Genomic DNA, 72,089 nt, shown 5'->3' with positions numbered 1-72,089 from the left:
GTTACCTCTTCAGCTACAGCAGTAGAAACTCTAGGCGTAGAAACCACAGGCCGACTCCAATGCCATGATTTCCTTTTAATCTGGTCCGCAAACACAAAGGAGATTGGTATTCTTACAAAAACACAACTAAATTTTACTATAAAAAATAAATTTGCCTTCATGCACATATGAATGCATATCTAAACACACATACCAAAGCAGAAGAAGCATCAGAAGAACAGGGGCTGTAGTGGGGCAGACTCTTCTAGTTGCCGCGAGACCTAATTTTTGAAGTCAATGACTCAAATGGTTGGGTCAATTTGTTCGAGCTTTCAGCTGTAGGAATTTCGACAACTGTGGTTGACAAAATTCAGAATCAACGGAGGACCAATTACTTTGCCCAATCAAATTAGGGTTTTGTGCCAAATCTTATTAACCGAAATTCAGAGAAGAGTGCAGGTCACAAAGACATACGAGGGAAAAAACATAGAAATCGAAAATCATATGGAAGAATTTTTACCTTTTTCTCTGTAATAGTGATGGCGTAAGAGCTTTTGATTTCTGCTATATTTGAAGCAGAGATGGTGAAAAAATTGACAAACTCTTATCCGAGCTGCGTACTGCAGTGGTTTTGGATGAGCGGAAGAATTCGGTCTATGTATCTGACCTATAATAGTTTGAAGAATTCGGTCTTTGGAGAGTTAAGATCTGAATATTGTGAGCTGGGTAATATACGACGTACGGAGTTAAGATCTGAATATTGGTTCAAAAAAGGATGTTTTCTGTCTTTAGCAAGTCAAGGCTATCTTAAGCCAATCACAGAAAGTGATTACTATGTCCTCCTCACGTGGATAAATATACGACGTACGGAGTTGGGATTACGACACCGTTGTTTGGTTCAAAATGTATTTCGATTGATCAGAATTTATTCTTCAGTCTTTAAGCATTACACGACCCGGAACAAAAGATCAAGAAAAAGACACTTAACCTTTCCAAGTGCCCTTTTATGGGTTTTATTAAAACTATGTCGTTTTTATGTAAAAATTAGAAACCGTTGTGAAATTTGTAGCACAAATTGAAATTTGCTGCTTATTTACCGCACTTTATCCTTGTGCCACAGCAAAAGCGTTGCAAAAAGCCCGTTTTCTTGTAGTGCACAGAAGTAAAAAGATCGACATCAATTTGTTAGAGTTTAAGAGAATTGATCCCGAAATAGAAAGTACACGACACTTTTGGAAGTATAATAAATGTCTTGTTGGGTTTATGAATTGATGGGCATTATATTTTCATTTGTTGACTATTTTTTTAAGTGTGAGTGGGAGGTTTCGAATCGAAAACCTCTCTATCAGGACTGCACACATACTCTTGATCATCCTCTTCTAATTGTTCCCCTCTGTCACCCACATCACCTTCATGCTCGACCAAGCTAACCCTCCCAGGATTTGGGCAATTTGTGGGTGTATGGCCTGGACTGTTGATTGTTGGTTGACATCAAAATTTTCAAAGCAAAGCATCTCACAAACAACCAAATCAGTTGGCCAGCAAAAAGTAGGGTTTTCCAGTTCTGCTGCAGTTTACAAATTGTACTATATCTCATTCCATACAAATTGGAATCGAGAATGGTTGGTGGCGTTGAAAACTAGATTCAAAAGGCTACATTTCATCAGAACAAATCATTTTCAAAATCAATTCACAAATGAGAGAGAATAGAGCCACAAAATGCAGCTTCTACCATTCTCTCGGATAGGCTATCAGAACAGGGCAGCAATTTTGCCAATTCACTACGGCTCACTCATTTTGAACCAGAAATTGCATTTTATACCGTTAGAAATCTACGGATGTCTAGTTTTGAATGCCACTTACGTCACTCAATTCCGACCTCCATACAGAGAGATATGTTCGTTCAAAGATGCTCTGTCCAGACCACCTGAACACGTTTTTCCAGATTGCCTTTTATTTCGAAAATCCAACTTTTACTCAACCAAATCAATTGAGTTTTGGTAAAAACTTTCTACACGCACTATATAACATAAATATATCAGTTTCACAATCATTTGAGCATCAAAAATTTGAACTAAATGCACGACAAAAACAAGACAGATTTCGGCCACTACTCTCACGCAACTTCCTTCAATCTTTCCTTCGGTTTTCTATCCATAATCATCTTAATTAACACTTAAACAACTCAAATCAACAATTATATCATCATATCAATCCATATATCCAAGGTGGGAATTCTTAGAGCCCACTCCAACCATTTAAATCCAAATAACAACAACTATAATGATGCTACAAGCTTCATAGCAACGATTAAACCCACTAAAGCTAGAATTAAGTGATTGGATGATTACCTCCCACTCCTTGAGATAAACCAGAAATTTTTACACCTCTAAAACCCAAGAAAAACCGTGAGATGATGCCTTTCCCTAAGCTCCAAGTAGTTTAGGTGTTGTGTGAAGGATTTGAGCAAGATCGAAGCAAGATTGGAGTGAAATGAGAAGAGCTTTCTTCTTCCTTCTTTTCTTTCTTGTTCAGCCAGCACTAAGGAGTGAAAAAGAAGGGTTTGGTGTGTCATGAAACTTCCTTGAGAAGCTTGAGGTTTTGTGGTTAAGATTCTTTCAAAAGTCAACTCTTAATAGTGTCGCGCGCACGTTTTGTATCCGATTTCTCTCGGATTTGTTTCACTTGTGCACTAAATCTCTAATGTACTTCCTTTAACATTATAATTATTCACTCTTAGTCTTCTAAAATAAGTTTCTTAAATCTCCATTTAACCGTTTCGGCTCGATATACGCGAACTTCCGATTTGTGCGCGATAAAGCTTAATTAGAATTTATTCACCTCTAATCTCTCAATTAACTTTTTTTAGTCTACTATTGATCATTCTTAATTCTCCAAAATTATTATTACACTCTCGATTCAATTATTGCCTCGAAAAACATGAACTCATTATTCCTTACTAAACGAGCCTCCGAAAAATAAATTTTTCTAACAAAACGTTTTAAAAACATAAAGGAGGCATTGTTCCATATAAATGAATTTAAAATGGTTGAAATAAATAATTCGGAGAAAATGAGTGAATAAATATTTAAATACGCTAGTAAATAAGATAAAAATAAGAAAATTTTTCGGGTCCTTACAACATTAACAAAGTAGCACCCAAAACTATGCAAATACAACCAAATTTTTATTTCTAATAAACTTTCTTAAGATGAACAGAAATCTCTTTCTTGTAACAACTTCGGTTCATTTTTTGTCAATGGAATCTACTTCTCTATTCTCTTACCATAACATTCAGTTTCATAAAGTTTGTGAACGATTTCATAAGTCAGAAAGGATGCAATAATTAGTAATTCACTATTGAAGTTCATGATCTCCCTATCTACTTGATATTTTAATGATGTGCATAACCGAGTTCATTACCAGTCAATAATTGGCTTTCTTCAATAATGGCTTTTGGACAAAGAATAAGCTATATGAACTCTGTTTCTGTCGTACATAGGCTTTCTTTGGAATATATTACCCCACCAATTGGGTTGGTGACCTCATGCAAGGTACGAGGCAGGTCGAGAGTTTGTTTTATTTTGTTTGCTAAATTATGAATATAAGATTTTTCTAACAATTTACTATTTATCATTTTTTAATTGAGAATTTGTGATTTCGTCTCGTTTTAGTGGTGTGTATTTGATATATCAGCTTAGGGTTAATTGCAAAATACCCCTTAAATTGTTATAGGGTTGCAGAGTGTCCCAAACTATCAATTTCAGCACTATTCATTCTTGCACTACCATTTTTTTTCCCTTTTTGGGTCAATTGGAGGCCTAAGCCAGGTTATTCAGCTAGATTTCTACTATGGTCCATAATACATAAGGATTATTAACCCAAATTCCCAAATAATCCATTAAATAGCTATATTGGTTTGATGCACTTGAATTCACTAAAATCCACTATATTTACATCCTTCAAGAAGAAAACAACAAAACTAGCAGAACTTCCGATATGGTATAGTTGTTAGTCACTTCCAACAACTCTTGCTTTTTCTTTTCTTTTTTTTTTTTATAGTGTAAGTGAGAGAGTTCAAATCCCAAACCCCTCATTCTAATAATTAATTATTGCACATGCTAATAAATAATATTGTGCATTTCCTTCAAAAAGAAAAAAGATTTTAGAACAGATAATTAGCAGAAATTACAGTTTATTGGTCCCTTCATATTAGTAATATGATTTAAGAGGAGATAGACCCTTGAAAAAAAAGACAGAAGCTGATGGCATTAGCTGACTTAATTTTGAATGATTGCAGAACATCAACAAAACAGAACCGAATAAATAAATCAAATTTTCTTCCAGGCCATTCCAATTTCACACAATTCGAAAAAATTTCCAGCTCAGCGGAAAGCAAAGCTCCTGTATAGCATAAGATACTTTAATGTTAATAAAGGAGTACAGTACAAAACAAAACAATGGTTGTTATGTCCTCACGGACCTCACCCAAACTGGCCCTATAACCTCAAAAATGTGCTCATACCTGCCACCTCAAGACTAGTTCTTGATGCAAAGAGCATCAGATCATCACAAATTGACAATGTCTCATGTTCTCTGGTTACCAGTAAATTGCCAATGGCGTTGGAAGAGTTCAAAAAAAATTTAAAAAAGGTAAGAATAAGTTTCAGGAAGGGAAAATTTATCCAAGAATTTAAAGTACCTTATGCCATCAAGGTTCCAAAGAGAAACATTCATCCGGGGAAGAAAGAGAAAACACATATATACTTTTGTATTATGGAAATTTCTGAAAGAAAATGAATGATTTTGGATAATGAACCTTCAAGTTGGTCTACCTTTTATTCAATGTATCCCCCAATGTCTTCCCAATTCTTTACTTCTCTTCTAGTTCACGAAAGTATTACCTGAACGCTTCCAAGTATTTTTATGTTAATCGAACAAAAAAGTTAACGTTGGCTATTGTTTCCCAAGTTCTGGCATGCTAATTTTCCGAGGGGCAAATTTATCTTATGCAATTATGTCACTTTTTTGACAAAAAAAAAAAAATTATGTCACTGATTAATTTTTCAATCAGAAAAAAATGGAATGTTGATTGACGACGATTTTATATTGCTCATGAGCAGATTCCTAATCATTGAAGTTAAGGAAAATACAACAAAAGAAAAGCAAAAGCATATTCCTAATAGTAGTTGGTAACCATTTTTTTTTCGGCGCAAGTTTGCATGGAAGTAGTTATCTTCTTTTTTTTTTAGTTATAATTCAACCATATTTATTTGGTATTTTGTCCTCATGAAGACATAGCATAATGTTTACAAATCCAAATAGCGATGAACCTGTACAGAACTTTGGCAGCGTGATGGAGTTGGTTATGGATAGCGAAATTTCAACAGTGCACAATAATTTGAAAATATAATGAATCAATTTCGGGTCATTCTCACCATTAAATCTCTAGACAGACAGAGGCCTTGTAGCTAAAGAAGAAGAGAGGAAAGAGAGAGATAAACATGGAGAAGCCATCCCTTTCCCTTTTGCTACAAGTAGTACTGCTACTTTTCATTTTGTATCGGATCTTCGGCCGCTATTGCGGCCACAAGTCCAGTAAACTTCCACCAGGGCCATACCAATATCCCATAGTTGGAAACATGTTCCAGCTCAGTGGAATCATGCATTCAACACTAGCAAAACTCTCCAAAACATACGGACCTTTGATGTCAATTAAGGTACTGAACAGAACAATGATTATTGTATCCTCCCCAAAAGTAGCCAAAGAATTACTTCAAAAATATGATCATCTCTACACCTCAAGACTAGTCCTTGATTCAGCCCGAGCATTCGATCATCACAAGTTCTCTGTTGTCTGGCTACCAATAAATAGCAAATGGCGCAATCATCGCAAACTGTGCAAAGAACAACTTTTCTCCTCAGAACGACTCAATGCTAGTCAAGGGCTCCGTCAAGAAAAGGTGCAACAACTTTGTAATTATGTCCATGGCTGTTGCATTAACGGGGAAGCTGTTGATATAGGTGAAGCTACCTTCACAACAATGGTTAATATTGTATCCAGCACTTTCTTCTCTGTTGATTTTGGTTGTTACGAGTCAAATTCGTCTCAAGAACTGAAAGAAAATATATTGGGTGTGTTGGACACCCTAGCCAAACTTAATCTCTCAGACTTCTTTCCCGTGCTCCGAGCGATTGATCCACAGGGTATTAGGCGCCAGACCAAGTTTTACTTTGGAAAATTGCTTCAAATGTTTGATGAAATTATTAGGCAACGGTTACAAGAAAGGGAGAAATCCCTTGCTTATTGTCGGAGGAACGACTTGTTAGAGGTCCTCCTTGACCTGATTCAGCAGCACAAAACTGAATGGAGCATTAAGGACGCAAAACATTTGTTTCTCGTGAGTATCTACTCCTCAGCTTTTCAGTGATACACTTGTTGAAAATGATAAAAAAATTAATCTTTTATGTAATAACAGTGTATACATTTTCATCATTGGATACATGACACATAATTATTACCAGATCTATTAGCCATAATTCCCTCAATAGTTATGGTTTTTTATCTTTTATTCGGATTTTATAAAGAATTGTAAACCTAAAGAAAAATTGGAAGCTAAAATCAGAAACTCTGGGAAGATATCTGACCATTTCCTGTTTCAGGATTTATTTCAAGCAGCATTTGATACAATATCTTCTACGATGGAATGGGCAATGGCTGAGTTATTGAGGAACCCAGACAAAATGGAAAAGGCTAAAACTGAGATAAGAGAAATCATTGGACATCGTAAACTGATTCAAGATTCAGACATTTCTGCACTCCCTTACTTGCGGGCAATTGTTAAAGAGGCCCTTCGCCTTTACCCTCCTGCCAGCACAATGAGTCGCTACTATGAAGCCGATATAGAAATTGACCAGTATATTGTACCCAAAAATACTCTAGTACTTGTTAATCTTTGGGCTATTGGTAGAGATTCGAGTGTGTGGTCGAATCCTGATTCATTTGTGCCTGAAAGATTCCTAGACAGTGAAATCGATGTCAAAGGCCATCATTTTGAGCTCCTTCCATTCAGTACAGGCAGGAGAATATGTGTTGGGATGCCACTGGCTGAACGCATGATTCATCTGATATTGGCTTCGCTCATTCATAACTTTGATTGGAAGCTTGAAGAAGGGATGAAACCAGAAGATATTGACATGCGTGAAAAGCTTGGAATCACAATGCAGAAGGCAGCACCCCTTAAAGCCATTCCAATTAGAGCCACAATGTGATGATTTGTTTTACTTATATGTCCTTTTCATGGTCAGACTGTCAAAATAATATTAGCAAAGAACCTGGAATAGAAATGGGATCCAGGGCGTTGAATTTTGTTTAGCTTTAATGTAATTCTTACAATATTTGGTGTTAACTCGTCCAACTTTTGTGTTATTGTGAAATTTGTTAGTTCATATAATTGAGTTGGAATAAAATTGAGAATTTACACCAAACTTGGATGGATTTACACCAAATATTATAGTAATTAATCAACTGAACTCAATCAGACAAAAGTCAACCGGAGAGACCCGTTTCCACTTTCCATTGAAATGTCCCTTAAAGAAACGACGGACTTGTATGACTTTCTCTACTGTTTTCTTGGATAGAGATGTTTCAAAAATCAACTACAAATTTTAATTAATTGAAATTGTTTGATACCATCATCTTAATTATTGATGTGCCAGTGTTTTTTAAAATTATACTTCAATCAACTTTGAAGTGCAACATGCCAAAAAGGTAAAAATATTTTCTTAGCACGATTTTAAAAAAATCTCTCATCTCCTCTTAAGTGATAAAAAGAGATAAAAACATTCTCTCCACCAAATAAGAGGAAAAAGTAAATGCCATCAAAGTGAATAAAAAAATGTCAAAAATTTTAAGACGAATCATAATGATGTACATTTTAAATCCAAATTAGCACCATCAATTTTCACCAAAAAAAGATTAAATTTTTATTGAAAAAGTTGCTACCAAGCCCCATAAATGCTATGGGCTCTTTGGTCAACTTGGTTATAAGAGTGTGGATTTAAATTGTGGAGATGTGGATTTATCCCCACCTCTTTCTAAATTTCGTTAGCTTTAATTCACTTTTATTCAATTCATTAACACAAAATTGAGAAATGAAAAGATCAAAATTACTAATTCAAAAGAGAGATAACGAAATCCAAGAAATAGTAGGAAAAGATTTGTATTTATAGTTATTTTGCTGTGCTCCAGATACTGTGGGACTCTTCCCTAATTATCAATTATCTTCTTTGCATCCTTCTAATATCAATTTGTGGTCATTATTTAAAAATTCAATCAGAAAACATTTAAATGGTGTTTTACCCTGGTCAAAGAAATCAAACTCTTCAGCATAGCGACTTTCCTCTTTAGCTTGCAGCATTTTTGCTTCTGTCTTTCCCTTTCCCCTCTCCAAACAAGTTCTCCACGGAAATGTCAACGTAGGTTTAATTTTGCTTTCTTCCCACCATTGTTGTTACACTTGATTAGCTTAAACATTCGCACCTTTATTTCTAAACTACAGATAGCACAATCAACAATAGATTTGATCGTCAAAATAAATATTACTGCCAAGATGCAGTATCATCTAAATTAATTTGTTTCGAAGCAAAATTAAAAAAGGTCAAGATCCACCTTCCAAAGAATTCAAAACTGAGAAATTACTTCTATAATAGATTTGGCAGTTCTAATAACTGATACCGTCGTACTTGTCAGCAATCTATTGGTTGTCTCTAATATACTAACACATTATCTGCAGGTGTCGTCTAAATAAATGTGCTTCAAACTGAATAATTGGCGAAGCTGCAGCTTTCTTCAACATGTACACGGCTGACTAGCAGGTTTTATGGATTGTAAAGAGATAGCACGTTAATGAAATACTTCCAAATTTCTCTTGCCAAAACAATCTTCAATAACTTGGGAAAATAATCAGTCAATTTTCAATTTCTTTAATCTGCCAATATCTAGTTTTAAGTTTCTGTAAACGTTAAACAAGCAGTATTTTTTAGTAAAAAGCTGGTTAATTTGCAGCTTTTTACATGCTGATTCTGGGAGCTAAAAGTCTCCCTTTTTATGTTACTGTTCTCGTACAAATTGGTCAGCGCTGATTTAGTTTGCCCTCTTGAGTTTTAAGCCTAGATGCGCTTTTTTTTTTTAAAAAAAATAATAAAACAGAAGTCAATATTATTAATAAATTAGTTGAAAATCAGCTGGTATGATTTGCTTGACAAAGCAATCTGTACTAATGGCAAAAAATTCATAAAACATGTCACACATATATTTGATCTTAAAAATTATAAGATTTAATGGAGTTATAGAATATAAAAGACTACACTGTAAATCACAAATAATCAAATCTGACCAATTGCACGGGCTGCTCCATAGATATTTGTATATGTCTATTTGCTTAGATTTGTTATTCAACTATTTCAAACTCAAAATTAATAATGAGATCCGATGAAAAGATATAAGAAATTTCAGATCCGACATATAGATTTGAAAAAAAACTCTTACATCTGGGAAAAAATAACAAAAATTAAACAAAATTTTCACTAGAAAAGCCTAGGAGAGAAGAAAATTCAAACTAATAAAACATTAGGAGAGACAAAATTCTCACTAGGATATCTTAGGAGAAAAAATTGAAAGTATAAAGAAGGCAAAGAGAACGAGAGAGACAACCATCACTCTCCTCTAATTATATATGATTTTCAGGAAAATTTAGCGCCCATGATAATTGTCAACTTTGGCGGTTGCATGGCGCCCCCCACATCAATTAAAGCCCCAAATTTGGCTCTTTAATCCACCACTCCGTAATATTTTATCTATTAAGAGCAAACAGCTATCTAGCTGTGAAAAGCCCAATTTTTTTATCCCCTACTTACCCATACTTCTTTAATTTTTTTTTATTCTGTCTAGCTGATGATAATCCCGATCACATTATTTAAGATGATAGAATTCAAGAAGACGGTGGCATTGGTTAAATTATTTACTATTGATTGCAGAATATCTGCAAAATAAATAAATCAAGTTGTCACAATTAGAGAATCAAGAACTAATCCAGTCGTTATCACTAAAAACTTAAAATAATTGCTTTTTCTTTTATTGCTTCTTCAATTATGCCACAACTCCATCCCACCTTATCTTACATTTTCCCCCCACCCTTATGTTATATTTGCAACGACTAAATATTATATTCCCAACTGTCTTTTAAATAATTTCTTTGACTCTTCCATTTCTGCCCTTTTTTTTTTTTTTTTTTTTTAGGTGTGTCCGGCAGGGAGTGGACCCCGCAGACTATTCACCACCCTCAGCAACTTGCTGGCAGCAAGGTTCGAACCAGGGACCTAAGGCTCCATCTTCAGCAATCTCAACCACCAGACCAAGCCACTGAGGGCCTCTTTATAGCATCTTGTACGACAGCAAATGCATGATTAAAATCAAACAAAAAATTGGACAGGAATCAGATTAACAAGCTCTAAAGGAATCTATACCTGCCAAACATCTTTGTCTTGACAGCAAAACCCGAATGCCATGTGCATATGGATTAAGCTTTTTTCCATGCCGAATCGAGTTGAGCTCTGACCTAATTGAGGTGAACCTTAATTCAATTTTATGAAATTTGAACTCGATTTCGTGCTCAATGAGCTTCCAATGCCAAATTCTAGTTCAAATTCGACCTCAAATTCAAGCCTAATCGAACTCAAACTCAAACCTTCTCGAGTTTAAAAATTAATAAAATGATTATTTTATTTTAAAAATGAATAAAATGTTCATTTTTCTTAATGAATAATAAAAATATTAGAAATATATATGTAATTTCACTATTAAAATAAAAAAAAATATATATATAATCAAGTTGACTTGCAAGTTAAAGAACTAAACTTCTCTATGCTTGGCTCGAATTCAATAACTTGATTTGGTCGAGTCGAAATCTAACCGACCCAACGCACGAGCAGTCATGAGCAGTTTGCATCCATACTCGTGACACAGCACATCCAAAAGTAAAAATATAAAATAAAAATAAACTGCTGAAAGCAAACAACATTTGGTAAATGGTAAGTTCTAATCATAATTCCTAACCTTTTGGGATGTTTAATGTTAAGTTATAGTTTGATGGAAGTTAATGCTTAAATCCATCAGTTAATAAGCAACTGTCTCTAATTTCCCCTTTTAAGCAATATTCCTTTCAATTTTCATTAGTTTAAACAATGCCAATGATCAGCTTGCCTACTTTTTCTGCAAACCATCCCTCTATGTCTTCCCCATTCTTTACTTCTATTCTTATAATTTCAAAACGAGCAAAACTTAACTTTCTCCAGTCTTCTCCTCTTTTCTCTCCAAATTACAACCCCCAAAACTAGTAATAAGACTTCTTTCTAGTTCACAAAAGTATTAATTACCTGAACGCTTGCAAGAACTTTTATATTAATCGAACAAATATGCTAATGTTCATTTTGGCTATTGTTTCTTCCAAGTCCTGTCAAGCTAATTTTCTGAGGGGCAAAATTATATTATGCAATTTATGTCACTGATTAATTCTTGAATCAGAAGAAAATATGCTTGAACGTTGATTGATGATGATTTTATATTGTTCATGAGTAGATTCCAAATCATTGAAATTAAGGAAAACACACCAAAAGAAAAGAAAAGAAAACGCATAGTACTTTGCTGGATCATGCATCCAGCTACCATTTACTTCACTAGCAATTTAAAAAGCTAATAGTAGTTGGTATCGATTTTTTTCCTCGGTATAAGTTTGCATCAATGTAGTTTTTTTTTCTCCGGTTATAGTTCAACCATATTTAATTGGTTTTTTATCCTCATGGAGACAGAGCATAATGTTTAAAAATCCAAATAGCAAAAAACCAGTACAGAACTTTGGCAAGGTGATGGAGTTGGTTATTGATAGCGAAATGTCAACAGTGCACAACAATTTGAAAATATAATGAATCAATTTCCAGCCATTCTCGCCATTAAATCTTTAGACAGACAGAGGACATGTAGCTAAAGCAGAAGAGAGGCAGCCCTTTCCCTTTTGCTACAAGTAGTACTGCTACTACTCATTTTGTATCGGTTCTTTGGCCGCTATCGCGGCCACAAGTCCAGTAAACTTCCTCCAGGGCCATACCAATATCCCATAGTTGGAAACACGTTCCAGCTCAGAGGAATTCTCCATTCAGCACTATCAAAACTCTCCAAAACATATGGACCTTTGATGTCAATTAAGGTACTGAACAGAACAATGGTTGTTGTATCCTCACCAAAAGTAGCCAAAGAATTATTTCAAAAATATGATCATGTCTACACCTCAAAACTAGTCCCTGATTCAGCCCGAGCATTCGATCATCACAAGTTCTCTGTTATCTGGTTACCAGCAAATAGCAAATGGCGCAATCTTCGCAAGCTGTGCAAAGAACAACTTTTCTCCTCGGAGCGACTCAATGCTAGTCAAGGGCTCCGTCAAGAAAAGGTGCAACAACTTTGTAATTATGTCCATGGCTTTTGCATTAACGGGGAAGCTGTTGATATACGTGAAGCTGCCTTCACAACAATCGTTAATGTTGTGTCCAACACTTTCTTCTCTGCTGATTTTGGTCATTACGAGTCAAATTCATCTCAAGAACTGAAAGAAATTATATCCGCTGTGTTGGGCATCATAGCCAAACCTAATCTCTCAGACTACTTTCTGGTGCTCCGAGCGATTGATCCACAGGGTATTAGGCGCCAGATCAAGTTTTACTTCAGAAAATTGCTTCAAATATTCGATGAAATTATTAGTCAACGGTTAAAAGAACGAGAAAAATCCCTTGCTTATTGTCGGAGAAATGACTTGTTGGAGGTCCTCCTTGACCTGACTCAGCTGCGCAAAACTGAATGGAGCATTGAGGACGCAAAACATTTGCTTCTCGTGAGTATCTACTCCTAAACTTTTCACTGATACACTTTGTTGAAAATTATAAAAGGGTGATAATTATTGCCAGATCTATTAGCCTTAACTCCCTCAATAGCTATGGTTTTCTATCTTATATTAGGATTTTGTAAAGAATTTAGACAGTTATTTACTGTAGCATCTATTTTTTCTCGGAATACAGGCAGTGGATATTATATCATCCATGGTATTTTATTAGTTCCTTTGAAGGTCAAAAGATTAAAAGACGTGAGATGAGGCTGTGCATTGTTGCATCAATTAACACCGTCACTCGAATGAAACAGGAAAATAGGCTCTCATGCCTATGTGAACTAGGGGCTCAATCTGTGTGTGTGTGTGTGGATATTGAGTTACCTATAATCCGGAATTGAACAGTGTTAATGTACTTTGAATTACGCAATACGCTATGAAAATTTTCAGAATTGTATGAGAGTGGACTGAGCTGCAAATCCAATTTACAAACCTTAAGATTGGAAGCTAAAATCAGGCAAGATATCTGACCATATTTTGTTTCAGGATTTATTTATTGCAGCATTTGATACAACAACTTCTACGGTGGAATGGGCAATGGCTGAGTTACTGAGGAACCCAGAAAAAATGGAAAAGGCTAAAACTGAGATAAGAGAAGTCATTGGACATCGTAAACTGATTCAAGAATCAGACATTTCTGCACTCCCATACTTGCTGGCAATTGTTAAAGAGACCTTTCGCCTTTACCCTCCTGTCAGCATAATGAGTCGCCACTACGAGGCCGACATAGAAATTGACCAGTATATTGTACCCAAAAATGCTGTAGTACTTGTTAACCTTTGGGCAATTGGTAGAGATTCGAGCGTGTGGTCGAACCCTGATTCATTTGTGCCTGAAAGATTCCTAGACAGTGAAATTGATGTCAAAGGCCATCATTTTGAGCTCCTTCCATTCAGTACAGGCAGGAGAATATGTGTTGGGATGCCGCTGGCCGAGCGGATGCTTCATCTGATATTGGCTTCACTCATTCATAACTTTGATTGGAAGCTTGAAGATGGGATGAAGCCAGAAGAAATGGACATGCGTGAAAAGCTTGGAATCACAATGCAGAAGGCAGTACACCTTAAAGCCATTCCAATTAAAGCCACAATGTGATGATTTGTTTTACTTATAGTTCTGGCATAAGTTGTCCTTATGATCAGACACTCAAAATAATATTAGCAAAGAACCAGGAATTGAAACGGGATCCAGCTTTAATGTAATTCTTACAATATTTCGTGTAAACTTATACAACTTTTGTGTAGTTGTGAAATTTGACCTCTCATATAACTAAGTAGGAAGAAAATTTTGGATTACACTAAAGTTGTATAAATTTACACAAAATATTGTAAAAATTAGGCAATTGGACTCAATCAGACGAAACTCAACTGAAGAGCCCCATTTCCATTGAAATGTTCCTTAATGAAATGATCGGACTAATATCGTTTTCTCTATCATTTTCTTACCTGCACATCAAATCAAGGTTACTTATGTGGACTTGGCCAGAGCTTGCAAGACAAACTGTTTTTTGATGCGATGACACACTTTTGGTATTACTCTGGCTCTTACTTTTGGTATTGTTACATAGGGTATGATTGGGATCATAAATTTGTTACACCCAGATATGACATATATTCAAGTCTAGCTTATTCCGATATATAATGATTCATATCCTTTTTTTTAAAAAAAAAATCCTCCCACCCCTCCCTATATCTTTCATTACCCCTAACTATTAGGCACAAATCTTAAACCTGACAGCGAGAAGGATTCTAAGTTTTAACTAGGCCTATTATTCTTGAACTCATGTCTAAAGTTGATATTAATTTTCTAAGTTTTCAACTAGGCCTATCCTTCTTGAACTCATCTCTAAGTATTAAGTTGATATTAATTTTCTAAGTTTCATTTGCTTTAACTCGCTTTTATTAAATTCATCAACACAAAATTGAGAAATGAAAATATCAAAATTACTAATTCAAAAGTGGGATGAGGAAATCCAAGAAATAGTAGGAAAATATTTGTGTTTATAGTTATTTCAGTATGGTCCAAATATTGTGGGTTTCTCCCCCCCCCCCCAAATTATCAATTGCCTTCTTTACATCCTTCTAATATCAAATTGTGGTAATTACTTAAAAAATTCAAATAGTAAACATTAAAAATGAAGCTTTACCCTGGTCAAAGAAATCAAACTCTTCAGCATAGTGATTTCCTATCCAAACATGTTCCCCATGGAAATGTCCATTAGCGCAGAGCAAAATATACCTATGTACGACTTAGGTTTTGCTTTCTTCCCGCCGTTGTTATTACACTTGATTAGCTTAAACATTCGCACCTTTAGTTCTAAACTACAGATTGCACATTCAACAATAGATTTGATTGTCAAAATAAATATTACTGCCAAGATGCATTATCATCTAAATTAATTTGTTCCACCTTCCAAAGAACTCAAAATTGAGAAATTACTTCAATAATAGATTTGACAGTTCTAATGATTGATGCAATCGTACTTGTAAGGATCAACCATTATCTATTGGTTATCTCTAATATACTAACATTATCTGCTTGTGTCGTCTAAATAAATGTGCTTCAAACTGAATAATTGGCGAAGCTGCAGCTTTCTTCAACATGTACACGGCTGACTAGCAGGTTTTATGGATTGTAAAGAGATAATACGTTAATGAAATACTTCCAAATTTCTCTTGCCAAAACAATCTTCAATGACTTGGGAAAATAATCAGTCAATTTTCAATTTCTTTAATCTGCCAATATCTAGTTTTAAGTTTCTGTAAACGTTAAACAAGCATTTTTTTTTTTTAGTAAAATGCTGGTTAATTTGCAGCTTTTTACATGCAGATTCTGGCAGCTAAGAGTTTCCCTTTTTATGTTGCTGTTCTCATTCAAATTGGTCAGTGCTGATTTAGTTTGCCCTCTTGAATTTTAAGCCTAGATGCGCTTTTGGTGCACGAAAATGAACTTACAATATCATCTTTTGAAGTTATTTTTTCAAGCCCCACTTGTTATTGTACGATTGTTTATCTTATTCTTGCCTTGATACCAAACAAATAGACACAACCATCATACTAGTTATATATGATTTTCAGCATAATTTAGTGTTCATGATAATTGTAGAATTTGGTGGTTGCATGGCCCTCGAAATCAATTAATGCCCCAAATTTGATTCTTTTCCCCACCACTACATAATATTTTGTCTATCAAAAGCAAGCAACTAAGCCCTCAATTTATTTATCAAAAAAAAAAAAAAGTCGATTAGCTTCCAACAATTTTACTTCTACATTTTCAAAAGCCCGATTTTGTATTCCTCACTTACCCATACTTCTTTAATTTTTTTTTAATTCTATCCAGCTGTGATGATAATCCCGATCACATTATTTAAGAGGATAAAATTAAGAGAAGACGATGGCATTGGTTAAATTATTTACTATTGATTGCAGAACATCTACAAAACAAACAAATCAAGTTGTCACCATTAGAGAATCAACAACTAATCTAGTTGTTATCTCTTAAAACCTAAAATAGTTTATTTCACTTTTTCTTTTATTTCTTCTTCAATTATGCAACTACTCCATCCCCCCTTATCTAACATTTTCCCCCCCAACTTATGTTATATTTGCAACAACAAAATTCAATATTCCCAATTATCTTTTAATTAATTTCTTTGGCTCGTCCATTTCTGCATTCTTTATAGCATCTTGTACGACAGCAAATGCATGATTAAAATCAAACAAAAATTAGACATCTTTGTCTTGGCGCCAAAACCCAAATGACATTACTTGGTTATCAATTGACCTTATCAAAGTAAACTGTATTTGGTAAATGGTAAGTTCTAATCATAATTCATAAGCTTTTGGGACGTTTCTTATTAAGTTATAGTTTGATGGAAGTTAAAGCTTAAAACCATCAGTTAATAAGTAACTGTCTCTAATTTCCCCTTTTCCGCAATATTCCTTTCAATTTTCATTAGTTTAAAACATGCCAATTATCAGCTTGCTTACTTTTTATGCAAACCATCCTTCTCTTCTTAGAATTTCAAAATGAGGGAAACATAACTTTCTCTAGTCTTCTCCTCTTTTCACTCCAAATTATGACCCCCAAAACTAGGCCTAAGACTTCTTTCTAGTTCACTAAGGTATTAATTACCTGAACGCTTGCAAGAATGTTTATGTTAATCGAACAAATAAGCTAAAGTTCTTTTTGGCTATTGTTTCTTCCAAGTTCTGTCATGCTAATTTTTGGAGTTATTTTATGCAATTTATTCACTGATTAATTGTTGAATCAGAAGCAAATATGCTTGAACGTGGATTGATGATGATTTTATATTGTTCATGAGTAGATTCCTAATCATTGAAGTTAAGTAAAATACACCGAAAGAAAAGAAAAGGCATAGTACTTTGCTGGATCATGCCTCCAGCGACCATTTACTTCATTAGCAATTTAAAAAGTAATAGTACTTGGTATCCACATTTTTTTGAGTTAATTTCATTTTGCACCCTTCACCTATATTCAAATTTTTACTTTGTTCCTTAAACTTTAAAATGGGACATTTTAGTCCTCAAAGCAATAAAATTTGTCTCACTTAAGTAACATCATTAAGGAAGTGAGGCAGATTTTATGTGTAAGTAGATATACTTGGGGACTAACTAGGGGCAAATTTTATACTTTCAAGACTAAAATGGACAAATTTTATACTATTGGGATTAAAGTAGGGAAAATGACTTGTTTCATCCCTTACATTTTGCAAAAATATTTTTTTCATCCCTCACTTTTGAAAAGAAGCAAATTTGTCCATGACATTTAAAAATTGAAACTATTACATCCTTGAACCGAACTTTCAATCTAAATCAAACCATTTAGTAACCCAGTAATAAATTTCAAAAATAGAATTAATAAATCACTCAGTCACATGACATTTATTAAACCAAAAAAAAGAAAAAAAATTAAAAATTATAACATAAAAATGCCGTTCTTTGTCTTGAAATAGTAGGGTTTTTTTTTGGATAAATCTTTTCATCTACCATTAGTGTATGAACTTGCGAGTCTAGATGTATACCATACATACAACATTTGGTGTTTAAATTTAAACTGAAATGATGTAGCAGGTATCTAGATCCATCAATATATACAATGACAATTAATGTAGGAAAGATTAATCATTCTTTTTATGTTATAATTTTTTATTTTTCCTTTTTGGGTTCATTAAATTTTACTTGAATATCATGGTGAATTAACCAAATAATCTATCAATTAAACCCCTGAAATTTGTAATCGGGTTGTTGGGTGGTTGGATTCAGATTGAAGGTTGACTTCAGGGATATAAAAGTTTCATTTTTAAATGTCAAGGACAAATTTGTTTCATTTTAAAAGTGAGGGACGAAAAGAATATTTTTCTAAAATGTGATGGATGAAATTGGTCATTTTCCCATTAAAGTATGATAAATTTTATAATTTACAGATTAAAGTGTCTTATTTTGAAGTTTAGTGGTCAAAATAAGAATTCAGATCTAGTTAAAGGGTACAAAGGAAAAATTAACCCTTTTTTCAATGTAAGTTTGCATCGCTGTGTTTTCTTTTTTTTTTTTTTCTTTTCTTTGTCGTAGTTCAACCATATTTAATTGTTATTTTGTCCTCATGGAGACATAGCATAATGTTTACAAATCCAAATAGCGAAAAACCTGTATAGAACTTTCTCTTTGTCTTTTATCCATTATTTTGATTCCACTTAATCAGCTTCAACCTTTGAGAAAATTGAGAAATTACTTCAATAAATAGCAAATGGCGTAATCTTCGCAAACTGTTGAAAGAACAAATTTTGTCCTCAGAACGACTCAATGCTAGCCAAGGGCACCATCAAGAAGGTGGTGCAACAACTTTGTAATTTTGTCCACGATTGTTGCCATTAACGAGGAAGCTGTGGATATAGGTGCAGCAGCCTTCACAACATCCCTGAATTTTCTGTCAAACACCTTATTCTCTGTTGATTTTGCTGATTATGAGTCAAATGCGTCTCAAGAGCTGAACGAAATTATATCCGGTGCGGTGGGTATCATAGCCAAACCAAATCTTTCTGACTTCTTTCCCATGCTCCGAGCCATTGATCCACAGGGTTTTAGGCGTAGGACCAACTTTTACTTTGGAAAATTGCTTCAAAAATTCGATGAGATTATTGGTCAAAGGTTACAACTTACAAGAAAGAGGGAAATCCCCTGCTTATTTGAGGAGAATTACTTGTTAGAAGTTCTAGTTCTACTCGATCTCAGTCAGCAGCACAAAAAATGAATGGAGCATGACGGACATAAAACATGTGCTTCTCGTGAGTATCGAATCCTAAACTTTCCTGTGATATATTTTGTCCAAAAATCAAGAAAAGTTACTAATTTCTGGTAAATCTAACGGCAATTGTTTGTCTAGATAATTATGGTTTTCTTTCTTTTACTCGATTTTATGAACAATTTAGATGGAAAATTGCTGTAGACACCAAAATTTCTTCTTCCTTTCTTTTTTATCTCGATATGCCAAGGCAGTAGTGGAAATTATACACGAGATTATATTAGTTTGTTGCATTAATGGGATGAGGTTATGTATTAGCTACATTAATTAGTAATCTTGTCAATCAAATAAATTCCCAAGATCATAGATTTCATCCATATGCAAACCTGAGACAATGTTTTGGAATCCAATCAACGGACGAGCTTTAAATCAGAATTTGCAAAAGCTTAGCGGAACTCAAAGAAAAAGAGAAATCTTGAATAGATATCTGACTCCATTCTGGTACAGGATTTCTTTATTGCAGCATTTGAGGCAACTTCATCAACAGTAGAATGGGCAATTGCAGAGTTGTTGCGGAACCCTGAAAAAAGAGAAAAAGCAAGATCTGAGATCAGAGAAGTCGTTGGACAACATAAACTAGTTCAGGAATCAGACATTTTGGCGCTCCCTTGCTTGAAGGCAATTGTTAAAGAGACCTTTCGCCTTCACCCTCCAGTCACCACAGTGAGCCGCTACTATGAGGCCGATGTAGAAATTGACCGGTACATTGTGCCAAAAAATACTCTAGTACTTGTTAACATCGGGCTATTGGTAGAGATTCGAGCTTGTGGTCGAACCCTGAATCATTTGTGCCTGAACGATTCTTGGACAGTGAAATTGATGTAAAAAGGCAGCACTTTGAGCTCCTTCCGTTTGGCACAGGCAGGAGAATTTGTCCTGGAATTCCGCTGGGCGATCGAATGGTTCATCTCATGGTGGCTTTATTCCTTCATACTTTTGATTGGAAGCTCGAAGCAAGGATGAGACCAGAAGACATGGACATGAAAGAAAAGCTTGGAATTACTATGCATAAGGCACATTCAAGTTAGAACCAAAATGTAACCATTCTTGTTACAAATTAGTTCAGGCATAAGTTGTCCATCTTATGGTCATTCTGTCAAAATAATATTAGCAAAGAATCATCAAAAGTTTTTGAAAAGTTCAAACATTGATTGTCCTGGTATGGCATTCCGTACCATTTTCATTGATGCACATATACCCAATCAAGTTTAGAACAAGTAAAATATTTATATGGAGTAGGCCACAGCTTGCGAGATCAACTGCTTTTGACGTGATGATACATTCTGGGTATTAGGTCACTCTTACTTTTGTACTTCTGTATCATTTTAATACAAGGTGTAACAGGGATTGTAATACCAAGGTGTGATGCATCCAAAGCCTCCATTAAGAGCCAATTTTCATTATTTGCAGCCTGCTTATATCTAATTTTGGATTTCAATTAAAGTTGAACAAGCAATATTATAGTGAAAAGCTGGTTAAATTTCAGTTTTTCACATTCCTATATTAAGAGTTTCTCTTTTTTTATGTTACTGTTCTTTCAAAATGGTCTCAGAATTGTAAGAGCCATGATGCCTGAAATGATACTGTGCTGATTTTCATGAAGTCGTTAGTTTTCGGCCTAGGTGCGCTTTTGACACATGAAAATGAACGTACAATATAAGTCCCAATTATACTTTTGACTCTGTACAATTTAGTATCCATGACAATTGTCGGCTTTGCTAATGGCACAGCACACCAAATCAATTTTACGTCCCAATTATAGTTCTTTTCTCCACCATTAACTTCGATCAATGTTAACTTCTGCATTTTCTTAAGCCTATATTTTGTTATTGCCCTACTTATACTCGCACTTCTTTAGATATAATTTTTTGATTCTATCTGGCTTTGGCCACGATCACATTATTTAGGAGAATGGAATAAGAGAAGACGGTGAAATTGGCTAAATTATTTATTATTGATTGCTGCGTATCTACAAAAGAAAGTAAAATAAAATTAATAAAACACGCTGTTGCCCTAAAATACATGCTTTCATGTTTTCTTTTTTTTCTTCCAATTTATGCAAGTACTCACCCCACCGTATCCTCTTTTTTTTAACCTAACTTATTATTATTGATTGCTGCGTATCTACAAAAGAAAGTAAAATAAAATTAATAAAACACGTTGTTGCCCTAAAATACATGCTTTCATGTTTTCTTTTTTTTCTTCCAATTTATGCAAGTACTCACCCCACCGTATCCTCTTTTTTTTAACCTAACTTATTATTATTGATTGCTGCGTATCTACAAAAGAAAGTAAAATAAAATTAATAAAACACGCTGTTGCCCTAAAATACATGCTTTCATGTTTTCTTTTTTTTCTTCCAATTTATGCAAGTACTCACCCCACCGTATCCTCTTTTTTTTAACCTAACTTATTATTATTGATTGCTGCGTATCTACAAAAGAAAGTAAAATAAAATTAATAAAACACGCTGTTGCCCTAAAATACATGCTTTCATGTTTTCTTTTTTTTCTTCCAATTTATGCAAGTACTCACCCCACCGTATCCTCTTTTTTTTAACCTAACTTATCTTATAACGTACGCATGTGGATTAGGGTCCTCTCCATTTTCCCTCAATAGACTCTTATATTATAATTACCACATGGATTAATTAGTTATAATATCACTTTATCAACTAAACGTTCTAACTCTAGTTAACCTACAAAATTTTTATACATATGATTAAATTTCTTACCACCGTTGTCATATTCAATTATCGTCATCATAAAAGCACATCCAAACAAAAAAAAAAGGGGGGGGGGGGGGGGGGGGCTGGAAGTGACTAGATTTGGTAATTGGTAAATGGGAATCTAATAATCTTCTGAGACGTTTCTTGTTAAGTTGTAGTTTTTGATGGAAGTTAAAACTTAAAATCATCACTTAATAAAAGAAAAAACTGTCTCTAGTTTCCTCTTTTCAGCAATATTTCTTTCAATGGATAGTCTGAAAATTTTCATTACTTGCCAATTATCAGCTTGCATAGCTTAATTGTTGACATTTCACACACACCTGCCTTCCAAGCTTCCATCTGTAAATACTACCGATCATCGGCGAGAACTTCTCATCTATCTACTCTGAGAAGTTTTAACTTTTCAGTTTGTCTTTTGAGCCCAAAGTTTAGGCCATGGTTACAAATGGTGTAAAGCTACTTGATGTTCAAGCAAGCCAATTTGTGAATCGGGTTCAGGTTGCCCTAAATCTCAAATCAATAGACTATGAATTCATCCCACAAAATTTGAGTGAGAAACGCGGGCTCCTTCTTCAATCTAATCCTGCTCACAAGAGCATCCGAGTACTCCTCCATGGCGATAAGCCCATCTGTGAGTAACTGTAAATTGTGATTGTCCAGTGCATCGATGACTTCTCGTCGGATGGTCCCTCTATCCTCCCTTCTGATCCCTATGACCGTGGCATAGCCCGCTTTAGGGCAGCTTACATTGATGAAAAGGTACTATGACGTATGCCTTTCCTACCTTATCATTTTTTTCTTTTTTCTTTTTAATACAACAATTGCAACTGGTCCTATGCCAAGAGGAGGAGAATGGGAATGAATGAGACGGGTGTACTTAAGGCACCCTCTAGGAGTGAAACCAAAAAACTGGCAAATGGTGCACTAAGCCAATTTGTTGTGTTGAATCAAATTGTTCAATACCCAATCATTGCACTATGTACTAATGGACTAAGGACACACACGGTATACTCACAACCGTTCATAAGTTGGTGGCTATAAACTAATGCAAAAAAGTTAAATATAAGGGTCAAATAAAGACACATTATCGAGATAAATAACATATATACGCCAATATGAACAGTAATCGAATGTAAAATTGTAAAAGTGGTTTGTGATAAACTAGAGTATTTTTAAAATAGGGTTTTTATCGGTTTACCCCCTTAAACTATACCCCAACTATCAGTTTAGTCCCTAACGTTAACTTTTAGTCACTTAAGTCCTTGGACTAACGGTCAAATGAGAAGGCATTTTATAATTCACGTAAAAAGACATGTTTAGATCCAACTTAATTATAAATGGACAAATATACCCCATAAATTGCCCTACTAATATGTGAGAATTGCTTCAATTTGAAAAAATTCGCATGTTCTTATAATTTGGAAAATTATGAAAAGAAAATGACCACTAGGGAAAAATTTTGTACTAACATATCACTTGAGAAAAAATAGACCTTATAATGGAATAACTATAAAATTTTCCTTCTAAGATTGTCTTTGCTTGATGACGTGCAAACAGGTTATAAAATTCCACACTTCGATATCATCATATTTGCAATGTTTTGACAAGGTATTGCGCGAAATAAAAAATTTGTAAACAATTTAAGAAAATAGAGGAGAGAAAAGCTTTCTAATTCTTGTTTTATACTTAAAGCACAAGGAGAGGGTATTTTTGTCATAAAATTTTTCACTAAACTTTAGTTAGTTAACAGGGCAATTTATGGGTATATTTGTCCATTTATAATTAAGTTGGATCTAAAGATATCTTTTTACGTGAATTATAAAATGGGATTTTTATCGGTTTACCCCCTTAAACTATACCATAACTATCAATTTAGTCCCTAACGTTAACTTTTAGTCACTTAAGTCCTTGGACTAACTGTTTGACCGTTAGTTCAAGGATTTAAGTGATTAAAAGTTAACGTTATGGACTAAACTGATAGTTGGGATATAGTTTAAAAGGGTAAACTAATAAAAATCCTTTAAAATATTGTACCCCGTTGTATAAACGGTTGCACTGGTAAGTGGCAAATATTAATTCCTGCTTGTACTGATGTGGTTTAGTTTATTATGCAGTGGCTTACGTTTTTCCGGGAGCTTCCAACCGCAACAGACGAGGAGTCACAATCAGGTTTGGTGGAGAGAATATTAAGAGGCCTAATATATTTTGAGGAAGTATTTGTCAAAGTCTAGGAAACTGTAGCTTTTCTTGATATTGCTCTGTGCTCCCACTTGGGATGGATAAAGGCTTGGGAAATACAATTGTATGTGAAATTTCTTGATGAAGCCAAGACAACAGCCCTGGTGGGGATGGGCTGAGACGTATTTATCGGACAGAGCTGTTCATGGTGTTGTGCTGGACACTGAGGAATTCTTGGACAGTCTTCAAATCATCATAGCTAGGGCAGTACCTGCTGCTCCAAAGTGAAAAAGGCCCCCATATTCATTGACCGAAAGGATGAGGGCATTGGCATCTTTAGTTGTGCGTTTTTTTTTTTCCTTTTTTTTTGGCAAAAGTTGTGAACTTAACATCATAACATTAATCTTAATAATAGTTTAACATCACGAGTTTCCTTAAAAAAAATTTTTTTAATTTAACATTAATCTTATATACACTGGTCTGTATATGCACTATCGGATTTGAATGTATGACAATTAATCTTAATTTAAATTTAAAATTCAAATTTTGTATGTATGAAAACCTCACCAGTGCATACACTATCAGTGCTTAGAAACTTATAACAATTAAGATGATGAAAATTGCATTTGAAAACCATAAAAAATCTCAACTCCCTTTTATTACTGGTGTAGTATAAAAATATAGAATAAGAAAATATAGAAAAAAACAGTAATTACTTCAAAGATATGACGATCGCCTAGTAATGAGGTTTGGACATAATGTTTATTGGAGGCTTCACTCATTCCTTCATAACCCTTAATTGGATGCTTGAAGAAACGATGAAACCGTTATATATGGACATGACTTGCTCCGTTGCATTGGAGAGAACATCTCTTCATTATGCTTAATAAAAATTAATTTAAAATTTATTTTCAAAAATCAATACTATTCATAATATATTTCATTATTTATGTTATACGTAAAATTTAGTGTCAAATTGATTAAGTTTTATTGTCTGATTAATCATTGTAAATTTTGTTACAATTTTGACCTATTTTTCACCATTCATATATTTCATGTAAATTGAATGTCAAAATATTTTCAAAACAATTATCATGTTTTATCATGTTAATATAGATATACAAAGAATAATAATGATACAGTTTCATAATTTTATTACATTACATAGATTTAAATATGAATAAATGAAGAGACCAATAATGAGAAATTTGATGGAGATAATCCCCCATGGACTTTGGGTGCCGAGGTTTGGATCGAATGATCAAAAAGCAGTGATCCTTAAAGGTCATTCCGATTGGAACCATAAGATAATAATGGCTCAGTCAGACAAAGCGTTCTTTAATGCATTGACACACTTGCATAACTCTTCCCACCATTTGGGAGAAATATTGTTTTGATCCCAAATATTTAGTCTGCATACTAAACTAGTCCCTAATGTTTTTGACTAAAATAAATAGGGTTCTCAAAGTTTCTACTTTGATGCAGATTTAAATTGCTGAAGGAAAATCATAATAAATAACCATTAAAACCGAATTGGCTGCATTTTTTGTTCATAATTTTTGAAGTTTCAAACGATACATCCCTTTAGGTTTCAAATAGTTACAGTTAGTGTTTTAAAAGTAGAAGAAAATTTGAATTGATTGAAATATACGATAAATATGTTTCCAAATCCCCATGAAATTTCCATAAAAAAAAAACACTTCAAATCAATACAAAATTTTCATTTACCCTACAAAGCATCTTCTTTTTAGATTAATTCATTACAGCTAGATAACAAAACATATATTATGTATAAAATGAATATTAGTAAAAGAAAAGGCTATTTCTAATTTTAATATATAAATTTGTAATCTATATTGCCATGCAAAATTTGGCATAACTTGTGGATGTTAGCTTTAAGTTGCCAATTTAAGTATTTATAGGAATTTTTTAAAACAAATATTTTTATTTTTTTATTGTTGTTGTCCCCTTCTATTAAAATCCCAACATTCCAATAGAAAGTTTCAGAGCATTTATTATAATGTTTGTGTACATCGATAATTGTATCAAATAATTCTATAAAATTCCTACTTCAATTCAATCTTAATTGATAACTAATTGAATGTAAAAGAGAAAAAGAAAAAATAAAAAAATCAATTTAATTTACATATAGTATATAGAATTTATGTTTTAAATGGATATTTATTGAGTATTTAATCATCAATATAAGTAAAAAGAGCTAAAACACGCACTATTAATTAATCATTCATAATGTAAAAATAATAAACATGGTTAGTCCAAAATTGAGACTAACCATACCAAAAAAAAAGGAAGAAATATATGAGAAATTAGTGACATGAATAGATGAAATAAAAAAGAAGAAAAAGAAGTTTAATTAGCTTTTCATTTTTTTTAATATTAGAATTCCTAGGATACATCTAACACAATTTCAATCTAATTTTATTTCAATTCATCCTAAAACCCTCAATACCACCATTTAAATGTTAAAATATATAACAATTCAAACACTAAATATTGGGACCAAAATTGTAAATTTAGAACTGTCAGCTGATAGCAATTTGCTGAATTTTCGTTAATTGTACAAAATTTACTTAAAATTAAAAATTCTAGGGACTACATTTATTTTGGTGATAACATAAATGATCAGTTTGACATATAAATCAAATATTGAGGATTAAAACTGCATTTCAAAGGAAAAGATATGCTTGGAGTTGGAAAACATGGAAAGAACCAAAGCTTATTGACTATATTGACCGATTCATTTGCGCCTCAAAGCAACAAACAACAAAACTCCTGCCTTACTCAAACTTAAATGAAGATCTCTGTGAGCTGCAATATTCGTATGCAACCTATCAAACAGTTCATCTATTATCTCAGCCCCAAAATGTGCTCCGATAAAATCCTGGATAACTGCTCTTAAGTGTGCAGTATGCTTGCTTGGCTCAATTGGTTCATCCACTCCTGGTTTGTGATCCAAAAACTTCAATCTCTCAATGCTAAACCATCCATTCCTTTCTATGAGCCCTGTTATCTCCTTTGGTGTTCCAAGATACAGAGGCATATTAAAGGAATCCACTTGGGCCGCCGCGATCAAACCCTACATATATAAATATCCACAGATTAGCATTAGTCAATAAATACTTTTCGTTCTTAATTATTGTATGCTATATGGAAAATTGTACAGGTCTCAATTGAACTCTAATATTTCGTCCAATGATTTTGGCCACTTATGAATTACCTCATGTGCCATATCCATGAGAATAGATCCAGCAGCATCTAAAAAGAAACTAAGTATGTGTTTGGAGGGGTGACAACCATCCTGGAGAGCTAACATGAAAGTAAACATTATTCCACCACTGATGATCTCTTTTCCTCTAGCAATCAAGATGGAGTCAAAGTCCCTGGCAAATTGTGCTGCATAAGCTTGAGCTACTTCATCAGAGGCACTGGCGTAAAAGATTCTTCCCTTATTCCATGATGGAGAGTCTTTCATCTGCACCTCTTTTGGCACCTGAGAAAGCCAGTGGAAAGAAAAAGAGGAATAGACGATGTTCATAGAGGAGCTGGGGAATAATTGGCCATGGAAAGAACCTGGAACACCTGCAACGAAGTATTTTTTTTCTGGAGGGAGACAGGTAAACAAAGTATTGAAGTCATTAGTGGTTTGATCGTTGAAGAAAACTTGAAATTCAGGAAATTGAGAAGGACTGAGGCCCTTTGATTCGCATTTCTTTTCTATTGCTCCTATTATATGTTGCATTGCAAAATAGGTGTTTGGACCAACTGAGCATCCTAAATCTGCAATTCGCACTGTGTTTGAAGAAGTAGAAAACTTCTCGATGATAAGCCTGTCTGCAATTACCTCTTCGATGATTGTGTTTGCTTTCATTGATCCTACTCTCTGCAGTCACGAAGAAAAGGTTGTCATGCGCATTAGAATCTATATGAACTTAATATGTAAAGCTCAATCTGCATAAAGGAAAAGCTTTTCTCTCAATTTGCCAATGGATGACGGTTCAATTCCAATTTACATTTTTACTGGATGTAATTGCTTTCTGGAATGAATGAATGCCCCTGATGCATAACTCTATAGGTGATAAGAATTAAGCACTTTATGAAAGAATAACAGCAATAAAGAAATAAATAAATGCTATGATTTATGCACCTGAAGAGTAGAATTTTTTGAGTAGCTAAAATTGCCATTTCCACAATTCATGGATGAGGAGGATTGGTCCAAAGAGGCAGTACTGTCATTGGCCATATCTCACCCTCTATCTACTTGCTCAAGATTGTGTTCTATGATCGTACTCGTTCTTCTTTCCATATATATAGATCTCTTGGCTGCAGATACTTGATAAAATATGTTAAAAAGAACATTTTTTAGTTGCTATATGTTTTTGGTATGCCCATCACTTTATGCTCTTCAACCAATACTTCATTTTTTTTTTTGGTAAAAATGAAAGGTGTCACTCTAACCTCTAGAGCTTTTATGCTAGTTACATTTCTTTGATCAGCCCATAATTCCTTAAAAACATTGTGCAACGGAACTTTAATATTTTTGCCAATTTGTTTATTTTCTTTTCCTCCATTTATTTTTGGATAACTATTTTATACACTGACAGTATATTACTATCATCATTAAATACATGATAACTAATTTAAATTTGAATTTAAAAAACTTTTGCATATGTGTCATGTATTTAACTGTAATGGTATATACAGTGTCAACGTTTATAGAATTAACTTTTTATTTTTTCAATGTGATTTTCTTCTGAAATTCATTTCCATTTGTATTGCAAGGTCATAATTGCGTTGATTAGGTAGCAAAGTATTTCTTTCAGTTGTTTTGCATACAATGAACGAAACAATTTACTACTATTTTCTGCAAAAAAATTTTATACATAACAAAGGCAATAAAAGAACAACAATATATGACAGATATCACTTAATTTGTACATAACATGCACTACTTTTATTGCGAAGCATGATTTACCACTATTGAACTGATGATCAATCAATTAGTAAAAACAAAATTCACTATAGATAAGAAAAGAAGCTAAAGCAAATTAAAACGAAAAAAAAACCATTATCCTTAGTATGCAAATATAGGCTAATTGCAGTGGCATGAATGAAGAAGAAAACGAAGTCAAAAAAAAAATTGCAAAGCATGAAATGTAATTTTTAAAGACAACAAATGGATTAGTGGTTGATTTTCTACGATAACAACTTGGTTAATTTATTCAATTGTTTTTGTTTCGTTAATCTTTTGCAATCAATAGCAAATTAAGTCAACGAAATGCCACCATCACTATCACAAGCAGCAATTTAATTATTACTCCTATGAACCCGAAGATGGGTTTGGAGGCATGTCCAATCGATCAAGGAACAAGTTACAATTTCTTCTATCTCTTATTTTTGTTCAACTCGTGCCGACTTGGCAAGCAAGAAAATAATATCGATGGTCATAATCACAGCTGGACTTGGACATGATTAGAGACAACAAGAAGCTGCCAATTATGACATAATGTTGATATAGTTAAACAACTGGACGATGCAAACCACCTTCTACTTTTCTTAAGTTTCTTGAACCCTGTTTTTTTGTTAGCAATTTTGAAATTTCTTCATTTTCTTTTAATGTATTCAATAATCAGTAATAGCCAATGAAACTTTGAAAAATTTCTGGAACTCTTAAAGTGTCTAATCATGGTTGCTCCAAACGAATTCTCCCAAACTGTAACTGGACTCCCGATCATCATTCGTTCAAACGAACTGGTTTATCAAAGATGATTTCAGGAACCTCCTTATTGAAACAATCTGCCATCAATGTTTCTTAAACTTTAGTGCCAAAGTGTATAATCTCTTTTTCCAGGGTAGTAAAGTATTACTGAATCACCTCCCCATCTTTTCCTTTGCTTTCATATTTAAGAGCTTATGATTTCATTAAAAATCTGGTTACATTGGTGACAATGATTTTTTTTTTTTCTGGAATTTATATGTCTTCAAGATGGTGTTAGCTATTCTTTTGTACTTTTTCTCCACAATATGCTATGTATATTCGAACTAGGTTTATTTTTCGTGAACTTATTTCCAAGTTTAAATTGCTATTTATTTTCTAAGCTTCATAGACATTTACTTGTTAATAAATTCATTAAATAAAATTAAAAAATTAAAAAATGTCAAAATTACTAACTAAAAACAGAGTTTTGGGAACTCATGCAGAGTAGATGATGCTTTGCATCGTTCAGTTGTTGTACACCTTTTAAACTTGGGCAAATTCCACTTTACCCCCCTGTGGTTTAACCTTTTTCTACATAACCTCCCTATGGTTTCAAAAGCTATATATAATCCCCTCATAGTTTGGATTAAAGTGTCAATGTGACGGAAATGATCATTCGTAACGGAGTCATCTAAAATGTCAAAAATACCCTTATGTAAAGTTGAAAATTATTTATTAACCAAGGGGGGTTATGCGTATATTTTGAAAATCATAAGGGGGTTATATGGTAAAGTATTAAACCATATGGGGGTTATATAGTAAAATATAAAAATCATACGGGATTAGTGTGTCATGTATTTATAAGGGTAATTATGACATTTCTAAAAGTCCCGTTACCAATGACTATTTCCGTTACTTTGACATTTTAATCCAAACCATGAGAAGGTTATGTATAGCTTTTGAAACCATAGGGGGGTTATGTAAAAAATGCTAAACCACAGGGGGTAAAATGTAATTTGCCCTTTAAACTTTAAAAGTCAACGATTGAAACTCCAAAACTGGTACAACATTTTGGTGTCTTCCTAAATAGAGATTTTGCTATCTGAAATAGTGATTTTAAAGTCCTTACCTCAAATACCTACTTTAAATTTTTTTTCTTTGACAGAGACCTTAAGCTTCTTTTAACTGTGGCAACTATTCCAGAAAATACTTCATTGGATTTATCTGTCACTATGTTTTATATCATATACTTGTGTCCACTAATTTTAGTGAAACACCTCTGGAAAGATACTCAAATTTCCATACGTCAACATTTTTACATCTCCCATCTTGGTTTATTCATGAGACTGTGATAGCATGAATTTATACAAAAAGATACGAGTATTTTCTCAAAAAAAAAAAAAAGAAATACTATGAATAAGTGAAACTAATGGATAAGTCATATTTCGAGAATTTGTTTCTCCCTCTCAAAAAAAAATATTGAAATTAACCCATTTGACACTTTTAATTTATCAATGCTTAGTTATTGCTAAGTTTACCCTCCAAAGGTGTAATTCTAGAAAAGTCACCATATGCGGTAGCAACTATAAAGTCGCTATTTGAAGTGGCAATCTGTAAGTTTCTATATCATATAGCAAATTTTCTTTCTATATCATATAGTAAATTTTCTATTCTTGGAAAAGTTTAATATATTGAAGTAATTTGGAATTTGACTTAAAGTTGGATTATGTTGGGTTATTTAACTAAATAATCCAATATTTATTAGAAATTTGAGAAGCAGTCCAAAATAAAGATTTCACCATTTGAGAAGACGACTTCAGAGTCATTATTTTAGATGGGGACTTTAAAGTTAGTATTTAAGAGGGCAAGAATAGGTTGTTTGTCCTTGGTGACCAACTTTCTCTAGTTTCTTTGTTCTAAACAAACCTACAGTCACCTTCTCAAATGGTAACTTTAGAGTCAGTATATGAAATAGTGAATTTGAAATCACCCTTTCAAATGGCAAAATCTTTTTTGTTTTTGGACGAAGAATTCAAAATTTTTACTCATTCCAGAATTTTCAATAAATATTAGTTTATTTAGGTAAAACCCCAGATTATGTTGGCAAAACCTCATGTTTTTGTTCTTTAAAGGAACGACTTTAAGTCTACTTTATTTTGTACTCAAATTTGTGTATCCGATAAACAGTTAGTCTCTAGGCAACTCCTCCACCTATTTTCGGAGGTTTTTAATAAATAATGTAAAGATAACATATGGAACTTATATGACGCTATTTGCACTCATTCGAGGATATGATTTTTCTTATTTTCAATAATACCGTCGGTTACTTAAAATATTACATAATTCTTGCGAATGGTGCTCAGCTGTATGATGCTTTGACTAAATTTAATGCTTGCCAGCTCCACCAATAACTAATGAAAAAATCAATATGTATGGAAGAATGGCGGTTTGCTTCCTAAGGCTTGAAGACTTGCTAATAAATTTCTCTGAAAAAAACGAATTTGTTAGAACACTGGCTTAGCAACCGTTGACATGATGAGATCCTATGAGATTTGAACTCTCTTAAAAATATTTTTCAAGAACATAGAATATGAGAAAATCACGAAGATGATCATTGGGTATTAAATAACATCCTCGTTTCTGCCGAGAAGAATTCACTAAAGTGCAGGACTATCAACTACTGATATTGTGATATCCTGAGAGATCATCTTTGAAACCCTTTTTTTTGGAGGTCCATTGAAACTATTCTGCGAGAAGAAAGAACGAGAGAAAAACATGGAGTTCTCATATATTCAGTCTTGATTCAAACTTCTGCAACAAAATAAGCAAATAAACAAATAAAAAGATTGAGATCTCCAATATGTGTTGGCTCAGTTTGAGGATGGATCATTTTTTCAGAAAAATTCGTGTGTGTTGGATCAATATGAGAGTACCCACCCCCAAAAAAAAAAAGAAGAAAGAAAGAAAACGATCAATTTGCCACCGTCCAGTTGTTGTTAGGGTTGTTAGTAGACGGACATTATGGTGTAGACAAGGAACATGTCCTGTTGATCCAGAAATGCGTGTATACTAGAAAAAAAAATTTTAAAATAAAAAGTAATTAAATTTTCAAAGTGCAATAAATGTTTTGGTCTGGTCTTTTTCCTTCGAATCATCTGGTTTAACGGACAAAACTATAGAGGTACTTTGGTAAAACAAGCTTGTGTCTCCATAAGGTTTTGTGCAAAATGCATAGTGTGTAATTCTATATGCACACGATATAATTTACTTTCAACAACGTGTAATTATATAATAAAATTTTGTAGATTCTACACATGGTGTGAAAAACGATGTACAAGATGCAATTTGAATCTTGTATTTTTTTTTTTTTTGTCAAATCTTGGCCATGAACCGTTCCTGCCCCTCTCCCATATCTATAGGGGTTAATACTGTTTATGTACTAGTTTTAATTACTGACTTCACATGATAGATGATGGTGGCATTGCGTTGGCTTAATTTGGTATTGATTGCGGGCAAACATCAACGAAACAAAAGCAAATAGTAAATGATAATTAGATAATCAAGTTGTTACTTGTTATCATTAGATAATCAACCACCAATCCACTTGCTTCTGCGTGGTTAATTTTCCAATTGATTCATGCCACTATACTTGTCCTATATTTGTATACTGAGGAGTTTTTTGCCTTTCCCTTTTTCATTTGCTTTAAGTTACTCTCTCACCCGTAGTGCTTTTTTGATCCTTTGTTATTAATAATTGATTGACTGTTTTTTAGGGTGGTTTTAAAATATTTTACTGTAACAATGTAAGTGAAAAACTTTTACTGCAAATGAGATTATTTTTTGAGGCTGTTTTTGAGGTTGTTTTTTGTGTTTTTTGTGCTTTTTAGATTGTTTTTAGTGTTTTTGAAATTGTTTTTATTTGTGTATTACTGTAATATTGTACATGAAAAACTTATTTTTTAAAAAATGATCAATCCAAACGGGCGCATAGAAGTATTTCAATTAGTGGCTAGTCATGCTTTCTAATGAATGAAAATTTTTTTAAAAAAAAAATTTTACACGTATAGAAGTATTCTTAAAATGGACTTTTGACTCCATCTTGAGTGCTAGAGGAAAACAGATCATTAGTGGTGGAATGATGTTTGTTCTCATACGAGCTGTCAGGGATGGGTACTATCATCCCTTCAGACATCAATCAGCTTGGTTTGTTAAATGATGCTCTTGGATCAAGTCTCATGGATATGGCACATGAAAAAATTCAGAGATAGTGAAAATCAATGAACTAAGTTATCAGATTTCACTTAAGAGACAGTAAACTACTACGTTACTCGGACTCTTCGCTTAGTCTTGCCGAACCTGTGTCTGTGTCCGACTTTCATTTTGCAATAGAATAGCCCTGTCGACAGAAGTTGGTAGCTGAATCCAAGTAAAATAGGTAAACTATGTCAGTCGACGACAATAAATAAGTAAATTAAGTGTATATACATGTGCGTAGGATTGATCGGTACAGCCAAAGTGGATTTCTTTAACTAACCTGCCGAACCAAAGCAGATTGCAGGGCTGATAGAAAAGAATGTATGTTTTAGCATTGAGAGATCAAAATCAATGGAAAGCTAACAACCGGACACAAGAAGCATGTCACGCACTCAAAAGCAGCCCATGAGGGTGTAATAATGACACACTTTGGGGCCGAGACAATCGACGAAGTCAAAGTGTTTGATAGGTTTGATCAGAAAGCTGCAATTTACAGAAATCTGGATGCAAGTTACAGGAAGGCAGCAGGTGACTTGTTTCTTGCCTTGACGCGCAAGTGAATTGGTCAATTTTTACAGCCTGCTTAACATTACATAAGCTGGGGTTCTTCCCATTTGTCCTAATCTCAAGCATCTTCTTTGTTTTCATTCAGGAGATGATTATATGCAAAACTAACCAGTTGACATAATCAGCAATTGTTGTGTGTGTTTCAAAAGTTATAATAGCAGAGCATAGAATCTCTTTGTCATGGGTAGGAAAGCGTTAATATCGCAAAACATTAGGGGGTTTTGTGTAATTAAATTTCCTCTCCGCCTTGCCCCCTTTTTCTTTCAGTGCATGTGTAAGAGCTTATGGTATGATTTAATGTGTATTTACCATATTAGAAAGAATTAGGGGTAAATTTTTTTTAATGATCTATAATTTAGTGCTTTTTCACATGATTTTCTTATATTTCAAAAAATTACGTGCAATCCCCTTGAAAATATCAAACTAATGGAACCTATCCTTTTTAAATCACTACAATTTAAAGCTTTTCACACGGTCTCTTATATTTCAAAAGTTACACGTAACCCCTTGAAAGTATCAAACTAATGGAAGTTGTCCTCCCTAATACCTTTGTAATAGAAAGTAGAAACTAAAGAAGCCAATGGAAGAAAATAGAGAACTTCAGAACTTTTGGGCAGTAACTGTGGCCCCTTTTAATGGGTTAGCCTTGACATTTTCACTGACTTCTTTGCAGGGGATGACTTTCCACCAGCTCAAGTAGTGGAGGTCAACCACTGGGCAAGGGCTCAGTGGCCACCAGGGAGGGACTTGAGTCCCTCCATGGGCTGTAGGTGAGGGTTCGAACTTCATCTATAACGAAAAAAAATCTAAGGGTTGTGTCATAGTATTCCCTTGATCTAATTGGGTCTGTATACCCACTAGTCCCTAAAACAGCCTCCTTAAGCTCCCCCTCCCCCTAGATTAGGATAGAGTAGGTTATACAAATATGACAAATCCTTTCAATAATATATATAAAAAAAAAGAGAAATTTATCAAGTACATTTATCTCATATAACAAGAAAGAAATATTTTTCGTTAAATTCAAAAAATTTTGCCCTTGACATTAAGAAAATTATGGGGTAAAAAATTCTCTTGCAAATTGTATTTGAAAGTACGTTGATAATGAAGATTGATGGTTATGTAATTTTGATTGAAGTAAAGTAATGTGGGTATGTGTCCATGAAACTAAAATTTTAATTAACCATAGTAAGAATTTGCCCTAACACACTTTTATGTACAATATCACTAAAAATGCATATTAGCACTAAGTTTTTATCTATCTAATCATCACTAATTGTACTAAAGAACAATACATTTTTTTTCTACGTTTAAAGGTGACTACTCATAAAGCACGACAAAACTTAATGTATTAAACTCTAGTTATACGTTAAATACAAGGGAAATATTAATGCACTTCACTATTTGTTAATCGCATCCCCATCTATTACTTTATCATATAGTCTAATAAATAAACATCATATATTAAAAATAATAATGGAAATGTCACTAACCAAAAAAAAAAAATTAGAGGGCCGTTAACAATTCTCTAAATATAATACTAAAGCGGAAAGGACATTTTTCATTCAGCAATGATAGGCTGCCGATTGTCATTCTATTAGCCATTGTTCCAATCACCTACAGAAGTGTTGCCCGTTAAGTCCTTGTATGAGTCCTATCTTGGCCCAAGCCTTTTGCCTCCTACAAAAATTGGGTTCATCCAAGAACCACTTGCTGTAGTGGGAAGAAAACCTTTAACACCAAAAAAAAAAAAAAAAAAAAAAAAGCAATGGCAATTATTGGAGGGTTTTATTAGGCCTATAAATGAGAGTTTTTTTCCTTTTTTTTTTAGAAGATACTAAGCTTTTTCGAAGATAGTAAGCTATTGGCAGTTATTAAAAGTTTCATTAGGACTGTAAAAATAAAATAAAATTGAGTGTTTGTGTATGTGGTTTCCTTTTTTTTTTTTGGGTGGAGAGAGTGGTATAATCTTGCTATTTATTTGTGGGTCAAAAAGGAAACACAACTTGTCCACACCAATGACAAAAACCCTTTCTTCCCAAATCGCACCTCATATTCCAGAGCATATTGGGGCTCTTTTCCGTTTTCAGCTTTATCTTCATTTCCGTAACCACTTCTTCTTTTTTCTTTTACCCCTCTTCAGTCAATAATATAGTGAACTTCAATCATCAATTAACCTTGACAGGTGTCGAGCCTGTGCAATAATAAATACCTACTCGAGAAAAATGAATTTTCTGTGTATAGTAGTGAGTAGGGTCGAATCCACAGGGACTGGGAAAAATTTGATTCCTTTCAAGTTCGGGACACGGGGGATTTTTATCAGAAATAAACTAAAAATAATTAAACAATTTAACTAAAAATAATTAAATAATTTAACCAAAAATAAATAATTAATTAATACAATTGTAAATAGCAATTAGATAAATGATAAATAAATTCTAGCCAAGGATACAACTACGCAGACACAGTCCATTCATCCGATCATTGATGCAAAGAAGGTTCACTTAATTTTATTAATAGGCTAGTTATAGTCGCCGATAAACTCTAACGACCAGCTTTTCCTTAATTTATTGATAACCAAGGTACGACCGTTGATTACTTCTAACCAGGAAATACTCCTAGGTACGACCGTAGGAATTAATTTCCTAATTGCATTAAAAACTAGAAAAGCCTAACCCAAATTAATAACACGCTACGAGGGTTATTTAAATCAGATTGCATGTCCCCCTAGTATGTGAAAATACTAGTTGTCACTAATATTAACCAACTAAACAATTACGGATTTAATTGATTAATTTGACAAGAGATTAATAAGTCAAATTGCACATCGGGCCCTTGATATCCAATTAACAAAATAATCCCATGGAAATTAAAATAGAAAACATGCAAATATTAATAAATTAAGGAACACGTAAAATTAATTAGATCTCACAGATATTTAGGACTGCGTCTTCGCATTGATCCTTGACTAGAGGAGAAAATTAGCCACGCCTCATAAGAAAATTCCCACGCAATTTAATTGAACTCAAAGACATTTATCTCTTACTAATAATTAAAAATAAGAATTTATTCTCTGTAGTCTAATACAATAAAAATAGTCTCATGGAAGAGACGGAAGAAAACAAGACACGCAAGAAATCTTCACCCAAAACTAAAAACTTCTCTTCCCAGACGGAAGAGAAGAAGAAAAACTGACTCCCCAAATGTGCGGCTCTCCCACGAATAAAAACAAGCCGATTCGAAACTTCACTCCACGCTCACAAAAGAAAACATTCCTTCCCTACCTAATCAACTCCACCGAAAACAAAAGCAAAGCCAACTATGGTTTGTCGGTTTCCTTTGACCAAGTGCACACGTTCACAAATAAGAGAGCAAACCAAAAATGTGTCTTTACACAATGGTCAAGTCTTCGCGGTCCCCACCTAATTGAGATGTTGGCCAGCCAAATGCAATTCAATTCCTTTTCATCATAGAAAGAAATGGACGTTGGTTTACACCATGCATATGGGCCAATTGTATAGAGTTTCACAATAATCTTCTCAAGAAGGTTTCTGCTCCACTTTCTGAAAGTATATCCAAATACCAAATATAAATATATATTGACAATTAAAGCAATATTTGGCAAGGATAAAGAGGAGAATTAACAATAAAATTACTAACAATTAACACCCTATCAAACCTTTTGCCTTCTTTTACCGAATCTTATTTTCTTCTAAGTCAATATGATGGTCCGATGAATTTCAATCATCACATCTTGGAAAAAATGTTTTTTGTCCTCCACTTTTAAAATGAATCAAATTAGTTTCTCATATATAAAAATGAAGCAAGTTAGTCCCAAAATGACAGCCTGATATAGATTTTAGGGGTGAAATTGAAACGGTCACTTTAATTTCTTCCAAATCTAACTATACTTGATACGCACACGTGATTAAGTCAATATAAAAATGAAATAAATTAAAATTTATAACATAATTAAACCCTTTTCTTTTAAAAAATTAAAACTTAAAACTTCATTAGGAAATGATATTAGTCAACATAAAAAGGGAAAAATTAAAAATTGTAACATCAAAAATAAACAATTATCTCTTAAAAAATTAAAATTATAACATCTAAATCAAACTATTCTCTCTAAAAAGAGAAAAAATAAAAATTATAGCATCTAAAACAAACCCTTCTCTATAAAAAGTTAAAAATGTTTTAGTTATAAAACTTTATAACGTGGGGGTTTCTTTTATGATATGAATTTTAATTGTTTTCCTTTCTACGTTAGCTTAATGTCATTTTCTCAAAAAATTTTAATTTTTTTAGAGAAAATGGTTTGTAATTTTGTTATAATTTTAAATTTATTTTCTTTTTATGTTGATTAAATGTAAGATGCATATGGCTATATCAAGTTATTATTTTGAGACTAACTTGGTTCACTTTAAAATATGAGGGACTAATTTACTTCATTTTAAAAGTAAAAGATAAAATTAATTTTTCACAAAAATATGACAGACGAAACAGTTCATTTTCCGTAACTAGTAATAGACAAATAGATTAGATTGTAAATCGCGAGGGGCGAACTTTCGGTTTACTAAGCAAACTGGACCAGCCCAATAAAAGTTCAAATTTGCAGCCACACAGATGGTGGTCTCGAAATTATGGAGAAGATAATTTCAATGCATCAAATTTGTGAAGTGTGAGCACATATAAAATTATCCAAAGCTACGATGTTGTCTCATTTGAACAATAGAAAGGATGGGCTTTGAAGGAAAGAAGGTGCGGAATTGCAGCTGTAGATGAGGCCACAGCAGTCAAGATAGTCATGAGCAAAGCTGCAACAAGACAATGGAGACTATTAGATATACAGATGAAGGACAGACAGCTTCTGAAGCAGATATCAACCGAAAAAGCTCATGATATCAGACTGGCCACCCTTGTGGAAGACATTAAAAATTTGAGCGAGGTCATTTACATGTGCTCTTTTTGTCCACCTGATGAAGACCATAGTCATTTGAGTTACAAGCTCAGTGGACGTGCATTAGGCATAAGCCAAGATGAAGAATTCATCATCCCGTAGTGGCATGTTACACATGCATAGTTTTGTGAGCCTTTGTTCAAAAGTGTATACTTCTTTATGATCAATGAAATATTTATATCGTTTCGTGAAAAAAAAAAGAAACAATTACTAGTATCCCAAACTCAAAGGCTTTTACGATTAATCCTGCAAAACCCAACCTCAACATTCTTTGTTATAATGTAAAATCGTGAAAGCTTCCAGGTAGTCACAGTTGTGCAGACTTCAGTTTTATTTTTAGTTGTTATATGAATTCTGTCACTACCAATGTGGACCGTAGACTCCATTATTTGCTCAAATAAAACTTCCAGGAGCTGTTTCTTTAATTTAAGTTGGTAATCAAAGAGTATTAACTAGTAAAGGAACGCAGTTTCTCACTTCTTAATCGATTCAAGACTTCGTGCAGAGAAGTTTCTCCGTCTCTCTTTTCCCCCCGCAGACCAGCAGCACACATAGCAGTTGGAGGTAATTAAAGAAGAAACTCAATCCAAACTATTAACTCTGGTTTCTTTCAGCTTGCTATGGCCACCATATGGTTCTGAAACTGCTCTAATCGTCAGCTAAATTTCCCTTGTTCTGATAGTATTTTTCTTACCCTCAGGATTTCAACGAGAAGTTTGAAAAAGCAATGGCATTTGTCAGAATAATGGGTACTTTTAATTCATCTCAGAGTCATCAAAGGCCTTGTCATTCTTTAACTTCCTCTGCTTGAACAGTCATTCTTTGTCTACTTAATGCTAACGCTTTTTTTTTTGTCTTAACAGTTCTAATATGGGCTGATTTGTTGGCGACTTACGTGACGTGGACAATGCAGAGTACTTAACAGATGTTTGGAAAGTTGGGTTTACTCATGCTGCAGGAATAATGAATGTATACACTGGCCTAACTAAATTGGTCCCTCTTATTCTTTTCTTATTTGGGGACTTTGGAGTGGATAACTACTGGATACTGCTTCTCTCAAGTATAGCCTTTTTCCTCTGTAAGTTCTCCTGTCGGCAAATTACTGGGACCATTTTTTTTTTTTTTGTCTACACAGTAGATATCAGATATCAGGGCCTTCGGCCCGACTAATTTTACTGCACCTGTGCACCCAGGATCTTTTACTAATCGAGATTGTAATTTAGATGCTACAGGATTCTTGTCAATGTTTTGCATTAATTTTAAGGTTCAGTTGAACCAGTTTCTTTAAGTTCTTTTTTCAGTTCATTCTTGACAAGGGAAAATTAAGGGCCTGAACATGAAGAATTGTTTTGCTTAGTTTTATATCAAGAACGAAAAAATATTTAATTGTATTCTTAATACATGTGTAGGAGACTCGATCTGCTGCATGCAAAATCTACATCAAACCCGCCTAAAGCCTAGCAATCCTATATATGATTCATCCGTAATGTTACGTGTTAAAAATAAAATAGAATACAGATGCCATGACCATTAAATGACAAAGTAGCCAGCTTGAAATTCTGTTATCTTATATTGTGGACTGAGTCAAAATATGTTGTCAAATGGAAATACTCAGCAACTTTGCTCTAAGAAACAAGATGACGATAGCTTTTAAGAGTAGCTATAGCCTATTAGGAGAAGTCTGAAAGATATTGATCTTTTACATTCAATGGCTTCTAGCTAGATTGGCATCAAATGAAATATAATGTAACATTTCACACACAAAATATGCACCTATATGGATAGTTAGGCAATAAAATATTCAAATTAGACATGAAAAGGAAATCTAAAACTAATCACCACTTAACCTATAACTGAGGGAGGCTAGATCTCCAGCATGAACAAGTTCCAGTAGTTATCTACCGCTTTTATGTAACTCATTTTCCAGGGATTTTAAATAGTATGAGCACATTCAATACTGATCACTTTATATTTGTGATGTATTATCCCTGTAATTATATATGAAAGCATTTACTATATTTTCTCACAAATAATTTTGAAAAAAAAACTGGGGCTTATATGACTTTGGGTTTTTTTAACCTCAATAATTATTTTTTAAATGATTGGTCTTTGTAGTGTTTGTAGGCGTTAATTGGTACTTCAATGTACTTCTACTTTGTTAATTCTACAAAATGATAAAATAAAAAAGACAAGAGAATCTCCCTTGATCATTTTCCTATGTCATGTCCTGTGAATTGCTCATGCAACCAACCCCCAGCCCCAACACACACACACACCCCCAAAAAAAAATTTCCCTTGTTTTTTCTTTCCCCCATTGGGCTATTATTCACGTCCGGATGATTGCCCACCAAACATAATATTTCAAAATAAGGAATTGGGAATTGAATGTTGAATTCCTTTCTATTTTCCAAGGCAAGTTGAATGGGATGTTTATAAGGGCTATGGCTGTAACTATCAGAAACAAATGTTTTTGTGCGTACACACACATGCAGGTAGATTTAAACATCAAGCAAGAAAGTAATTAGTCAAGTGTTTGGATATTAATATGAAATGTTTCGTCTTTTCTTGGCAGTTTTCATATTAATGTAGGCATGCAAATATTTTATTTGAAGCAACAAGCTTGCAGTAGAGGAGTCCAGATTATTGCACGAGTTTCCTTTACTTTATGTGTGATACCTCAAGTTTGTCGCACATTGCAAGTCTGAAGTGTGTGATACTTCAAGGTTGTCAAATTTTATTTGCTTATATCGTTAATATATTTTTAAATTATTATTTTATCTTATATATATCACATCAAAAAAGTACTACAGTATATTTTTCATACTCGGTATATGACCTTAGGCTCACTGGGCTACTAATGACTTGAAATAACCATTTTTGGCATGTGAATTTCGCTCAAAAAGTTGTTAAGCTAGACCTTGGGCACAGAACATTACAGTTGGTATCAGAGCATATAGTATCAGTTATTATGTTAATCATTTTGCATTAATGCGTGTATGGTATCAGAGAGACATATGGAGTCATTTTCATAGGGAGACCTACATTACATTCATTTTGAGTTAATGCACGTATGGTATCACAACAAATTACTACATATGGTATCAGTCTAGCGAAACCTAAGGACTCCTACATTATGTTAATCATTTTGAATTAATGCATGTATGGTCTCAAAGAAAATTACACCAGCACTTTAGACAAATAATGAATTAATGCATGCATGGTATCAAAGAAAATTACTACATATGGTATCAGTCTAGCGAAGACTTAAGGAGTCCTACATTATGTTATTCATTTTGAATTAAAAGAAAATTACTACAACATTTTAGACAAGTAATGAGCTAAGGAGTCTTCCATTACGTTAATCATTTGAATTAATGTATAGTATGCGAGAAAATTGCTACAGTATTAAGGAGTCTAGCGAAGACCCACGGTGTCTTACATTATGTAAGACAAATAAAGACAAATGCATGTGGGGTAGCAAAGAAAATTAACGCATGTACGGTATCAGAGAAAATTACTACAGCATCATAGAGTCTAGCGAAGACCTAAGGAGTCTTATATAATATACTCTAGTGAAAACATAAGGAGTTTTGGCTCTATTTGATAATTCAATTCAGTACTTAAACTTAATATATTCAAATTTTAACATATTCAGATGCGTTTGATAATAAAAAAAAAATTGAAAATCTGAATTAATTAAGTGACACTGAATTTTCTAAATAAAATTAATCTCAAAATTAAGTGATAATCTATTCACTTATCATTTAATATGATATACACTCAAATATTTCAAATTAAGTATTTAACAATTCAACAACTTAATGAATTTAGATTTCAGATTTCAAATTTAAGATTTTAATTTTCAGACTTCAATTTATATTATGTTTGACAATATGAAAAGATGGAGACAAATGCGTGTATGGTGGTAGAGAAAATTAATGCGTGTATGGTATCAGAGAAAATTACTATAGCATTATAGAGTCTGGCTAAGAACTAAGGAGTCTTTCATTATGTTAGACAAACAAAGACAAATGCTTGTATGGTAGCAAAGAAAATTAATGCATGTACAGTAGCAAAGAAAATTACTAAAGCATTGTAGAGTCTAGCGAAGACCTGACGGAGACAAATGCATACATGGTAGCAGAGAAAATTAATGCATGTATGGTATCAGAGCAAAATACTACAGCATTATAGAGTCTAGTGAAGACCGAAGGAGTCTTACATTATGTTTGGCAGTATGAAAAGATAAAGACAAATGCATGTATGGTAATAGAGAAAATTACATGCATGTATGATATCAAAGAAAATTACTACAGCATATAAAGTCTAGCAAAGACCTAAGCACCAATGACGGAGCCAAGGGGGCTGAGGGGGGCCAAGTTTTGAAAATTTAATCCATAGTATGTAAATATATGTATAAGCTTCTTTCTCTTGAGAGTTCTTTTCTCTCTCTTGGGAGTTGCGCTTTTCTTCCTCTGAGTGGAAGTGTATGCCGGCAAGTTGCAAAAAGTGCAAAAAGTTACCAACAACAACAAGACTGGGCCTTTGAATTCACAACCGAACATCTACCAACAAAATGCTAGATTATATGCGCTTGGATAGACGACAAATCCTCACTTTTGGATGCATATGCTTCAATAACAGCACCATTTATGGCGGTGACAGGGTTGTATGCTGAAAAATGGAAGCAGAGCTCTCATCTGCACTGATGAAACAAATATTTAAAGGGTTTCCACTCGATCGTATCATTAGTTTGCCAGGTAAAGTTTTAGTGGCTTACTGCTCAGTCTAGTCTGCTTTGTTTTTCTTTCTCTATTTGTGTTCTCTGTTCTTCCCTGGTAGTGTCGATTGGGGTTGTGCCTAACTTAGTACGTGGGTGCTAGTTTGCGTCTCTTTCTTTGTTGCTTGTTTTTGTTGTTGGGATAGTTCTAGTGTCAGTCTGCATTCATATTTTCAGCTGTGTTTGGTATTTCCCTGGAATTTGGGTGGGGATGGCGGAGGAACTGGTGGATATAATGCACAAATTTGCGCTTTCTGAGAGAGAGCTATGTGGTACAGCTATTGAGTTGGGGGATGCTGATACGGGTGTCCAGGAGTGCCAAATGAGCCTAGTAGGGAAAGTAGTAGGGGAAAAGATAATCAATTTCGTGGGGGTGAAAAACTTTGTCAGCCTGGCGTGGGGATATCCTAAGGGGTTATCTGTGATGGAGTTAGGTCCTAACTTATTTCAGTTTGTTATTCCTTGTGCAAATCATAGAGAAAGGATTCTGAATGGAGGCCCTTGGATAGTGGACAGTCAACTACTAGTACTTAGGAGCTGGTTTGATGGGATTGAAGATGATCGGTGTGCTTTTAGTTTGGCCCCTTTGTGGCTATAGGTTTGGAATCTCCCAGTTCATTGGATTTCGAAAGAGGTAGGTGGAAAATTGGATCTATTTTCAAAGAGGTGAAAGAGGTTATCATACCCCAAGCAGGAGGAAAGGAAGGGAGACATTTGAAGTTATTGGTGGTAGCTGATATTTCCCAGCCATTATTGAGAGGATCAGTAGTTAAACTTAATGGAATGGGGAAATGGATCAGCTTTAAGTATGAACGATGCCCGGATTTTTGTTATGGTTGTGGTATCATTGGGCACAGTGAGAGAAATTGCAAAACATCTACCTCTTTAGGGAGAGGATTGTCTGATAATCAATACGGCCCTTCGTTAAGAGGGAATTGGAACAAAGGGAATTCCCAGGTTGAGCAGCCTAGAGGTAGAGGGAGATCTGATCAGGTGGTTTGGGGTTTTAAGAATGGGGAACTGGTGCGAAAAGGGGTTACTGAGGACCATCAGGATAAGGGTTCAGGTATGCAAGGGGTTAATGAACAAAGGATCATAAGACGAGAGGAGCAAATTCAGGCAATCAAAGGGCGTAAGGAGACTAGATCAGAGGGTCCGAGTGGTATAGAGTGGGATACCACATCTGCGGTGGTTCTAGATAATAAGGTTAGTGATATTAAGGCAGCAACGGATAGGGGGTCAGATGAACTCACTGCTAATGAGGAGGAGCATAGGGATCAGCAAATGAGTGAGGGTGTTATAGAAGAGGGAGATGTACGAATGGAAGAAAGGATGCAAGGGAAAAACACAGTCGAGGAGAGGCAAAAAGAAGCTGTCCACAAAATGAGCAAGAGGATTAGAAGACAGCTCAAACCTCCTAGTAGGATTAGGAATCCGGTAGATGAACTTGATGGTACCTCTAGGAAAATGGAGACCAGAGGAAAGAGGAAGATTTACCAGGAAGATGCTGAGATGGAAGATGTTATACACGACATGTTGACATCTAAAAAGAATAAACTTGATCATTCGCTGGAAATCAGACTAGATGTTGTTGATGGAGGGAGGAGGACCAGTCTTAGTGGGTCCTTAAGTGTGCAATGAGGGTTTTGGTGTGGAATTGTCAAGGAGCAGGGAGCCCCTTGACAATTCCCCAGTTGAGGGAGGTTTGCAACCTCCTCTCCCCTCATATGATTTTTCTGTGTGAAACTAAAAATAGGGAGCAGTTTATGGAGCGTGCTAGGAGTAGATTGCGTTTTGATCATAGTGTGGTAGTCGACTCTATGCATAGGTCAGGTGGTATGGCTCTTTTTTGGAAGCAAGAGGTGAATGTTATAGCTGTAAATAAGACTGCTTTCACCATTGAAGCTCACATAGTGGACCGTAGCAAGCAAACTGACTGGTGGCTGATTGGCATCTATGCTAGCTGTGATGCCGCAGTTAGGAAGAATCAGTGGCAAGTGCTGAATGCTAGGAAACGGCTGTGGGGACAAAGATGGATAGTTGCAGGAGACTTTAATGACATTGTGTCAAATGATGAGAAGTGGGGAGGTAGGAGAAGAGACGAGTGGTCGTTTAGAGACTTTAAGCAATTTATTGATGATAATGAGCTGGTTGATGTAGGTTTTGATGGGAATCCATGGACTTGGTGCAATAACTGGGAAAATGAATGGAAAATTAAACAAAGGTTGGACAGAATGTTGTGTACTTCCACATGGTTCCAGAGTTTTGACAATACAAGGTGTAAGCATATAGACAACTATAGCTCTGACCATAGTATGCTTGTGGTAGATATTGAACCTGTAGAGAATAAAAGAAGGAAAAAGTTCATCTTTGACAAAAGGTGGATTAGGAGAGAAGGGATTGATCGGGTAATTAAGGAGGCATGGGGAGTGGATGTGGAAGGTTCCAAAATGTACAAAGTCACTTGGAAAATTTCTAGTTGTAGAGTGGCTTTATTAAAATGGAAAAACAACTTCCAGAATAACTCTAGGAAAGTGTTAGATAGAATTAAGGCTAATATGGAGAGATTAAAACACTCACCTGATTTTACTAAAGGAGGTATGGATGAACTGAAACGTCAACTCAAGCAAGCGTATTCTAATGAGGAATTGTACTGGTCTCAAAAGTCAAGAGTGACTTGGTTGAAGGAGGGTGACAAAAATACACGGTTCTTCCATGCTAGTGTTAAAGGTCGAAGGTGTAGGAATAGGATGTCCAACATACAAAGAGATAATGGGACCTGGACACTGTCAGAAAATGAAATAGGAAAGGAAGTGACTAGCTACTACCAACAGCTTTTTAATAGTCAAGGGTCTGAGGGTCGTGATAATATTCTGAGGGGTATACCAAACTCAATCACTAATCATATGAATGCTAAATTGACTAGAGCTGTCTCTGAATCTGAGATTAAAACTGCACTCTTCTCCATGCATCCAAACAAAGCTCCTGGTCCTGATGGAATGACACCCTTGTTTTTCCAAAAATTCTGGAATCTTATTAAATCTGATGTCATTCCAGCAATCCAAAGCTGCTTCCATTCAAGTTTCATGCTTAAGTCCTTAAACCACACAGTTGTCTCTTTGATCCCTAAGATTGACATGCCTTTTAATCTCAAGCACTATAGACCCATAAGCCTGTGCAATGTCCTATATAAAATCATTTCCAAAGTGCTTGCAAATAGACTCAAACCAATTCTGCATTGTTGCATTAGTAAGAATCAAGCAGCTTTTGTCCCAGGGAGACAAATTCTAGATAATGTTATAGTGTCCCATGAATACCTCCACTATATGAAAAACAAAAGACAAGGACCCGTTGGCTGTATGGCATTAAAACTTGACATGTCCAAAACTTATGATAGGGTGGAGTGGAAATTCTTAAGTGTTATCATGCAGAAAATGGGTTTCTCTGAGACATGGCTTATTTGGATAAGGCAATGCTTATCAACGGTCTCGTATTCTTTCAATATTAATGGTGAGCAGAGAGGTTATGTCATTCCCAGGAGAGGTATAAGGCAGGGGGATCCTCTTTCCCCTTATTTGTTTCTATTATGTTCAGAAGGTCTACCTAACCTACTGAGAAGGGCTGAAGAGATGAAGCTGATTACAGGGGTTAGGATCAGTAGACGGGGTCCTTCAATATCCCATTTATTTTTTGCTGATGATACGTTGGTTTTCTGCAAAGCAAGTCCGGATCAAGCTGAAGAGATCATGACAGTGTTAGCAACTTATGAACAAGGCTCCGGTCAAGTTGTAAATTATGACAAATCATCTGTGTTTTTTAGCAAGAATGTCCCTCAGGTGGTAAAAGATGAAGTGTGCAGAAAGTTGGGAAATATCCAAATGGTGAACCAAGAAAAATACCTTGGGTTACCATGGTCATAACGCGGTCAAAAGAGCAACTGTTTGGCTTCATTAGGAACAATTGCCAAAGACGAATGGGCAACTGGAAAAACAAATGCTAAGTAATGCTGGGAAGGAGATATTGGTCAAAGCCGTCACGCTATGTCATGTTTCAAACTCCCGGGCAGGCTATGTAAGGATATTAGTGCTATGATGGCTGGATTCTAGTGGGGAGAAGACAATGGAAGAAGGAAAATACATTGGTGCTCCTGGACAAAACTCACTAAGAACAAATGTAGTGGGGGACTGGGGTTCAGAGACTTGCAAAATTTCAATAAAGCTCTGCTGGGTAGACAAATTTGGAGGTTTGTCACATGTCCGAATCTACTCATAAGCAAGGTTCTGAAGGCTAAGTACTATCCAGACAAGTCATTATTTCTTTGCAAGATCAGTCAAACTGCTTCATGGTTTTGGAAAAACATAGCCAGTGTTAGGGAAGCTGTGGGAAGGGGCATCTGGAGGAAAATTGGGGATGGAAAGAGTACAAATATTTGGGAGGATAGGTGGATTCCAAATACGAAAGAAGGGAAACCATCTGCTCTAAAGTCCCAAAGTTGTTGTCAACAAAGAGTGGAGGAGCTGATAGTAAACTTTAGGTGGAACTGGCACCTGGTTTTCAGAATTTTCAGCAGCAAAGATGTGGAGGAAATCCTAAAGATTCCAATAAGCTTGGCAGGAAGAGCTGACTGCAGCTATTGGGTTGCAGGTAACAATGGATTTTACTCGGTCAAATCAGCATACAACCTGTTCAGCAAAGGGGAACATATTCAGCAACAGGACAGCCGAGAGCAAGGGGAAACAAGTATACATGGCCAGGCGGAAAAAGATTGGAAGAAGATGTGGAACTTGAACATCAAAGGCAAACTGAAGCATTTTTTGTGAAAATGCCTAAACAGATTGTTACCAGTGAATGAAATACTATATTACAGAACTAGAATGGGGGAACCTATTTGCCAAGTATGTGGAGATGGTGAGGAGACAATAGAACATCTGTTCTTCTTTTGTACTCAGGCTCTGCAGGTATGGGGGTTGGCACCAATACAGTGGGATGGCATTGCTGACCACAGAGGGAACTTCAACAAATGGTGGAGTGGATTCATGGAGGCAACAAGTAGGAAAGAAGGAGCTCAGCACCAGGTTCTTACTGTGAACATTCTTTGGCAAGTTTGAAAAGCCAGGAATGAGAAGATTTTTAACAATAGATGTCGTCACCCTTTTGAAATTGTACAGAAAGCTCACTTCGAATGGATCGAATACATTGAAGTGCTCCATGGACAACAGTAAATGAGCAATCCAGAAACAACGGCAAGGATGGAAGAGCAGCAGAACGGTAGTGCGGACAGTAACATGATGCTCGTTACAGTGGACATCAGTCATCCAAACGAAGGGAAGCCATTAGGTATAGGCATAGTGGCTCAACAAGGAACTAATGTGCATGCAGTATGGGCCTTGACGGACAGAAGTTCAGGAGACACATTGCTGGACTACGCTACAGCAATCAAGTTAGCGTTGGTCAAGGTAAGACAACTGCCTTGGGCAGAGGTAAATTTGCTGGTTCCTTCCCTTCAGATGCTGCGACTTTTGAGAATAAACAAGACTAGTGATATCAGACTTTTTGCTCATCTAGAGGATATCCACATGCTGAAAGCTTTGTTTATGAATTGCTCATTTAGCTTGGCTGGCAATCAGTGTAATGGTTTAGGTAGAAGAATTAGCATGTATGCTACTACTTTAGTGCAAGATGAGGAATATCTAAGTCCTCAGTGTCGAATGACACAATTGTAAAGCTCCGCATGGGCCGTTGCTCAAGTTGTATAGCTTGCTTTGATTTCAATACAAGTTTTAACGTTTTCGTAAAAAAAAATATATATATATATATGTATAAGACAAAGTTGTTTTTCCCTAATTTTTTACAATTTTAGTTTATATTATGAGAGTTTATATATATATATATGTGTGTGTGTGTGTGTGTGTGAATTAGCCACCTTTGATATAATTTTTTCTTCAAAAAAAGTTATTTATTTTTTATTGTGCTAATTATTTAACATTCAAAAAATTAAATATATAATTTGATGATCCATAGTAAATTGGCCCAATTTGATATATTATAATAAAAGAGTCAATTCATAATTATGAATGGGCTAAAATAAAAATAATTAATTTATTGGTCCATATACAAATATACAACTTAGCCTAATTGATAAAAAAAAATTTTAATTAGTGATCTATATCCTCTTGTTGACCCATATACAAATATACAAATAATTACTTTAAGGCTTGGTGAAGATAAGAAATTAAGGTGATATATCTTGTTGTTGACAGATTGATTATATTTGTTTTCACTCTTCATGTATCAACTACAACTATAGAACGGACATTTTCAATTATAAATATAATCAAAACAAAGCTCCAAAACAAGATAAAAGATAATTTCTTGAATGATTGTCTAACAATATACATAAAAAAAGGAAGTTGTTCAAAAATTTAGCACTTATTCAATTATAGATGAATTTAGTTCTATGAAATAATGTAAAGCTCAATTTACTTTTAAGAAAAGAGGTTGAAATTTCAAGGTATGCTAACTTTTATCTTTTTTTAATTGAAAATAGTCATATTTATATTGCATAGTTTTATTTTTGTTTTTGCACAAGTGACGTATTGGATCATTTTCTCATAATGTACAATTTGGTTAGTTTGTGATGTTATAAGATATTTAATCAAAAGTTATTTTCTGTCTTAATTTTTGTTCTGATTATACTGCATATTTATGAAATAGACATACCTTTATAATTAAATTTAATATTTGATATTTTAAGATATCATATATTTAAATAGATGAAAATTATTTTGAATATAACATATTATGATAATTTTGTTCAAAAAAATTTTGGCCCCTCTCCCAAGGAAAAAATCCTGGCTTCATTCTATAGTCTATAGAATGGACATTTTCAATTATGAAGATAATCAAAACAAAACTTCAAAACAAGATAAAAGATAATTTCTTGAATAATTGTCTAACAATGTACATAAAAAAAGAAAATTGTTCGAAAATTTAGCATTGATTCAATTATAGATGAATTTAGTTCTATGAAAGAACGTAAAGCTCAATTTACATTTAATAAAAGAGGATGAAATTCAAGGTATGTTAACATAATTTTTATCTCTTTTTAATTGAAAATAGTTATATTTATATTGCATAGTTATATTTTTGTTTTTGCACAAGTGACATATTGGAGCATCTTCTCATAATGTGCAACTTAGGTAGTTTGTGATGTTATAAGATATTTAATCAAATGTTATTTCTTGTCTTAATTTTAATTATGATTATGCTACATATTTATGAAATAGACATACCTTTATAATTAAAGTTAATATTTGATATTTTAAGATGCCATATATTTAAATAGATGAAAATTATTTTGAACATAACATACTAAAATAATTTTATTCGAAAAAATTTTCGCTCCCCAAGAAAAAATTCCTGGCTCCATCACTGCTTTGAAGTTTTACATTTTGTAGAGTCTAGCGAAAACCTAAGGAGTCTTACATTATGTTTGATAGTATGAAAAGACCGAGACAAATGCATATACGGTAGGAGAGCAAATTAATGCATGCACGGTGTTAGCGAAAATTACCGCAAAATTATAGAGTCTAAAGGAGACCTAAGGAATCTTACATTCTGTAGAGTCTAACAAAAACTTGAGTCGTTTGGCAACCAAGATTTTTGCCAAATTTGTTTGCTATAAGTTTTTTAAAAACTTTAGCTACAGTAACCTTAAAAAACTTTTCAAAATTCTTAAACTATACGCTTCAAAATATTTTAAAAAAACACACTTTAAAAATTTTTTAAAAAATTTCTACAATAAGTTACAATAAAATTTTAGACAAACATCTAAAAAACTCACTTGTCAAACGGGGTCTAGTTTGGCAATACAAAAGGACAGACAAATGCATGTAGGCAGTAGCGAAAATTAGTGCATGTATGGTATCAGAGAAATTTACTACAGCATTACAGAGTCTAGTGAATAACGATGGAGTCTTACATCATGCGGAGTCTAGCAAGGAGTTAAAGGGTCTTAAATTATGGCCCCGTTTGGAAGGTGAGTTTTTTGAGTGTTTGTATAAAACTTTACTGTAAATCACTGTAGAAGTTGTAGAAAAACTCTGTGAGATGAAAAACTTTTTTCCCTTTTCCTTTTCTTTCTTTCTTTTTCTTTTTTCTTTTTCTTTCTTTCTTTCTTTTTTCTTTTCCTTCCTCCCTTCCTGCTTCTTCTCCCTTCCCCTTTCCCCTCCCCTGTTCCCTCTCCCGCAACTATGGCTAATGAAGTAGCAACTTTCTGCAACTTTTTTTTTTTTGCTTTTTTTTTCTCCCCTCTCCTGCCCACCACTCTCCCTCTCCCTCCCCCCGCCACCCTTTTCTCTCCTCTCCCGGAACCCTCCTCTACCTCCCCCGCCACCCATTTCCTCCCCTCTCCCCCGCCACCTCTCTTCTCCCTCCCCCGCCATCCCTCTCCTCCCCTCTCCCCATCCCCTTTCCCTCGCCTGCCTCTACAAAAGAAGACCAGCAGTGGGAAATTTTTTTTTATTTTGCAATTTTCCTTCTCCCCCTCTACTCCCCTTCCCCCACTACCCTCACCCTCCCTCGGTGCGAGCTGGTCTCACGACCAGATCGGCCAGAGGGGAAAGGGAAGGGTGGTGGGGAAGGAGTGGGAAAGAGGGAGAGGGAGAAAAAAAAAAGAGAAAGGATATCAAAATCGGGCAAAAGGGAAGGATGGCAGGGGAGGAAGAGGGGGGAGAGGGAAGGAAAAAAAAAAAAAAAGATCGGCACCGAGAGAGGTGATCGGCGTCGAAACTGGCTGCGGAGGTGGTGGCCGGCGACGGAGGTGGTGGTGGGTTGGGGCAAGGGAGGAAGAAAAAGAAAAGGGGAAGGGAATTTTGGATTTTTTGGATTTTGGATATTTTAAAGTGTATAGGTTAAAAACTTTGATAAGTTTTTGAGATTCCTGTAGCAAAAGTTGTTAAAAAACTAGTATCATACAAACTTGACAAAAAACGAAGGTTCCAAACTGGCCCTTGTTTGGAAGTAAAAAAAGACAAAGGCAAATGCATGTATGACAGCAAAGAATATTAATGCGTGTCTGGTATCAAGGAAAATTACTACATCATTATAAATGCATGCATGGTAGCAGAGAAAATTAATGCTTGTACGGTAGCAGGGAAAATTACCAATGTTTTGAAAATCGGACTGAGCCGGTCGGTTGAACCGCGAATCGGCCATGGCACTGGTTCAATTCTATAATATAGTTGACTTTGTCAGAAAACCGATTAAAACCAATTAAACCCGTCAGAACCAGTGGTTTCCTGTTTTTTAACTTTCCTCTTAATATTTTTTAAAGTTTTGCTAAATGCAGCTACTAAGAATCAAACTCATGACCTTTGTGATGAAAAACCAATGTAGTAACCATTGTACTATCACATCCTATGAATTTTTTATGATAACTCATTGATATAAAATAAACATCTATCTTTCTTTTCTCTGTTTTCTCTACAAAATCTCATTCTCTTATGACTCTTTCTTTCTAATCTTCAACTCTCTCTCTCTCTCCCCTCTTTTCTTTTGTCACTTCCTTTTTAATCAAACCTCTTTAGTTTTAATTTATTGATGTTTTCTTCCATCTTTTAATTTTATTTTTGTCCATTAATTTCAAAAAAAAATTTAAAAAAGAATTATTTTTCTTAAACCCTAAAGACTAATTATTAAATGTCACAACCACTCACTTTTATCTCATTTTTTGTTTCTTATTAAGTTTGCATTTTAATTTAGACTTTTTTTACTTCCTTTAAACTCCAAACTTCTTTTTGTTTTAATTGCAATTTCTAAATCCCAAATACGTAAATTAAAATTTAAACTCACAATATCTAAATTCCCATAAATGTGGATTTTGTATAATTTCAAAATATTGTGGTATATTTTGGATTGAATTTAAGATTATTTTGTGGTAAATATAATTGAAATTGAGATAAAATTTATTTGTTCCAACTTATAATTTAAAAAAATTATTTTTGAATATCCAAGTCATTCAAAAAATATTAAACTATTTATCATATAAAGTTTTAAATGAGTCCATTGCATGTCTTATTTTGTACATATATATATTTACATAAATTATTTTTAAAAAAATTATTGAACCAGAATTAAATCGATCCGATCGGTTGAATCTTAACCCTAACACCTCATCGATTCAACTAGCTGTCTGAGCTTTAAAACATTGAACAGCACGACTGCATTATAGAGTCTAGCGAAGACCCAAGGAGTGAAGTGAAGACTTAATAAAAGACAAATAGCGAAGACCCGAGGAGTCTAGCGAAGACTTAATAAAAGACAAATGCGCGCATGGTCTAGTGAAGACCCATGGGGTCTAGCGAAGACTTGAGAAAAGACAAATGCATGTATAGTAGCTAAGAAAATTACATATGCATGTATGGTAGCAGACAAAATTGCTATAGCACTATAGAAAGACTAGCCTAGCTGAGGAAATCTAAATCTAGGCTCTGTTTGATAAATGAGTTTTTTTGAATATGTATCTAAAATTTTATTATAAATTATTGTAAAAAAAAATTTTAAAATATGAAAATTTTTGAATATTTTTGAATATATAATTTAAAATTTTTAAATTATTGTAATTAAAATTATTAGAAAATTTGTTGAAGATAAATTTGGCCAAAAATGTGTTTGCCAAACGATAGCTCAGTACAGCATTATAGAAAGACTCAGAAAAGACAAATGCATGTAGGGTAGGGTAGCTAAGAAAACTAGTGCAGCATTATAGAAAGACTCTGGCGAAGACCCTGTAAATTCCAGGATTCCTTGGAAGCTTTGGGCGTTACTTTTTCTCTAGTTTCTGTCTGCAACTTTCTTTGTAGACAGCACATTGTCCACACCGGAAGAATTTTTGCTGTACTCTCAATCATGCATTGCTTTTATTGTATTTTCTATCTCCCACTTTCTTCATCTGACAAATTACAGGGATTATTTGTGTTGGGATCCGGGCACTGAACAGTCAATTCTTGAGAAATCACGAAATATAACCATTTAATACAAACAACCGAGTGGTTAACAACCAAAGAACCACTGAGCTGAGCTCGGTTACCCTCTAAGTCCCTCTTTGGACTATAAGTGGGGATCTAAACCCCACCTGTAGTAAAAAAAAAAGAAAAATTTAGAGGTGGTGCTACAGTATTCTCTTGATTTAATCAGATCTGCATATCTATTAGTCCCTACACACAAGCTTCCTTAGATTCCCCCTCTCCTATAAATTAGGATAAAATATGTTATATAATTGGTTTCGTTGTCGAAAAAAATAATAATACAAACAACCAAGGAATGAAATATGAGTGACACATAAGATTTAATAAGGTTCGACTCAATTACTAAATCCACATCCATGGACTGAAAACCCACAAGTCGTTCAATGCTTTTAATGTTGAAACTTGAAACCTAGTACTTCCCAGTTAATTACTCACCAAAGACTTGGTAGTAAAATAAAGAATTTAAAAGTTGAACTTGAGGCTAAGGCAGTGTATTTAATAACCAAATAAATATATCAATATCCCCACACATACATAAACTAAAGGATACTCATGCACGACATTCGCCTAAACGTTAGTGTATTTAAGATTTTTTGTTTTCCTGTTTCTTTCATAGGTACAAGAGATCCCTCAACATCTATGACAGGATAATTTTCTTCTCAGAGTTGGGAATGAACAGGGAGTAACATTTCAAGAATAACTTGAGAATAAAATACATATTGCAAAACTTGTGACAAAGGCATATACTTTATGAATTTATTGGTTTCCATTTTCTGGTCTATGGGTTTAAGATGCAAGGCTATTTTTATATATCGAGTGAAGAAGAATTGGGAGAGACAAAAAAATAATAGTAATATGGAAGGAGTAACTTGAATTAATTGAATGCAACATTAACAGCAACTTCATATATCCAGCCCAGTGATGAATTTGTGAGCCACAGTAGATCGGGCTTAGTCTGCATTGGCTTATTTCTGCAACCACACAGGTGAATCCGATCAGCCGGACACGGATTTTGAAGAACCGGAGGTGATTTGACTGTTTTTGGTGTTCCTAGTGGTTCAATAATTTTTTACTAAAAACGAAATGTCTTTCAAAACATGAACCATGGAGTATTGGACCTCGCTTGCACCAATAAAAAAAAAAAAAAAAAAACTTTACTACTAACCTAAATTATCTTGTATGCCAAATTACCACTTTCGTTTCATTGTAAAAAAAGGAAAAAAAAAAAAACTTTACTACTAAGCTAAACTATCATGTATGCCACATTACCATTTTTATTTCAATGTTGATTTACTGAATATATTTAATAGGGTAAATTACAGATAATTCCCTGTGGCTTGTATAACATGCACCAACAATTACAACGATTGAATCAAACGCACTCTAAAAGTGCATGTAATTGAATCGTAACATTCACTTAATCCCTTATAATTTGTATGAATATCCATTTTACCCTTGTTGTTTTTGTATTTACCTACATAATTCTCCTATAATTTTACATAAAGTAGTTTGGCAGTTGTTCAATTTACTACTCAGAGGGTAGTACTAGTATTTAATGAACATTGTTCAGTTTACATGAAACCAAGGGATGAGGTTAGATGAATATTTTGAAATGTTAAGAGAGTCTAATGTATCAATCTATGAATTTACAGGGGATGATGTGTAAATTACCCTATTTCATATGTGTTCATTTTTGTTCTTTTGTTTCCTTTAGTTTCCTAGATATCTAATCCAGATATTGGCATAAATGCCGCAAAATACATATGCATCGTATCTCGAAAACTATGTGGAATTAAACATCAATTGTTAATAATGACATATATATTAATATATTATTGGAACTTCTATGCTTAAAAGTACAATTGCTCCATTACTCACTGGTTCGACCAGTCCGCAGTCGCCCGAGAATTGAACTCCTAACGCGCATACGCAGCCCCTTGACATAGTTGATGATCCTGGCCTCGTTTAATCAATGGCTCTTTTATTGAATATTGAGAGTGTTTGAACATAGTGTTACTTAAAATATTATTTAAAATAATTATTATAACACTTTTTATAATAAAATATATGTAAAGTAAAAATATAATTAATCAGATAAAATGGTGATTAAAAATATATTTATAATGCAAGTACAAACATTATTTCAAATAATACCTTCTTGATTCAAGCGTGAACGACGTAAGAACAAGACTTTGATTGTTCATTCTCTGGTGGTTACTGTAACTTCACGCGTGATATAAATCAAAATGAGTCTTGAATTCGACCAAGAAATTATTGGTACGACAGAGTGAGGCACAAATTATTGGTGTGTTGGGATAGTATTTATTTATCTAAAAATTATTTGCTTACGTTATAAACACATCATTCAACATACTTTTTATTTTTTTAATTATTATTTTATTTCACATATATCACATCATAAAAGTGTTACAATAATTATTTCAAATAATCTACTATCCAAAACATTTCAGACAAAGTCATATGCGAAAGCAAACATTCTTGTATCATCTATATATTTATATTTGGTTTCCCTAAAAAAAGTTATATTTATTTCTTGATAAAGAATTAATATTATAGAACAACGACTTTGGGCCGGTACCTGAGTCAACTTCTGGTGAAGTTGGCACCTAGTATTATTTAAGTCCCGTTGGAGACTGATCATGCTTAGTCTACACAACAATAACCGAACTCCATCAACCAACCTTAGTAGATATAGATCAGGGAGACAGAGAGGGAGGGAAGAGGGGGTGAGGAGAGAAAAATGTCAGAAGCTGCTGTGAGTTTTGTCTTAGAAAACTTTAAGCAAATACTGCTCTATAATGTCCATTTAATAGCTGATGTGAGGGAGAATGTTGAGGAATTATGCAAAGAACTTAAGGTCTTGAATGGCTTTCTTAAGGACTACACTGAAATGGACAGCAGCATCGAGTCCCTGAAGGTGTTGCGGAGAGAGATCCAAAGGGTGGTAACCGAAGCTGAAGATGTGGTTGAAAAATACATCGTCCAATCCTCGCAGCAAAGTGCCAAGAAAGGGATTGACAAAATACTCAAAGCTGGCAAATACGGGAGCAAGCTTCACGAACTGGGGAAAGAAATTGAAGCAGTCAGTCGAAAAGTGAAGGCCCTATATGAGGAGAACCGGGTGGGAGCTCGCTTGGAGGCGGCACACATCCAGGAAATGGCCAAAGAACGTGCCAAGAAAAAGCAGGTAAACTAAAGCTATCACCTATCTCTCCTTCCGATTATGGCTTTGCTGCCGTTTAGATGTTTGGATCGATATTTTCTTGAACAACAAAAAGAAACAAGGGAAAAGAACAATATTGGTGCGAGTTAGGAAATTGAATTTTGATCTGTTTGTCGTGTTATTCTTGATGATTCCTGCACTATTAATAACATTATTGGATTTGGATGTATGGTGCATGCCAGAAAATATCAGGGGTGAAACTACCTTTGATCCAGCAGTCAAAAGAAAGTAAGATGTTAATTTTAGGCATCGAATTTTGAAAAAACAAAAAAAAAACTCTTTGTTTTTTTAACTCCGAATAATGTGTTGAAAGTCAATGTTTACACACGTAGCCGCACATATTCTGATAATGATACATATACAAACAGTGTGTGTACATATACAAACATGCATATATATATATATACATACATACTATATATATGTGTGTATATATATATATATATTTATTTATGTACCCTTATTGGCTAAAGTAAGGTGTTCATTTTAGGCATTGAATTTTGGAAAAAAAAAAACTCTTTGTTTTTTTAGCTCCGAATAATGTGTTGAAAGTCAATGTTTACGCATGTAGCCACACATATTCTGATAATGATACTTGACAGTGTGTGTATATACATACATGCATATATACATATATAACATACATATATATATGTGTGTGTGTATAAGTGTACCCTTATTGGCTAAAGTAAGATGCTCATTTTAGGTATTGAATTTTGAAAAAAAAAAAATCTCTCTATTTTTTTAACTCCGAATAATGTGTTAAAAGTCAATGTTTGTGCATGTAGTCACACATATTCTGATAATGATACTTGACAGTGTGTGTGTGTGTATATACACATTTACACATATACACATTCACTACCTATATAAATTATAAATATATATATATAACATTCATAACACATACATATATATATGTTATATATACAGATATTATATATATATATATAACTAATAATCACAAGTATAACGATGCTTTAAGGATTTGGTCTAGTGGTGATTTTTTCAATATAACCATATCTGCTATACTTTTTATTTTCTAGTTATATAATTTTTTTAATCTCTTGTATTTTGTTTTTTACCATGTCAGTAGTTATAAGAACTTTTTTAAAAATTGAGTTAAAATGAGATTTTTTTTTTTTTTGAAAGATACATGCCAGCATTAATAGAGTTGAAATAGAAAGTGACTAAAGATCCATCATGAATTGTTGCACCTACATATTTTAGTTATTAAAAATTTTATTTTGCTATATCCTATTATTTGCTTTCACTTGCCACGTGAATATTATAATATGTCTCGATCTCCTATATAACAAGGTCGCCATAGGGGAACCCTTAGCATATTGTTTTGTCGAATTTATACGTAACAACAAATTTTTATCTATCAATCCTTTTTAAATGGTATGGATTTTAGATGCGCAAAATTTACCTTTAACACTAATGTTCTTCTAAAACACTCCTAAAAGTAATCATCCAAACGGAGCCTTAAGCGAAATTGGTTGAAAAAACAAGGACGCATACAACAAATCAAGGTCCCCCACTTATATAGAAGACAGAAGATGCTGTGTTTAGTTTTAGTAATCTCCCATTATTGATGATACTTTCGTGCTACAAATTTTCAAGTTAAACCGAGTAGATATAGCTCTTTGATTAAATACATAATCTACGTTCGCATTAATGCATGTTGTATATTGGCACAAGGGTTTCAACACAGATATCTAGTTATCAGGATAGATTGCAGCTAAAAATCTTCTCTGAAAGATACGAGCAAACTAGTGAAAAAAATTATGAGAACGTGCTCATACAAAATTCTTATATCACAATTATGTTGACCAATTATTTTTCTAGTTATTCTGTCTTTAAATTCCCCATTTTTTAGATTTTTTTTTTTGTGGATACGATAGCTTCCTACACTATGGAGAGGGAGAGGGGGAGGGGAAGCGCCTAAAAAGATCCTGGGGTAACCTGGAGGGGAGTGAACCACTACCGGATCTGATGGTTGCACTACGCACCCTTCTGGATTTTTTAAACAATGCCATATTTAATTGTGGCAAATTGGTGGGAAGCAAGGTTTGAACCTTTGCCACCCACTCCACCAAGCCTTAATGCATTAGTGGTTGCCACCATTTTCTAGTCATATACCAAGTTATGAATATTATGGCAAATACTTTAACTTGTGTCCCAACAGGCTCCAACAGTGGAGGAAGATAACGTGGTTGGATTTGACGCTGCAACTGAGAAGGTGATCCAGCTTCTCACTGGCGGGTCAAAGGAACTGGAGGTAATATCAATTGTTGGAATGCTTGGGCTTGGGAAGACAACACTTGCTAAAAAGGTCTTAAATGACCCGAAAATTGAATATGATTTCTTTGCTCGGACATTTATCTATGTTTCTCAAAAATTTGAGAAGAGGGAGGTGCTCCTTAACATTCTGGGTTCTATTGGCCAACTCACTGAAGAAGTGAATAAGATGCCAGAACCAGAATTAGCAAGACATCTTCGCAAACAACTAGAGAGCATAAAGTACTTGATAGTTATGGATGATGTCTGGGAGGACAAGGATTGGGATGTGCTCAAAGTAGCTTTTCCAAACAACAAGAAGGGAAGCAGAGTCTTGATCACTACTCGATTCAATCATGTGGCTACCCATGCAAATCCTACGAGCGACCCTTATCGATTGGATTTCCTAACTCCCGAAGCGGGTCATGAGTTGCTCCGAAGTAAGGTTTTTGGCGAGAACAAGTGCCCAGAGCCACTACAGAAGTATGAGTTGAAGATAGTAGACAAATGTGGAGGACTTCCCCTGGCAATAGTGGTGATTGCTGGGATCCTCATAAAAAAGGGACGGATCCCTAATTGGTGGTCGCGAGTTGCTGACAGCGTCAATGACTATATTTCCAGGGATGAAGAGCACATTAAGGACGTAATAATGCTGAGTTACAACCATTTGCCTTACCACTTGAAACCTTGTTTTCTCTACTTTGGTGTCTTCAGAGAGGACTTTGACATCCCAGTCTGGAAGTTACTGCGGTTGTGGATCGCTGAAGGATTTGTGGCTCAGCAAAGAGATTTAAACTTGGAGGATATTGCAGAGGAATATCTGGAGGAACTTGTTGACAGGAATCTAGTTATGGTGGGACAGAGGAGGTCAAATGGCCAAATCAAAACTTGTCTTGTCCATGACACTTTGCGTGACTTCTGCAAGGAGGAAGGCAAGGAGGAAAACATCTTCCATGAAATTAAGAAGGATGACCGGGAAATCTTTTCATCCAAGAGCCCAACCTTGGATGATTGTCGTCGTTTGTGCATCAATGCTAATGTCATGGATTATATGTCTAAAAAACCTTCTGACGCTCCTGTTCGCTCTTTCTTGACTTCGGCCAAGGAAGAAACTGCATTGGATGCTAAACATGTCTCCCTTATCCCAAGAGCATTCAAATTGCTTAGAGTGTTGGAAGCAAAGTCACTGAGATTTGCTGTGTTTCCCCCTGATCTGTGCCAACTAGTTCTCTTGAAGTACATTTCCATGTCTTGCAAACTTGACATCCTTCCGCCTGCAATGTCTACACTGTGGAGCTTGCAAACTCTTATAGTAGACACAACTGCACGTACTCTTCAAATCAAATCAGACATATGGAAGATGCCACAACTGAGGCATTTGCATACAAACGCATCCACTTCTTTGCCCTGCCCCACAACACCTAGATGTGAAACCTTGGTAAATGCAAATCTTCAAACCTTGTCTTCCATCTCACCCCAGAGTTGTACAAAAGAATTGTTTGAAAGGACTCCCAAGCTCAAGAAATTGGCCATTTGTGGGAAATTGGCCGTACTTTTTCAGGCCAATGGCCAATCCAATTTATTTGAAACCCTCTGTGCATTAGATTTCCTTGAAAACTTGAAGCTATTGAACGAAGATGTGTCCTCCCCATTGAAAAGGCTTCCTCAAGAACACAATTTCCCGAGCAAGCTGACAAAGTTGACTCTGTCAAAGACTTTGCTGCCTTGGAATCAAATGTCCATCTTAGGAAAGCTGGAGAATCTTGAGGTTCTCAAGTTAAAGGACAATGCGTTTAAGGGTGATAGGTGGCGAACAGAGAGTGGGGGATTTCAGAGCCTCCAATTCCTGCACATTGGAAGCACAGATTTGTTGAGCTGGGATGTTGCAGCCGCGGATCACCTGCCTGTACTGAAAAGTCTTGTTCTTAAGCACTGCTCTTATCTTAGTCGACTTCCACCCAGCCTAGCACATATTTCCACCCTCCAACTGATTGACCTCAGTTGCACCAAGCTTAGCGTGGCCTCCTCTGCAAAAGACATTGAGAACTTGAAACTGAAACAAGCCCAGCAAAAAGGCAACAAAAGCAATAGGTTTAAGCTCTTGGTGTATCCCCCGGATCATTTGTGACTGCCACATCTTCCAGTGCTTCTTTGACAGGTTAGTAAAGTTCTTTCGCATGTCTTCTTCTCCTATCTTTTTTCTTGATCATCTTGTGCGCTACGACGGTGCCATTACCCTCCTTTTTGTCTCGTCTTTTCAGAAAGTTTATGTGCTTTTTGGCTGAAGGAGAGAATTTAATTTAAGAAGCAACCCTGTAGACGTCTTTTCTTAACATTGTATTGCATTCATAATAACTTCCAGCTGCAGCTTGAAAATTATACAAGTTTCTTGTGTGTTTTCCATGTACTGGGAAGTTAGCCATTTATAACTTTCCCTCTTTTTTTTTTTTGGTTGTACTTTTACTTCAATAATCTACTACTTTTATTCTGTACCCCAATAAAAATGAAAGCTGAATCTGTTGAAGTTTTTTCTTTTTTTTTTTTGGCTGCTTCTGCTAAACTCGAGTTTCCTTTTTGTGATATATTGTCCCCGTTAAATGACAATATTTTCTAGTTTCTCACAAATAATTTTGTAAAGGGCAAATTATATTTTACCCCCTGTGGTTTAGCCTTTTTTTTACATAACCCCCATATGGTTTCAAAAGTTATATATAACATCCTCACAATTTGGATTAAAGTGTTAAAGTGTTAAAGTGATGAAAATAGTCACTCGTAACGGAATTTCTAAAAATGTTGAAATTACCCTTATAAATACATGACACATTAGCCCCGTATGATTTTTATATTTTACTATATAACCCCCTGATGGTTTAATATTTTATCATATAACCCCCTTATGGTTTTCAAAATATACATATAACCTCCTTTGGTTAATAAATAATTTTCAACTTTACATAAGGGTATTTTTGACATTTTAGGTGACTCCGTTACAAATGGTCATTCCTGTTACTTTGACACTTTAATCCAAACCATAAGGGGGTTATGTATAGTTTTTGAAACCATAGGAGGGTTATGTAAAAGAACGTTAAACTACGGGGGGTAAAGTGGAATTTGCCCTTTTGTAAAAGTATCAAAAAGTGGCCAATTGCTACTATATTATCAATGATCCTGGAGGCATGGGATTCAGGTGACTTTTGGGTTTTATTTTATTATTGTTTTTAGCAAAACCCCTTAAATTTTATTAATAATTGAAAGAAAGGAGGGGTTCTTTCACCTCAATATTTACCTTTTAATTTTGAAGGGTCATAACCATTAGTATCAGAGTCATCCATTCCTCTCAATTGCTCCCCTAACAAAAAGAATTGAGAGTTGAACTCTTTTTTTTTTTTTTTCTTTTAAGGCAAATTGAATAATGAATGTGATGTTGATTAGGGCATAGGCTGTAACTATTGCAAACAAACATGTGTACGTACACACGCATACATATCCAAGTAATTTTTTGTGTCAAGCAATAAAGTACTTTACGCCACCATACCCAACCAAGCAGTCAAATGAACATGAATGGTTAGATTAACTAAACAAATAAATCTTTGAATCTTTCAATTGCTTTCTGAATAGGGTATACAAGAAGAAATTAAATTTGCAAATTCTACTAATTACCAAAATTTTAAAACAATAACGTGGACATTGACCAATTTTGAAAATTAATTCATTTTGAAGTAGAAATTTGTTTTGTCTAACTCTGTTGATATACAACTGGGGACTTAAATAATGGAACAAAGGAAATCTGGGCTATGAAATTTCAAAAGAGAGAGATGGATTGGCAGTTGGAGGTTGCAAAGAGCAGGGGCAGAAAAGGAGGTTTAGGGCGTCGGCAGAACGGTCAGTACATGGAGGAAGAGTTGATGGGGCTAAGGAGGTTAAGGCTACCACCGTGCAGAGAGACAACGAGACTGGGGAGAAAGAGGACAGATAGGAAAGTGGCGATATAATTGAAAGCAGGGAAGGAAAGGCAGAAGAAGAAGGAGAGAAACCTATAACTAAAAGAATGAGTTACTGATCCAGTGGGTAACCTACAGCCCACTTTGTCTTAAGTGCAAATATGTGGCTGTCAAGACTTCATTTAGGCTTTTTCCTTTTTTTTTATTTTTACAATAATAAGAGAGGAGTGAAATTTAAAAGGGGAGGAAGGGGTACGTAAGGAGATTTGAACCCTGGTCTTCTAACATCAAGTAATAAAGTAAATAATTAAGTAACTGAGTTTTGATATGAAATATTTTGTCTCTTGTTTACATTGTTCGTATCAATGAGGACATGCAACTATTTTATTCGGAGCAACGAGCTTGTACCTAGGTGAGTCCAGATTCGTGCATGACTTTGCGTTCAGTTTATATTTGCAAACTTGCTTCATAAAATTATGTTTGGTAGCTAAGATCCCAATAAGAAAAGGACAAATGCACGTTTGGTAGCAGGCGAGATTACTACAGCACTATAGATCGAATCTATCGAAGACCTGAGTCAATTGCAGCATTTGTTGGATGCTTTTGGCCTAATTTTTGCTCTAGTTTCTGTTTGCAACTTTTTTTTTTTTTTTTTTTTTTGTAGATAGCATTTTTCATAATGTTCTTGTCAATATGAACATGACTATTGCTCCAATTTTGGCACCTAAACCAAAAACGAATTTGACCAGGATTAGCGCCAGATTTGCCTAATTTTTCCTTTTTCTCTTTCTTCTGTTTTTGGTTGACAAGCAAAAGAGATCCATTAATGTCTATGAACATATCGAAATTCTCATTCAGTTTTTGCTTTGCCTTTAAGGATGTTAATTTTGTCCTTTTGAACTCGTTGCCACGACCTTAAATGTTGGAGGGTAAATAACATATAACCTCTCCTATGATTTTATCTATTACCACATGACTCCTCTAATGTTTCAAAATATCCATTTCGTTCCCCTATAATTTTATGTAAAGTGAAATTTGGTGGAAAATAGCAATGTAACATTGTTAGTTAAAATATCAATAGTGCCATCACTTAAATGTTAAATTAATTGACTATTTAACTATCTTGTATAAACATATGAAGAAATTACTTGGATAAATACAAAAATCACAAGAGAGTAAAGTGGATATTTATACAAATTGTAGGAGACAAACAAGTATATTAAGATTTTATCACACATACTTCTAAAATGCGTTTACTATGAATGTCGTAACTGATTATGTATTTAGTACATTTTCCACTCTACACAAAATCACAAGAGGGTTATGTGACTATTTTAAAACCTTAGGGGAATCATCTGGGCGTTTTGTAAAACTACAGAGGGTAATAAGTAATTTAACCAATGTTTAATGATTATTTATTAGATTTTCCATGTATCTAAGTTGCAATGCCATTTTGGTTTATAGAGTCAATGAAGAATTGCAAGACCAAAAGAAGCAACGGAATAGGGATCATATGAGTCGAGTCACTCGCGAGTTGATCGCAAGCAGTTCATGTCAAAGCTTGACTCGAACTCGAGTTTAAAGATACTCAACTCGTTAACTCGCGAATTGATTTGATTTTTTATTTTAATTGTGAAATTACATATATATTCCTAATATTTTATCATTTTTAAGAAAAACTTCTATTTTATTCATTTTTAAAAAGTAAAATAATTATTTTTTATTTTTTTAAGTTCAAACTCGAGTTCGACTCGGCTCGAATTTGAGATCGAACGCAAGTTCGAAATTTACATTGAGAGTTTGTCGAGTTCGAACTAATGTTTTGAAACTTGGACTGTTAATTGAATCAATTTGTCGAGTTCGAACCGACCGATCCAGTCCAGTTTTCAAAACAATGGTTCGAACTCAAGTTCGAAGCTGAAAAACAGGGTCTACCTATGGTAATATTTATTACTTCTGAAGAAAAATTACATGTTTGGTTTCATTAAGCCTTGTTGCTGAATTTATTGTTTCCACTTCTTTACTCTAATTGCGATAGAAATGCTGTCTAATTTGGTAAGTTTGTTTTTGGAAGGTATGTCTTTTTAAGGTTGTGGTCCTGTTAAACTATGCTAAAACTATTTTTAACTTGGGATTAGATTTTGTTAGTCATGTACGCATTCTTCTCAGAAAAAATGATGTTACTTTGATGCACCTTTTCAAGATATCATAATACTCTTGCACGACTGCAAGAGAAGGCTTTTCAAGACTTTATTGTTTCCATGTCTTTACTTAGACAATTCTTTATTTGCATCTCTTGGCTGCCAATTGATTACTTCTCTCGGTATTAGTATTTTTTTAAACTTAATTTATGTATTTTGTAGAATTTTCATTGTGATGGATACATCCGAAAATCTGATTTCATCCGAACAAGGAGACAATTCACCAACTCCACAATCAATTAATGTTGTTGAGCCAATCGATTTAGAAGTTCAAGATGAAGATGAATATGAAATTGAAGGAGGTAAAAGAAAATTAAAATAAAAAGTTTGGGATCATTTTGATAGGGAGAAAGGTGATAATGGTATTCATTTTGGTGTGTGCAACTGTTGTAAAAAAAAGTACAAAACTGGTAGTAGTTATGGGACAAGTAGCTTGCATGATCATCTTAGAAGGAGTACTAAAAAGCCTAAATAAGATATTAGGCAAATGTTACTTTGAAGTGATAGTAAAAAAGCTGATGGCAAACAAGAATTGTACAATCATGTCTTTGATATTGTTGATCACATAGGTTTCTGAAGATTTGTTAATAGTTTGCAACCATGTTTCAAGATGGTTACAAGAAATACAATCAAAGGGGATATCATGAAGATCTATGAATTGCAAAAATTAAAAAATAGTAATTTCTTGGAAAAACTCAAAAGCAAGGTTGCAATTACAACTGACATATGGACTTCCAATAACACCAAGAAAGGTTTCATGGCCATCACTGCACATTATATTGATGATTCGTGGATCTTACAGAGTCAAATGTTGAGGTAAGTTTTTCAAAATTTCAAAACTTAACTTATGCTAATTGATGTTATACATGATAAAATTATTTTATTTCTTTTAGTTAGGTTTATTTATTTTCCTGCTCCACATACCTGGTAGGTGTCAAACCACCAAGATTTATTAAATATCAATTATCTACTCCCCAAAAGTTAATGAGTATAGTGTTGAGTAAGGTCGTCTCCCTACTCACAGAGAAATCCAATGGATATTAGGGGGAAAGTTGTAGAATTTCTTTGAAATTATAATTAAAATAACATAAAATAAAATAATGCAATAATATATATTAAAAATAAATTAATTATCAAAATCGAGTCAAGGAAATAATCTTGGCAATGGTTCACACAATTGATCACTAATACCAAAAATAACTCATATGTTCACAAATAAATTGGTTATAGCAATTCAACAACTGCTGAACTACCAATCGCTCCTTAATTTCTTGGTAGTTAAGGGACGCTCATTAACTACGTCCCTTGTAAAGTAGATAATCCTAGAGATGCTAATAGGATTTAATCTATTCACAACCTTAAATATTAGAAAGACCCAATTCTAGTTAACAAACACACATGTTGGTTCATTTAAACTAGATTAATTATTCCCACAACACAAATTAAACTACTTTGAAGTAATGAAATTGTATCATCTGCCACTAATATTAAACTATCAAGGATTACGAACTTGACGTCTTAATTGGCATTAAATCATTCAAACAATTGAATAGTTAGCCAAATTATTCAATTAAACCCAAATGATAGTAACCAGTGAAATACAAGAAATAATTAAATACTCATGAACATATAAAATTAAGTACAGGAAAAATTAAAAAGATCTCACAATTGATCATGACACCGTGCCTTGATTACTTCTCAACTAGACATAAATTTAACTCCGCTCCATGAAGAAAATGCAGCCAAAGATAAAACAATCATTAGCTCTTGAAATTTCCTGACTTCACGGATGCACCCACATTCTTTCTTAACAAATTTTCTGAAATTTTCTCTTTTAAACTTTTTTTAATCACGAACCCCTAAATTCAGCACCAAAGTCAAATTATAAGAAAAATCAGCAAAATAGTACAATAATTTGGCAAATTATGAAAGTATTTTCATAAATAAAGCACCTATTAAATTCACTATCAATACCAAAGAAGTATTGAGTGATATACTTATTATTTCATTGATGGATTGGAATGTTGATCGTAAACTATCCACTATTACTCTAGACAATTGTTCCACCAATGATGACATGATCAATTGTTTGATGGATAATTTTAATTTGAATGATTTGTTGATGGATGGTTTGGTGCTTCAAATGCATTATGCTGCTCATATTCTAAATTTGATTGTGAAAGATGGGTTAGAAATGATAATGAGTGCTATTGAAAAAATTCGTGATAGTGTTGTGTATTGGACTGCTTCTACTGCAAGAATTGAATATTTTGAAGAAACTGCTCATCTATTATGCATTTCTTGTACTAAAAAGTTATGCTTAGGTTGTAAAATTCGTTGAAATTTGACTTTTCTGATGTTGCAAATAGTTTCAATTTATAAAGATGTATTTCCACGGGTTAAAGTGTGTGAAAATACTACAGCAGTTTGCCAACTGATGAGGATTGGGTAGCTTGTAATGAAGTTTGTGAGAAGTTAAAATTGTTCTATCAAGTAACTGAAATGTTCTCTGGTACTCAATATCCTACATCCAATGAATTTTTTGCAAAAGTTTATGACATCAAGGTATCATTGGCTCAATGGATGAAATGTTCAAATTGTTTAATTAGAGTCATGGCAGAAAAGATGATGGCTAAATATCAAAAGTATTGGGAAGACTTGCAATGTGATACTTGGTATTGCTGTAGTTTTGGATCCGAGGTATAAAATGAAATTGGTCTAGTATTATTTTCTTATCATTTATGGTGATGAATCTTGTATGAAAGTTGAAGAAATCCACCAAAATTGCTATTCGTTGTTTCTTGATTATCAATCTCAATTTAGTTTGGGTGAAATTACATTAATTTCATCTAGTGAGCATGCATTTGGGCATTGTGATAGGAATGAAGTTGAAAAAGATCCCTTTGATGATTTTGATAAATTTGTTGCTTCCAATGCTGGAAATTTAACTTCTAAGTAGGAATTGGATTTTTATTTGGAAGAAAACGTATCACCAAGGGTTCCGACTTTTGACATACTTGGTTGGTGGAAAACACATGGAGTTAAGTATCCTAATTTCCAAAAAATGGCAAAGGATATTCTAGCCATTCCAATCTCGTGTGGCATCCGAATCTGCATTTAGTACTTGTGGAAGAATAATTAGTTCTCACCGATGTTGACTTTATCATAATACCTTGGAAGCCTTGATGTGTATTCGCACTTGGTTATGGATTGGAGTAAATGTAAATCAAAATTTTGATTTCTAATTTAAAATAGTACAACCTTTCTAGTATTTTTTATTTATTAAATGTGTGACTATTTCTTTATATTGGTCTAGCTACTTGTTCTACATCGGAAAGGGGATCATGTGCTACATTACTTGATGAAGAAGAAGATGTTGATTGTGTTACAGAATAAGTAAATGGTAACTTTCTCTCTCTTTTCTTTTTTCTTTTGTCTATTATTTTTGACTGTTTCATAGTCATGTCTTTATTTCTCAATAAAATAGTCATATGTCATCTTTGTTTTGGTGTCATATTTACAAGATGTCAAATGTGGGGGCTGTTTTAACATGTGAGTTACCACATCATTGGGCTAATACTAGTGTTATTTTTTTTATTGGTTGGCCTTTTTATAGCTTCATTCCTCTACTTGATTTTGTTGCATTTGATGTGTTCTATTTTTGTGCATATGTAGAATAACTGTGTTCAGCCAATATTCCAAAATAGTAGTGGTCTGTGGTCTGTGGTAACTGCTAGATTATGTTGTCCAAGCCCCACCAATGGACGTGCCGGTTTTACTAAGTTTTGTTCTCTTTCAAGAAAGGTGATTGGTTCCTTTTTTCTATTGTTCAAGGAAGTATCCAAGCAATTGCTATTAGAAATGTTTGTTGGCTTTGTTGGATGTTCTGACTTCTGAAAGGTGTTTGGTAAATGGGTATGAGAGTGTGTGTGAGGCTATACATATATATATATATTGTTTGGTAGACCACTATGGAAATGAAAGTGTTAGATTTTCTTCTTCATCATTTCTTACTTATAGCTTGAATTTCAAATAAATTAGCTCTTAAATAGAATGAATATCATTCCACTCCTTAACAAGACGAGTAAGGGAAAATAACCAAGATGTATTATCATAATGAGCTCTGCAATTCCAATCTCAATTTTGATTCCAGAATTTGAATCAAACACTTCCTAAATGGTAAAAGAAGAGAAGACTAAAGACTTGTTCAAGTGTTTTAATTATCCTCTTAACTGTCTCACCTCGTGAGGTGCCTTTATTCGTGTAAGCGTCTATTATGTGGAAAGAAAAAAGTTGCACCAAAAAACTTCTCACCCGGTACCAAGTCAAGAATTGACGCGTTATTCATTTATTTCTGCTATTTCCTTTCAAGAAAGACCACAAACTGAGAAGCGAAGCTATTAAAGTTTGCATTTTCCAATTGACTAAAAGGCATTGGACCATAATACTCGTGGTATTATGAATCCAGTCCGCGCTTAACCAATTAATGTGGTGGAGCATAGAAGATGATAGAATCATCGTGGATGGCCTGCTTCCGTTCATTGGTTAATGGTCAGAATCGTAAATGGCTCCATGTTACTAGAATTTCCCCAACTGGACTTTAATTATCTTCTACCCCACAAATGCATAGAATAACTGTGTTCAGCCAATATTCCAAAATAGTAGTGGTCTGTGGTAACTGCCAGATTATGTTGTCCAAGCCCCACCAATGGACGTGCGGTTTTACTAAGTTTTGTTCTCTTTCAAGAAAGGTGATTGGTTCCTTTTTTCTATTGTTCAAGGAAGTATCCAAGCAATTGCTATTAGAAATGTTTGTTGGCTTTGTTGGATGTTCTGACTTTTGAGCTTGTTGAATCATGAACGTGAGAAAGTGAGAAGGCCAACATTCAATTGTGTTTGCATTTTTTATATTTTAATG

General features: G+C 34.2%; 5 protein-coding genes and 1 pseudogene across 7 annotated transcripts; 5 read left to right on the top strand and 1 right to left on the bottom strand.

Annotated features, from left to right (window-relative positions):
- The first annotated feature begins 5,483 nt into the window (after window positions 1–5,483).
- Window positions 5,484–7,251, top strand: LOC113752437 (cytochrome P450 76AD1-like). The gene is made up of 2 exons (XM_027296548.1): window positions 5,484–6,380; window positions 6,643–7,251. Exons 1-2 carry the CDS (start codon window positions 5,484–5,486, stop codon window positions 7,249–7,251), a joined length of 1,506 nt encoding a protein of 501 aa, XP_027152349.1.
- Window positions 7,252–12,257: 5,006 nt separating this feature from the next.
- On the top strand, window positions 12,258–14,069 carry LOC113752435 (cytochrome P450 76AD1-like). The gene is made up of 2 exons (XM_027296545.1): window positions 12,258–12,923; window positions 13,461–14,069. The coding sequence occupies exons 1-2, from the start codon at window positions 12,258–12,260 to the stop codon at window positions 14,067–14,069; spliced, it is 1,275 nt and encodes a 424-aa protein (XP_027152346.1).
- Window positions 14,070–19,251: 5,182 nt separating this feature from the next.
- Window positions 19,252–20,323, top strand: LOC113752434 (annotated as a pseudogene).
- A 2,135-nt stretch (window positions 20,324–22,458) lies between these two features.
- On the top strand, window positions 22,459–24,489 carry LOC113752432 (glutathione S-transferase U17-like). Its single transcript, XM_027296544.1, has 4 exons — window positions 22,459–22,626; window positions 22,684–22,782; window positions 24,138–24,236; window positions 24,349–24,489. The coding sequence occupies exons 1-4, from the start codon at window positions 22,459–22,461 to the stop codon at window positions 24,487–24,489; spliced, it is 507 nt and encodes a 168-aa protein (XP_027152345.1).
- A 2,470-nt stretch (window positions 24,490–26,959) lies between these two features.
- LOC113752431 (probable S-adenosylmethionine-dependent methyltransferase At5g38100) lies at window positions 26,960–28,462 on the bottom strand. The gene is made up of 3 exons (XM_027296543.1): window positions 28,367–28,462; window positions 27,440–28,102; window positions 26,960–27,298 (listed from the first exon to the last, which is right to left on the bottom strand). The coding sequence occupies exons 1-3, from the start codon at window positions 28,460–28,462 to the stop codon at window positions 26,960–26,962; spliced, it is 1,098 nt and encodes a 365-aa protein (XP_027152344.1).
- Window positions 28,463–58,191: 29,729 nt separating this feature from the next.
- Window positions 58,192–70,544, top strand: LOC113751066 (putative late blight resistance protein homolog R1B-14). 3 transcript variants are annotated; one of them, XM_027294924.1, is made up of 3 exons: window positions 58,192–58,710; window positions 60,938–63,187; window positions 70,488–70,544. In XM_027294924.1, the coding sequence occupies exons 1-2, from the start codon at window positions 58,264–58,266 to the stop codon at window positions 63,155–63,157; spliced, it is 2,667 nt and encodes an 888-aa protein (XP_027150725.1). In that variant the 5' UTR covers window positions 58,192–58,263; the 3' UTR covers window positions 63,158–63,187; window positions 70,488–70,544. The 3 variants fall into 3 exon arrangements, with proteins under 3 accessions (XP_027150725.1, XP_027150724.1, XP_027150723.1); XM_027294923.1 differs by lacking the exon at window positions 70,488–70,544 and adding an exon at window positions 63,291–63,556; XM_027294922.1 differs by lacking the exon at window positions 70,488–70,544 and having other exon boundaries at window positions 60,938–63,556.
- The last annotated feature ends 1,545 nt before the right edge of the window (window positions 70,545–72,089 follow it).

The sequence above is a fragment of the Coffea eugenioides genome, chromosome 11 (assembly GCF_003713205.1).
Source record: "Coffea eugenioides isolate CCC68of chromosome 11, Ceug_1.0, whole genome shotgun sequence".
Taxonomy (NCBI): domain Eukaryota; kingdom Viridiplantae; phylum Streptophyta; class Magnoliopsida; order Gentianales; family Rubiaceae; genus Coffea; species Coffea eugenioides.
The sequence above is the reverse complement of the archived record's forward strand: the minus strand, read 5'-3'. Positions and strand labels throughout refer to the sequence as shown.

Coding starts and splice junctions, on each gene's coding strand:
- LOC113752432 (XM_027296544.1), top strand. CDS start 22,459: ATGGTTACAAATGGTGTAAAGCTACTTGATGTTCAAGCAAGCCAATTT. Junction 22,783..24,137: donor CAGCTTACATTGATGAAAAG/GTACTATGACGT, acceptor TTTATTATGCAG/TGGCTTACGTTTTTCCGGGA. Junction 24,237..24,348: donor GCCTAATATATTTTGAGGAA/GTATTTGTCAAA, acceptor TTCTTGATGAAG/CCAAGACAACAGCCCTGGTG.
- LOC113751066 (XM_027294924.1), top strand. CDS start 58,264: ATGTCAGAAGCTGCTGTGAGTTTTGTCTTAGAAAACTTTAAGCAAATA. Junction 58,711..60,937: donor AACGTGCCAAGAAAAAGCAG/GTAAACTAAAGC, acceptor GTGTCCCAACAG/GCTCCAACAGTGGAGGAAGA.
- LOC113752431 (XM_027296543.1), bottom strand. CDS start 28,462: ATGGCCAATGACAGTACTGCCTCTTTGGACCAATCCTCCTCATCCATG. Junction 28,103..28,366: donor CAAAAAATTCTACTCTTCAG/GTGCATAAATCA, acceptor TCGTGACTGCAG/AGAGTAGGATCAATGAAAGC. Junction 27,299..27,439: donor TCATGGATATGGCACATGAG/GTAATTCATAAG, acceptor TTATATATGTAG/GGTTTGATCGCGGCGGCCCA.
- LOC113752437 (XM_027296548.1), top strand. CDS start 5,484: ATGGAGAAGCCATCCCTTTCCCTTTTGCTACAAGTAGTACTGCTACTT. Junction 6,381..6,642: donor ACGCAAAACATTTGTTTCTC/GTGAGTATCTAC, acceptor TTCCTGTTTCAG/GATTTATTTCAAGCAGCATT.
- LOC113752435 (XM_027296545.1), top strand. CDS start 12,258: ATGGTTGTTGTATCCTCACCAAAAGTAGCCAAAGAATTATTTCAAAAA. Junction 12,924..13,460: donor ACGCAAAACATTTGCTTCTC/GTGAGTATCTAC, acceptor ATTTTGTTTCAG/GATTTATTTATTGCAGCATT.